Here is a 72,089-nt window from a genome sequence, read left to right on the forward strand (position 1 = left end):
GCATGCACACTACATGTGTTGTGAGCGATAATTTAAGATGCACAATAATGTCCAAGACTTACCAGTGACCACTGTGATATAAAAAGACCCAGACGTCCATGCATATCTTTTGGTCAATAGCTTATTGTGAAAGATGGATGTGGCTTACACTGACCGAAAATGAGCGATCAACAGACGCAGCCCTCCACAGAGGACAGGCAGAGGCAATGCAAACTAAAACGGCATGCAGAGGAATTAGAAATTCTAATGGAGGATGTTGTTTTAAATTATAATACTTTGTTTGGTCTAGTGTTTTATTTAACCACTCTATTATTTGTACCAATGTAATGAATTATAAAATTAAAATAAAATAAAAAAAAACATAACATTCATTTGCATTTATTCACGCTTAATATAATCTGTTATTTACAGGTGACTTTCACTACTCTATATGAAAAATTTAATGAAAGTAATGCTTCCATGATGCCAGATAGATTTCAGCCCAGAAATAAAAGTAGGTTAAAATTTTTAAAGCCTAGTTTCCAAAAAATGAAATTATTGCTCATTTTAAGGTGCACGATACGATTAGCACCCTTTAATATATACAGTGTGAATAAAGCCCATCTCATTATTCAGAGTGGGGTGCTTCATTTAAATACATTATCATGCATTACCATACAAATCACATATTCATTCAGAAAAAAATGTAGTGTGAAGCACGACATTTAGTGTGCACCATAATATGTCAGTTATCACATGTGATAATGAATGAAAATTTAATAGTAAATACAGCAATCATGAACGTGTACACTAATGTCAATTATTGCGCACCATAAAGTTTAACACCCTTTAATAAATGAGGCCCATTCTATACAGATAAACAGTACATTAAAAAAAAAAAAAACATATGATGCATCTCATCTTTTCCAGAAGTGTTATTGTTAGTTGATACAGCCCTATTATATTACGGTCATAAATTGTCCAGCTCAAAACAAGGTCGTTATACCAACTTTGGCACTGGAAAACATTTGAGTAAGTGTACTCTTATGCCACTTCATTCCACCTTGTCTGATTCAAAATCAATACTGGCCAATTTGCTAACTACCCCCCTTTTCAAAGGTCATTTTGTGAACAAATGAAAGCCACAAAGAAATAGCGAATAGTGGTAATTAGGTGCCTCAGGAGCTCTGTACTTTCCATTGAGTATTCATGTCAGGATCTAAATTTACCAGCACAATTCCAGTGCAGACTTATAGGCTGTGTTCCTTGCTCAAGCGAAGTTGCACTACAGCAATAAGTTTTATTTTATTGGTTCCCTAACACTGCTTCATGAGTTTAAATGTTTTTTTTTTTATTATTATTCATAGCACTAAGAGGCATTTAAGGTTTTCAGTGCAGGTTTACCATATATTTGAATCATTAAAACACAAGTCACAAAAACCATTTGGGCCATTGGGGATGAAAAAAAAAAGAGTCAGAAGAAGAATCCAGAATAATTTTAGTCTAATTAAAAAAATCTAAAGTTAGAGCACCTCAAAACAGACCTTTAAAAACGAAGAGCAGCTGCAGTTTTCTTCACAACTAACAATGCAATTTCTATCAGGCTCTGCAGCTGTCAGCCAGAAGGATTTATTTTTTGATAGATGATATATGATATATGGAATATTTACATATCCTATGGTTTAAATACATTTGTACTATTTCACATGCAAATTCGAGCAACGCAAAATGAATTCATACAGAAAAGCCACACCTGCATAATAATGTGTTTTGGGATTAAGTCTAAATTCTTTGTTGTAAATTAAAGGACAACAAAATATGATCAACATCTGAACTTTGACTCACTTAAGTATCATTCCTATAGTCTTGTTGCCTCAGAAATGCAAGATGCTTTTCATCAGATAAAGTAATATACAATACATCTGATTGCACTCCCACTCATAAGGTAGTTATTTGCTTCATTAAATGTCACAGTGTTCCAGTGCTACCATGAAAAAGAGATATAGGTGATTTTTCATTCTCATACTGTTTGTGACAGTTCCTTTGACTTAGCTTTGCTCTGGACTCAGGTGTTTTGTGGATACATGAAATGAAGGCAAAGCACAATCTTTGTAACAAGCTATTTCAGCTTTTGTTAAAAGTCACTATTGGGTTAGTCCAAAGTTTCTCTTATAAAGACTAGATCATAGATTGTTACATATCAGATGTTCCCTTGTTATAGTATATTACCTTTCTTTTATATATTGTATGTAACCTTAAAAAATGTACAAAGAAAACCCATACGGTACAATACATTTTATACAGCTTTTGATGTTAACTAAATTAGACTTCAGAAAATGATGGGTATGGATATATCTTTATGTGTGTGTATAATGTTGATTGTCCATCCTGTCGATAGCCAGATGACTTAGTTTTTAATGAAGTAAAGCTTCAGGGGAGACAGATGCACAGATTTCTGAGCTTTGTTTGCCTATCACTATCATTACTGTTCCACATGTTAAAATAATTGGGTCAACATTATAAACCACAACCAGGTAGCACATTAAAGAACTAATGTACAACAAATCACTTTATTTATAAGGCTGCATATATATATATATATATATATATATATATATATATATATATATATATATATATATATATACACACATACACACAAATGCTAATTTATTGTATGCACAGCAAGTTAACCAAATTTCACATCTGTTATATACCTAGAAAATTATTTTAATAAAATAGGAGCATTTTATTATAAATTCTGGCACCCTTACTACACATGGCAATCTCCAATATAGCAGGCTTTGCTTATTTGTGTGATATTAAATGTTTTTCTTGACTATATACTATGCTATTGTAATGAAACCCCATTCACTTCATGCACAGCAGAGAGGGATCCAGAACAACAGCAGGCACTAATGCAGCAGCCTTCCTTCTTTACTTTGGCATGCACTCTCTTCAATTTTTCTTCATTCCTCGCTTAGTAAGACTGATTGCAAAAACAACTAATCTACTGAAATATTCCTACCAAGGATGTTATTCATTTTATACACATGTAAGCGTTGTTTTTACTGCTCTCCAAGTGTTTTTTGCAGCAATGCAATTACACGGAACACGCAATGCTCTGTGTGTGTTTGAAACATAGACTAACTTTTGCTTATTTATTTTAGATACAGTTTTTATTTTAGGCTGTTTCAATAAAAAAATAAAAAAGGAGAAAAGAACATTTTGGGATTGTACAAAATAAGTACATGTGCAGTATCAGCTTTCACTGCAGTTTGAAAAGTAAAGTAACTCCCTCAGTTTGTATGAGTGAATGAAAGTCTTTATTTCAGTGTTCTATGAGCTGGGCTCACTGTGGTCTGGAATTCAATGATTTATAAACTGTAGGTTACAATCTTCATAGCTTGCATGACAGAATGTAAAAAAAATAAAACAGCCTGGGTTACAACTGACTTTAACTTCACAAAGGTTTTTTTTTTTGTATTTGTATTTACAGTAATCTATATCCTTCCACTGTAAAGCTATGTTTAAAATGATTCAGATACTATATATATACTGCAGATTCTGCTTTGTACTCATCAACACTCCTGAATGGTTTGAAATGTTGCATTCCTGTTTGCATACAGCTGATAAAATAAAGTTCACACACTGATAATACTTACTGGGAGTAAAAGCCTTTAAGGACCAAATTAGCTATGGGGGGGTCTTCCACTTGACGTGTGTGTATTAACACAATACCATCCCCTTACAAATTGCAACCTTGCAGAACCAACTCAAAACTCTTGAGGAGACACATTCTTTTTATTTTCAATACACTACCAAAGCATTGTGTACCGCAGTAGTTTCATAATAACAACAATGCTTTAATCACATTGTATGTACTTTTCAATTGATGTGTATGGATATGCAGTATATCCATGCATTCCATTGAATCTGGGCCTGGATAGAGTGAATTTTCCAATGCAACAGATGGGGAGCGTCCTCTCTATTCCCTACTGGGGCAGCACTGCCTTTACACCTTTATTAAAATGTGTTACATTCCCTAAAGCTTTCGATTTATCACAGCATTTGGTTGTCAGGTACTGGTATATCATTTATATGTGTGGTTTTACTCGAAGCTAAGGTGAAATCAATATGTATATATGTTAAAGTATGTTAAGCTTTTTCAACATTATTTGAATATTTGGGTAATTTTAATAAATGAAAGAATAAATGACCTACTAAAAAATAATGGCTTCAATCATACAGTTCATATTTTTTTTCTATTGGCAATTCAAGTAGAAGGAAATGCTTATGACATAATCCACAGAGAAAAAGTCAGAGAGACCTGACAAGTGTTTTTGCATTACATAATCAAAGTTACAGGATGGAGACTGAACATGAAGAAGCTTAATTCTGCTTTACTAGCACTGTCAAAAATGAATACTGTCTAACAATCATATTACACCATGAGGACCTTTGCTAATTAAACACTTATCTTTTGCTCAATGGGAACTGATTTTTCAGTTCATAACTTTGAATTGGTGGCATGAAAGGTTTAAGCGCCAGGAAAATGTGCCAGCAATTAATTTATTTCATTCTTTTATGCATTGTTTCCAAGTAAGTATTTCCCCCTTTCCCTTGTTCCAGCACATTCATTTCCAAAGTGATAAGTAGAAATTTGATAATTCTTTGTTGGTAAACTGGTTAACAGCCCTGACCTAAAACTAAGGCCTGTTGCAACCTTCTGATCCTACTGTTAGAATTCTGCTTTTATAAGAAATACATTTTATAATAAAACATAAGAATGTGTAAGTAAAATGTTATATTATTTGAAAGGATTTTAGGGATCTGGTGAACTGGTTGCATTTGTGCTTTTAGAACTAATAGGAGGTTTTCAAACTGTTTGATTAATTCATAACAAATCTCACACTGTGGACAAAGGAACTCTCTACTGTGACAATAACAAAGACATTGCATTGTAATTTGTAAGGCACTGCGCGGTCATTGTGATGTTATGTCTACAAATGGCACACAATGGTACTTTCCATGTGACTAGTTCTCAATAGTTGGAAACAGCCACACAAAGATTGAATGTCAGGCTTATGAGGGAATTATTTCTGATTATTGATTTCTTTAAGACATTTTACATTCCTTGAACTTTATCTGTGCAAATTCTACTATGAAAGAAATAGCCTAGATCGTAATTTATAAATATGTTAACATACATGAAAATAAATAGGTCTAAATTCAACATATCGTTCATGTGTTTGTGTGTGTGTGTGTGTCTGTGTGTGTGTTTTGTGGAACATCTAAAAGTTGAATTTCATTAACACAATACATGTGGTTATTTTGAATAAAACCTGCAATGTTCTATTTTTTATACACGCCTGTTATTATCTCTACTGGACCTAGCAGCCATCAATTCCTCCGTTTTATACAAGAAATGCACTGGGGAAAATATAAATGGGAGAGATTTCACCTTGAAGCTAGCCACATGTTTAATTGTTCATGTAAATATGACGTTTCAGCTGTGCAGATGTTTGATATGATGTAAATGAATAAAACTTGTGGGTTGTATCCGATAGTTTGTCTTTCATTTTAATATTGATGATATTTAAAATGTACAGTGATATTGACTGCCATCAGTGGTTGTAGGTATGAGTATAACTGGGGCGGTTCTAGTGTTATAAATGTACATTGTGTGTGTGTGTGTGTGTGTGTGTGTGTGTGTGTGTGTGTGTGTGTGTGTGTGTGTGTGTGTGTGGAGTCAATTTTCATGTGCATGTAAACACAATGTGTCGGTCTAAAATAAAACTATTTTGTATTTGCCTACTATCCACCATTAATTAACTGGATCATGCTACATTTTATTGCTGTCAATAAGCTGTTATGTTTTTAAGTGTGCACTGATGAGAGGTATGTTTCTATCTGATTAAACACTTCTTTCATTCTGTAAGAAGAAAAGTTGCAGATACTGCTAACTGTTTATTTTGAAGTGCTGTGCTATACAAAGATAAATAGGCCAAGAGTTTAAAAAAAATATGGATGAGGAACGAGGGTTACTGTAGGCAATTTTAATGTACCAGCCAGTAATGTTTATTTCAGCTTCAGCTTTTAGTTTCAAGATCTAAGTATAAATAAATACAAATAAAGCAAGTCCAAAGGCTAAGGGAAAAGATACATCACCTACAAGATCTTTTTATCCCTACATTGTATTGCAGTGGATTATTAGTATTGAAGAGAAATGATTACATTAATGAAAATAATTTAAATATCAAAGGCTGCCATTGGCACATCCTACAGCTCCTTTTGTGTAAGACTAGATAAGGTAGACCTTTGAAGAGACCAACAAACAACTTAAAACTGATGTCTCTATGTCTCTATGCCATATCAAGTTAATTTCATGAAAAAAAAACAGCTCTTAGAAAATGGTTTTTAATGTGTATTTTCTATCTGGATGTGGATTCTGCTCATGTTTAATATAATTCAATTGCTCATATAGCTTGATTATTATTGCAAAACAATTAACCCTAGAACTGTCAGCCAATTGAAAATACTATAATACGGCAAGGCTTGAGTTTGTAATTTCCTAATGAGATTAATATAAATGTAAAGTATACATAAATGACATAGCTGTCATGCTACTGTAATTTATAGACATATATATATATATTCCTTTGACTAATGCTCTGGCTTTAGGAACAGGAACACAATGAATTGCTGATAAATATTTGTTATTTAATATCTGATTTAAAAATATTTAAAAAAATAACTTAACTAAAGTATCTTAAACTCATCATAAGAAGCCAGCAACCAGTGTACTATCGTTATGTATGTTTGTCTATATCAATACAAGCTAGGATTGCATAAACCCCACAGTTCTCCAATTCTAAGTGATAGAAGGTATGTCTTAAAAGACTGCAGTGCCTGAGGATGAAGGTTCATTGCTTTCTGTCTCAAATCAATATCTGCTATGTTGGAAACAGTGTCAGAACAGAAAACAGCAACAAGTCCTTTCAGTGGCCTGTGTTTCATCTTGTCTTGCAAAAATACCTGCTGGCTACAACTCTTTCAACAAATAAACACAGCATGTCTCATCTCTTCTTTCTTTGTACTGAGGTAACACAATATAATACAGCGCTAATGGATAGAACAAATTAACATAATACTGATAACTAAAGTGCATGAAGAAGTGATGTGTGGTTTAGATACTGCAGATTGTATGTACAGTTCATTACAAGGCATTCAATTTGGTGCACGGTTGGCAACAGGTTAATTTAAATACAGGACATCTGCCAAATTCAAATTCAATGCAATTCAAATTCTGCCAAGTTCAAATTCAGTGGTTCAGATGCAGTGAAAGAGATGTTTGTATTTAAAGCACTGCATAAATGCATGAAGCTTTAACAGTGGTATTTCTCTAAGTTACAATGTTTTTCAATAAACAGTTTGATCATCCAGCAAATATATGACTTATATATAAAGTCATCTCCTTTCACTTTTTCCTTCTACTAGTCAGCTATTGTCTCCCAATTTATTCTTCCCAAGTTATCCAGTTAGTTCATTTTAAAGTTGCCTTTCAGATCATAAAACTACTGGCAAATGTTTAATGAACTTGATTATCACACCCTACAAAGGCCCCTGACATTTTTTAGATACTTCTGAGCATTTGCTTTCACAACATTTGCTATCATTTTTTTAATATGCTGCAGAATGACTGCTTTGATCCTATAGCCAACAATACTATCTGTACACTGTGATCCTAAGAAAAGAAACACAGTCCCAGCAGTAAAGCCTCCTCCTCAACCAGAATATGTTGTAGTTAAGGAGCTGAAGATCTATTTCCTCTCCAAGAAGAAGAGCATTTTTTTGTGTTTGTTTTTATTTGCTGTCCTTTCACAGCTTACATGCTCCAACAGAGATGCATTTGTGGAAGAACAAACTGGAACAAGATCAGATCTGGAACATTCTTCTACATTTAGCAAGGGCACAAAGAAAATGCTTGTGTCAAAATGAAAAGTATGCCTACCCTTGTACTTATCAAAACCTTCCTGACTCTAAACTCAGTCCACTAATATTGAAAAGCTAATTTCCAATGCTGCTATGCATTAGATAATCTAAACAAGCATTGTGTTTCAATTAAGTATATTATTTATTTATTGTTGCATTGTTTTTTTTTCTGCAAAATATGCCAGACACAACTTGGCAGAGCACCTCCAGCTGTCACTGTTTTCCATTTTAAAGAGTAAGCCCTGACCCTTCTAAGATATTAGATACCTTCTGTACATTGAATCCAGAAGGAGACATGGCTTCACTGTATTCAGGGTCAATGCATAAGTGTTGTCAGTTACAGGCTGAAATTCTGCTTGATAAATTCCATTGCAGATAAGCTTTGACATATTTGGGCCTTCAGTTGATATATTTTAAGAAATTCAAACTATTTAAATTCCATGTCTCTTACATAAACAGAACTCTCCTGTCATAGCAATACAAGTTGTAATTTATTTTCAGTATCTCAACTGAAGACGTATTGTTTTATGCTGTTTATATAAGAAGTCCAAAATGTAACCATTCTGATTAGAAGGTTAAAATGCCTTAAGCAATATGACTAGTACTACTGGCCAGAAAAGCTTAATCTACAGAACACTGAAGCATTTAAACAATTGTATCTAATAAAGAATGGAACAATCACTTATTGTTCTAGATGTTTTTAAAATAATGAAAGTACCCATTGTTTTTAACGGAGGTTCACACACACAGCAGTTTCTTTTTAGTAATACTTGAAGTACAAAAACAAATGTATGAAATAGGAACATTGTTATCATGTGCTGTTTTACTTGGCAAAATAATATCTGCCTTTTGTGCCAAGAAGAGAGGAGAATTTAAATTTTAACATACTACAGTATAATGACTGAATGAAATATTATTGAATATAGACTTGTTAACATCCAGAACTAATGTTACCATTATGGATCTTCTAAGATATGGTAAACTAGCATAATTGGATTGAAAGTCTAAAATCTAAAGCTGTAAAATATTTCATGATTTGTCCAATTTGCACAAACAGGAAATAGGTACTCAAACTAGGAGGTGACTGAAAGGACAAGGTCACAGCAAAACAGCAGAAAAAGCTTTTCAATGAATGGAACATTTTAGGAAGCCTTTTAAAATATTGGACGCTCCTGTGCGTCCTATCCTGAATCTAGCCAGGATAAATCTTAAGTGCAGTACTGAACCAAGAGATTGTTCTACATTATCCAAAAAACTAAATACAATTTTAAATGTAGTGGTTTCAGATTGAAATGTTGTCCAACAGCCATCTGGCTAAGAGCATAAAAACAATCATGCCAATCAGCAATGGGTTCCTACATTATGTCCTTTGTGCTTTAGATCAGGGGTCACCAACCTTTTTGTGCAAGAGAGCCAAGCTGAATAGAAATTTAGAGCAAGTAGCTTGCAAAGAGCCAATCATTACAACAAATCAACCCCCTTACAAAGCAGACTCCAGAAACACCAATCAGATCAGAGGGTAGGTGGATATAAAAGAACAATGAGGTAGTAGGTGATGACTAGTCGAGCAGCATGTCTCAGGAGCCGTAAGTTGGCAACTCCTATTTTAGATGCATGTGCCATTGTGATCAAAGAACCTCACTGTGTAAGGGGCCTATATTGTAACATTAATAAATAGCTTTATAAAGAGTCACGAGAAAGCCTTCAACACTAGACAAAATACATATTTTCCATTGGAACCATGCACTAGAATCTACTTATTGTGAGTGTAGTTCAGGGTCAATTTTGAAATATCTCAAATGTTGAGGCTTCAGTTTGAAAAAATCAGTTACAGACACAAAATAAATACATTCATACAAACACACTCTTTCACCTCATTATTCCCCCTCTCTTCCTCTATGTCTATCCCTACTCAAACATAGATCAGCAACTAAAGTTAGTCACTCTGCTTGGAGTTATTCCTCCTGCCAGTATAACATTTTGATAATAAAGAACAGCTTCCCATTCTATTTACTGTAAATGCTGCTTCGACATATTAACCCTCATGAGCAGTTTCACTTTTCCAGATTATGCTCCAGCTGTTCTCCATTCACATTTGACCTATTGCAAATAGTTGTTCACTGAGCAATTTGCTTCCTCACAAGCTCATTTTACCTGCGCTATCCCCCTTAAAGGCAAAATGCAAACTGTTGCAAACAAGTAAGCAAAGCTTCAAAAGGGAACCTGTCATGCTTTTTAGCACTTAAATTTGAACCCCTTAACCAACCTGAAATGGAGGTCCCTAAGCTTTTAAAGGTAAGCTTAAGTAACAGAGCAGAAAATCGTACCGTAGATATACAGTACATATTGTAAATAGCATATCCACTAAGTTAACAGAGGAGGCTTTTCGGGTGGTTGTGATACTACTATAAAAGCATGTGTCAAATTACACTCCATTGTACCGCATATCAGTTTATAAAGAAACAAAAGAAACAATGTCATTACACCCTTTTACAAAGACAATATGTGGCATCTTAATAGTGCTGGGTCTGTAAATATTTAAGTGAACCACATAGCTATCATATAACTGTCTCTGTTCCCACTAGGCAGAACTGATAAGTAGAACCTTAAAATCATTATATATATCTTATATATATATATATATATTATATATATATAATATATATATATATATATATATATATTGTAAACAACTCCAGTGCGGACATTGTGTTTTTACATTATGTTATAGATAACTTTTACACCATAGGACTTTTACTTCAAGCTGTCTAAATTTTTACCGACACCGTGTTTCGTTCAGGACTGGTTGTGATTTGGATTGTCCCCCACCACCATACCCTTTTTTCGATATTTTCATTGAACCTAACACATAAAAATTGTTTGGGAGCGAATACGTTCCACATTAAGACTTGAAGATAAATGTGTTACAAATAGCAGCTGTTCAGTGTGTTCTATAAGCAGGGCGGACAGAGAAACCATCTTTGTGCCAAAACAAACAACTTTATTTTTAGAACCTAAAAAAACTGTTAGGACGACTATGTTCTACTAAGACTATTACTAAAATTACTAGTAGAACTACTATGACAACTACGCCCATAATAGTAGTAATGATTATGATTATAATAATAGAGATGTGCCTTGGCACCATTGAACATCTATAAGTAAACCATGTTATTTGTAATACATGTTTAAATTTTCCATTGCTAGTCAGACTAACAGCATCTCTTGCTACTAAACCATTAAGTGCACTGGTTGTAATCTCTTTTGGTGTTGGTTTAAAATGATGTCATCATATTCAAATAAAGGTCATACCAAATGAATATAAAGTGCCATTGAAAATAGCAGTTGATTAATCTTGGAAAGTTTATTATGCTACTTAAAAAGCCAGTATCACTTCTATGTAAGTTATAATAACAATACCTGTAAGATGTATTGAAAGTTTCTTTGCTGTTTCCTAACTCACTGGATCTTCTGAAATAGCTTTCAATACTTTTTTTTTTTTTTCCAGAATGAGGAACTGCTTCATTGAACTTCGATCTGTCACAAAGCTTGATTGAATTCTGTACATCCTTGGTTGAAGCCCCCGAATCAGCGTCTTTGTTGTTTCTGGTTGGGTAGTGTCACAGTGCACCCTGATAAAAGAGTTCCCCAGAGCTAAGTTTTACAGTTAGCCTGGTGTTACATGGATGTGTTTCCCAATCACACCAATTGCAATACAAACTCTTGCTGGCAATAGGTGTAATCTGGGATGCAACCGATGAATGAACTTGGTTTTAGACATATTTTGTTTTTGTATATTTAGACAATGTAATTTTTACATTTTTGTAAAATGACTATTGTAATAGAAATTAATCAAATCAAATAAAAAGACCAGAAGTGTATTTTCAAGAACATGCCTTGGCTGTCAACTTGAGTCAGTCTTTGTTAGACACCTCGTGTCCTGTTCCTAACCACAAGCCTGGTAATTCCGAACTGTACTGGCATTGTGGGGAAATTGTCAACTTCCATATAGGCTATTCATTCATTCATTCATTCATTCATTCATTCATCCATTCATCCATTCATTCTTTAAGTTATGGTAACATTACTATAATAACAGAAAACAAAAATAATTTTGAACACACATTTAAATTATTAAAATATCAACCAACTCTGAAAAACACCTCTTTCTATTTATTGTGGCAGAAAGAAATAAAATAGAACAAGATTTCACTTTTCTTTGTGTAGCAATAATATATACCAACCATAACTCATACATTTTTGGTTACTCACCATACCACAGTAAACCCTAAATCTGAATAAATAAATAAACTAAATATGATATACAGAATACTGTGCACCTTGTATAAAATGCACAACCTGTATATTGTATCAAGTAATTTTTTTTCAGCAATTGCTGTATGTGTGAAATGTGTAAACAATGTTAATATTATATGCTATATATTAATTGTATTATATTTTAATCTGCAGTTTTTATTCTGTCTCTATTGCCTCTAATGTAATTAAATGTATTTGCAGCCTGTGTCCTAGGTGTATCTATTTTCTACTTATCACCATAACTACCCACTGCTTATATTCCAAATCCAGTTAAGTGCCATCTCTGTTAAAAAATAAGCTCGGACTTATCGCTTACAAAAAAGCTTCAACATTAGGAGCATGTAAATGAGAGGTGACATAATCCATTGAAACTACTTTAAGACTGTTCTATGTATTGCAGTTGCTAGTCTGGGTCAGATAAATTTTCTATCTGAAAAATCACTTGCGATTTTAATTGCATAGAAGGCCATTCAGAAATAAACAATAGGTCTCAGAACTTAGATTCCTTGGGATTTTAATAAATTCACTGACCTGACTCATCTGCTAGGAGAGGTACAGTCACATCTAATTAATGACTCAGTTGGCAGGGCATTTGTCTCTGGGCAAAATACTGCTTAGATTAAATCAGTGTAATATATTATCTATTCTTTCATCAATACCAAACATATTATTATTAACAGATATTACAAATCCACCCCAAAATTGATTGACTGTTTTTAAACTCCCCAATATGATATCAAACTTTGGAAAAGAGCATGCTTTCTAAAAAGATAGAACTGAACTATGAAGACAGTAATGTTCTGCAACACCCTCCTCATGGGACCACTAAACATTCATTTCAAAGCATGTATGATGTCTTAAAAACTGCTTTAAAAGGCTTTGTATTCAAATACTTACTTTGACATGTAAACTTATGTTAAGCCTATTTGTTAAACATGGTATTTCCATAGAGCAATAGAGCATCTAATTGTCCTGTAAAGCATGTTTACCAGACCTCGTATCAGCATTTTATTTTCACCATGCCCCTGTAAATTTGCATATGTTGCAGCTATCTTCATGGGAGCTTTCTAACTCCATATACTACAGTATGTGCTGATCTTTCCCTGGCATTCTCCTCTTTGTTCTGCAATCCTTCTGAACATGCACCACCTGTGAGCTCATCGTCAAAAGACTAGCTGACAAATCTGCAGGCTAGCTGAGTGCAAAGTGTTAAATTACGCTGCGAGCATGAGGAAACAGAGAGGTGTCGATCTCACTGAGTAGGCGTCTTCAGATACTGAGCAGCTCAAGCAGAGTACTGCTCAGCTGAGTGAGTCCTAGTTTCTGTAAAAAGTTTTTTTTCTTTTTTTCAGAGCAGACCTGGCTTATCCCAAAGAATGTATGAGTGGGGGACTGGCTTACTAATCTCATTCGTACCAACGGGCTCATCAAGGTAAGTGCCTTTTTGTAATTAGTAGGATAACGAAATGTTATAACAAAGCAAGGAAAGTGTAGAATGATTTGGCCCCCCAAAATGTGTAGACACTCTCTGTAGATTGCAAGGTGAATTGTTTAGATTAATTTGTCTGAAACCAAAAGGTGTGAATGTATTTCCTTCAACAAAACATACTGGAACCCTGGGGAAAGAACATGCTACAGGATATATATATATATATATATATATATATATATATATATATATATATATATATATATAATATATATATGTATGATACTATGACTTAGAAGTCAATAATTTGTTTCATTTAAATTACAATGTTTATATCATATACAGTAAATGTGATCTACACTAGAAAATGTTGTACATATATATTATACTGTCGAAACTATTAATTAATATGCTACTGATGAATAATCTCCAAATATACTCTATTTAAGCTTGCTTAAAATTGTGTTATATCATCATTCATAAAGCATGAGCTTTAATCATACAATCTTACTGTGTTCCTTTGAGTTCACAGTGTTCCTTTGAGTACTGAGTGCAGTTAAAGTACAACTCTGTGCTCTTTTAGTAGTAAACAGGCAGAAACCTATAGGGTTTTTTTTTTCTTCTTGGTAATAGTACTGTATTTCAAAATTCCTGAACTTGGAAAAATAATGTAGTTCTAATGAAAGTCAAGACATTGGAATCTGAAGTATACCAGTCAATCATCAACACAGGTGCAGCACCAACAGGTTTCAGGTTTCTTTTGACAGCTCAAAAACTTGAACAACAGTGTTTTTCTGTCAGGGACATTTTCTTGAGTTAGAGAGTAATACTATGCCTATAAATTCTAAGTCCACCTTTCAGCCAATGCTGCTGATTATATCAATTTTGTGATTGTAGATTGTAACTAACTCTGTTAAACAGGATTTACTATAAGTGCACAGACAGAAAGTCATATTACCAAACAAAGATAGATTAAGAACACTACCACTACAATAGATCATTGTATTTTATTTTCTTAAAACAGGGAAGCAGTCATCACAGCAATTCCTTAAAAGTGAATACCCACCTTGCATGTGTCAGTAAATAGGGATGAAAATAAACAAAAGTTATTTATGAAGTCTCTATCAGCCTGTAATTGTTACATAGAGTTGCCAAAGACTGTCAACTGTCACTATAGCACTTTATATTTGCATTCCTCTTAAAATTCAAATGTAGAATTTTATATTCATTGGACAAATCAATAAAAAAAAAAAAAAAAAATCTGCAATGTCAGGTTTTTAAACATACTGTTTAATTAAAAACAGTTTATTGAGTTGCTCTTGAAAATAAAACAACTGTGCTTCCTCCATACGTTGTGCAGACATTAGATACAAATGTGTACTGTTTTATACATTTAATACATGCACAGATTAGAATATTTTATTCATACAATTAATGTACATGGTCATAACATAAGCAGGACAGTATGTATACTTTTGGTTATATATATATATATTAATTTTCTATATATATATATATATATAATAGTTATTTATAAAATCAAACCTTGTTTTACTTGAATTAAACCCAGTGGGCAGGATTTTCAAAAGTTCGTAAATGATAACTCCATTTACATTATATCTTAAGGAGCAGTGCTTCTTGCGACAATTTCTTTTGTTTGTGTGGGAATTTAAAATGAAAACTGTGTTAATTGTCCTAATTTATCAGGAGTTAATTTGCACTTGGAAAAGGGGGGGTTTAATTAACGAAAGAGTATATAACTCACTTTGAAACTGAAATTTAACAGACTGTGGCTGTGATGCCGACTATACAGAAAGAGAGTGTACAGGACCAGGGTTAATTTCCTACAGACTACCTAGATAAATCAATATTTGTAATTATAAAAATATTTTAGCCTTTTCTATACTTGTGGTTATGAATGAGATTTATTCACTTGTTTTAACCATTTGTAACCTTATGGGATGTTTATTGTATGCTAAATGGATATAATGTTATTTGCTACCAAGAAATTATGAATGCAACTCCGGATACGTACATTATGGCAGCTGACCTCTCTCTACTACACATTGAATTTAATTATACAGAAAAAGCCTAAGAGTAAATAGTGAAATCTTGGTATAGAGAACGGCATATTAAATATTACAATAAAGATTCCTTAGGTGATTCCGTATTTGAATTGCACCCTTGGCTTTTAACACCTGTGTCTAATCCACAATTACTTCCATTCATTTTTGTTTGAGCTCATTAATATGCATTTTGATCAACAAGTTCCCCTTACCTAGTCGTTGAAACAGGAAGTGATGTAAGTGACCCGCAACATTTAAACTTCTGAACAAGAAATGCGTTCATTAACTACCTCATCGACTCAAAGCATTAATGGATTGATTTTATTAACAAATTCAGTTTAAAAATAATTTGCTACTAAAGCTGCCATTACTATACCACAAGTTCAATACAATAATACTGTTTTTTAACCCCCCCCCCCCCCCCCCCCCCCCCAGTATGTAGTCATTTGTTTTTTCCATAGAAGTAGAAAAAACTGTTTTAGTCTTGAAAAAAAAATGTTTTAGTCTTGAAACAAGCTGCCAGGTGCCAAGTGGCAAAAATAATACAGCCTTCCATCTGAATAGTTGCCCTTTTGCCAAATGTATAAATGTATCTATATTACTTGTTATTTTCACGTAATGTATTTGTCCTACAGCTTAGTTATGGTAGGATGTAGTTTGCACACTTATTTTTTGATAGAACAGCATTATGCAAACAGAAGAAATGTGAGTGGCTTCATAACAGTGGATATAGATTTCACAGTTTATCAGTCAAAACTGAAGTGATATTTCAGACATTTATCCCCTCCTTCTGAGGCACAAACTATTATAGATCTTTCAGAACAAAGCATTTATTTAATCTTAAGCAATAGGAAGGTATGCTACTCCTCACGATAAAGAAGTCAAACGGTTTGCCATTGATATTTTTTTTTAAACTGATAACAAGGTTATAAAACTTTATAGGTCATAGATTTTTTTTATGTATTGGATTTTCTTCAGAAAAATATTCAGGGAGTAAATCAAGATGGTAAACATTTTCCATTATAGAAGATTGTGGTGTGTTTTTTATTTATTTTTCTGGCAGAGCAGATACATTAACATGAATTTTACTGACTTCTTAACTTGTTATCTTAAGAAAAAAGAAAAAACTCATCTGCCTCTGCAATTTACATATATCAAAGTACCCAATCATCATTCTGCACAGTGGGTGTGGGTTAACAATACCATGCATTTCAATTAATCAACTAATTAATCCGAATTCAACTTCAGATATAATTTACAATTTGCAAAACAATACAATTTGCAAAACAATTTATGCATCTTATACTCTTAGGTAAAAAACATAAATTAAATATGTTATATGTTTATTTAAAATGTTGCTTTAAATCAGTGACATTTTAAAACCTGTTTTTTATATACATTCCATCTGTTACAATATTTCAATCAGGAAAATAAATGAATGTACATTCATAATTAGGCCAGGACATAATCCAAGCCAAAGGAGATGTGTTTTTCCTATTGCATCTAGTAATAAATATAATTAGCATTATGTGAATTATAAACCCAAAGGTTTTTTTTTTTTTTTTTAAGAATAACAGTTTTTTAAAATAGAATAATTCTCATCTTACAAACAACAACTCCTCCTATCTCACCCATTTAATCACTAAAGCATAATTTTGTTGACAGAGTGTAACATCTCTCCAGTATAATAACTCTCAGTGTGAGTAAGGCTTCTAAAGCATTGATGTTTTGTCTGCTGTCTTGTTTATCCATCTGTTCTCCAGACCCCACAAATCCCAACAATACCATTAATTACCTAGTTATCGCTCGATTAACGTGCTTTTACTTTGTAGCTCTTTTTTAAGACTGGTTAAGGTATGTGCTTTTCCTTGACTCTGTGGTACTCAACTGCTGTTATAGAGGTATATTAAAACAAATTGACTCCCAATGGTTTCGCCTTGCCTTTCTGTTTCAGATTCACAAAGTAGGCACCCAGGTAAGCAAAACACATTTCATTTTGTAATGTTGTTCTTAAACGATTATATTTCCCTGCAGTAATGAATTTTTAATGAATTTTTAATGACATTGCTTAGACATATTTTATTTCTTCAAAGCCATTCAGACAGTCATTCAAACAGTTTATATATATATATATATATATATATATATATATATATATATATATATATATATATATATATATATATATATATATATATATATATATATATATATATAATAGTTTAATTATTGACAATATGGGTCTCATGACATCACAGCCTAGATTCGCTCCCAGTACCATCAGATATGTAACATTTGTTCAGCCAATGGAACAGTTGTAAGGCACAAGGAACGGAGTAACCGAGGGGTACCCTGCATCCTTTACAAGCAAGAGTTGAATTTCAGCTTATCAGCAGATCTCACAACAAGTGCTTCCTATTATAATTCATTATGGCAAATAGAAGGGTTCCAAAGCATGAGTCACTTTGTGCTGGCTGTCTGGCACACAGGTTCAGTTACAGTTACAGCTACATGCTTTTTTCATTCAAGGGGCAACTAAGCCATATCCATATCTTAAATTATATCTGCACTTATAACATTATTAAATAAAATTATTTCTGTCTGTCAGCAAAATTATTATAATCATGGGGTTACTTTAATACCCAGGAAACTTGTGTTGGTATACATTGAACCAATAGAGAAGTGTCCAAACCTATTAGACCCTTATGCATTTCCATGGCTGGTCTGTTTACATGTATATGGTATTAATAAAACATTTAGAAAGGCTATAATAGATTCTCTCTCATGTTTCTATCTGGGCTGGTATTTAGGGTTGTACTTAAAGGAGCACTTAAAATGATATCAAAGAGTCTACAGTGTTGCTATCATATTTTATTGTAAACAGAAAGTTGTTAAGAACATTCTGCAGGTCTTTATCAGTATCATGAATATTTTCATATTGAATGTAGTTTGTGTTGGCGTTTTAGTGATATCGGGATTGTTACAGTAACAATTGGGCAGACTGTGTACTAAACCCGCAAAACCATTCAAAGAAAAGTCTTGGTTATTTAATTTGTATTTTTTATTTGGTTTTTATCCAATTTACTTGTCTTTGTTAATGTTATTTTTATTTAGAATCATATTAACAAAGCTTTTACCAGCGTGTTTAGCTTCAAAAAAAAAAAAAAAAAAAAAAGTTCTTCTAAAAACAAAACAAAAGCAGCTTAAAATTCCTCACATAATAGTAAGTTCCTACATGGACTTTAATTGTTTTTTTTTTTTTTTGCTTTTTTTTGTTGCTAGTACTGTAACATCAGCAGATTTGTATTTCATTTGCAAAAATTATGCAAACTTGTCTATGACAGGACAGATGTATTTGTCTAAAGTTTCAGTATTTATGTTACCGTCAGGTCCTAAAATGTATTAACAAAATAAATAAAATAAAAGGTTTTAATAATTAAAAATATCTAGTTGTTTAAGTGTTAATAATGTCATGCTGTTTGCTCAGTACCTTGTGCAAAGTGTGTGTTAATAACGTTTCTTCAAAGCCTCCTTACTGGCTTTGTAAGAGTTATTGTGATATGCTGAAATAAAGCTGCTGGAAATAATCAGGCTGTATCCAGTTATTTGACTTCTTCCACTCGTCATTCAAGCTGGAGACTAATTGTTATTGTGGTTGCTGGTTTGCCGCTGACAGCAAACACTATTCTTGATTTCAATTATTATAATTTTTTTATTTTATTTGCTGTACTAAATTTAAATAGATAGATGGGACAGCAAGGAAGCAGAATTAGTCTACCTTGACAGATAACATTCAGATGGCATGTACAAGAACAGAGATTTTTCTTTCATTAAGCATTAAAAGGGTAAAATTACAACCCTCGTATTGACCAATCAGGTTCAAGAAAATCCCAGATTATCTGTTACAAATTTGTGTCAAGAAAGGTCTGGCTTTTAAATGCCTGTAGACCAAGACACTGCAATGCACCAGGAAGTTGAGAATTAGTGCCTTTGTATCTTAAAGGCAAGTGCTCCTGTTAATAACATTTATTTAAGTAATGCACCCTTTCCTCTTGATGGAGTGGACAAGCCGCAGTCACTGTGACATAATATATAGTAATTTATTTAAGCCATGCACTTTTAGGGAAAGGGCCCATTAGAGTGGCTGTACGTTTTAGCAGTGAATTATGACACTGGGGTTATATACTTTCAATTGATATACAGGTAATGCACACTCACAGAAATGAAGGCTTGAGTGCAGCTCTCACAACTTATACAGTAATATTGTAGAACAAAAAAAATGTCCGGTACCTTATAATTGAGGCTTCAGGTCACAGCAGGTATGATGTAATATGGAGTAATTACAGAACTGTCCTAGGAACTGGGTGGCATTGGCATGCAATCTTAATAATCCTCTACAGTCATACAAGGTGGTCTATGTAGATAAAGAAAATAAACAGTAGAATGGAAATGTCTGGCCTCCAATACCTGCAGTGCCTGTCTTGTGGTCAAGCCTTTGCTTTTCTCCACCGAATGAGTCATGATTTGATGCATTACCAATTCATGCTGTGGATTTATTAATTCACACAGTATAAAGCTGATTTCCCAATAGTCCAGCCATATATATATATATATATATAGTACATTATGCTGGGCTTTCTGAAGGGGATTAGAAGCAAATCATGTAATATATGTAAACTTTGCCAAGCCTAGTTGTCTGTATGTTTGAATACACAGAAAGGCCAGAAGTCAACACTGGTGACCTGCTCCTCTATTTCAAATGTCCACTTTCTATTAATGACTATAGAATATTTGATAAATGATAATAAATCATATTTGCTGCATAGCCTTCTGTAAAAGTGCATACTACATGTAAGCCATTATGTTGGTGATTTTTTTAGCTTGTATTACTACAGGAATGTAATAAACTCACTATTCAAACGATTATGAGTAACTTTTCTTTGTATTTACAATATATTGTGTATAGTATCAGTTTACACTGCCATTTTAAATTACAAGTCCATATTGTGTAAACTATGTTTGAATTTGTTTGTTAAGATATTTTTCCTTAAGGTGATCAAAGGCTTGTGAGCACAAAAATCATGTCAAATCCTGTTCCCATTATTTTAGGTAAGGAGCAAAAAGGAGAAGGTTGTTCTGCTGAATTTGTAACATGAGGCCCACAAACAAATTCTACAATGCAGAGTCTCCATTATAATGAATAGAATGAAGCAGAATTGCTCGTCCCTGGAAGTCTGCTGCTTCCAGATGAGGATGTGGTGTTGTAGCAGTCTTTGGCATGAAGCCTTAAACTCCTTGGAAGCACATCATAATTTAACTTATTAGGAATTCTAGATTTCACTATTTTCTCTGCTCTGTGAGCGCCCAGATAATCTGGCTTTTATTTAAATGGTGTTATGGTTATGATCCCCTTTTTGCAAAAGCAGTTTTTACAGATGTTTTGTCATGATTATGTTTTGAGTTTAGGTTAAGTGTTTTTTTTTTTTTTTTTTTTTTTGGGGGGGGGGGGGGGGGGGGGGGTGTGTGTAACGTTATGGGGGGGGGTACTGTGGGGGGGGGGTTGAATATTTGCCTATTGTGCCAAACATTTTTGGACTGCTCACGGTTTTTGGCTCATGATTGCTATTTTTTAAACTGAACGTCACAGCACGTTCAATTTATTTCCTTTAAGGAATTGTATATCGGAAGACTTGCTTGTTAGGCAACACTGAAAACCTTGAACTTTAATAAATGTTACAACAGCCCAAACCGCAGCTTTAAAATCCATGAATATTTCTGTTTTCACTAGTTTCTCTTCCCACAGAAGCCTCTAAACAACAATGCCTTATACACTACAGATTCTACGTGTTATGTGGTTGCAGCTTCTTAACTCAATCACAAGATCGATAATGCAGAAATATAATAAGCCCACACACAGAATTTAAACATCTGTTCATCTATAAATACACCATTATCCAAAAGCTTTCTTTGTGACAATATCTTTACAGTAAGATTGACAAAGTGTCTTGTGTATTTCTTCATGCAAACTTTGCATTGATCTCTAAATATTAATAATAATAATAATAATAATAATAATAATAATAATAATAATAATAATAATAATAATAATAATAATAATAACTTGGAATGACAAACCTGTTTTAAAGCACAATTTGTGGAAAATTAGCCAACAATATGATTAGCTGGCCACATTGAGTCAAGGATGCAAATTTCCTAATATGAATTTTAAAATATTTAGCAGTTTTGTAACGTTCACTCTTAATGTATCTTACCCTTAGTCACAAGCTCTGTTACCTGAACTAAAATAACACCTCCTTGCATACAGTTATCTCAGTTCTTGTCTGTAGAAACATTTGTAATGAATACAAATAAGTGTGAAATACTTTTTCTTTTTAAGTGTCATGTGCCATCTGGAGTGTCACCACACACTGAACATATGCTTTGCATATCACTTACAAATGTAACCAAAGAATGCATCACTATCAATTATCTCCACCCTTGTGTTATATTATTAGAAAAATAGGCTGTGTTACTTTCTTTTAAGTACACAATAAAGGTCAAAATATTTTTGACTGCCATCAGATGTAAACTTTACACACAAAAGGAGTCAAATACATTAAATCCCCAACTCACTAGAATTGCAAGATTTGCATGCTGATAGTACATAATTTGCATGTATGCAATAGAGCATGCATACTTCAATTAACATTTATTTTCCATGAAGTGGACAGAACTCATGGGTCTGGCACATTTGCAGATAATTACATTGTGGTACAACGGACAACTCACCCAACCAAAATAATCATTCAACCAATGGACAGCAAGGCCTTGAGAAAATATGCTGTTATTTTGTTGAAATACAGGTTTGCTTTCTAGAAACCAATGTCATGATCAGTGAGGCCATTCATATTAATGGCTGAATACTGAAGCGGGTACTGTATGACCTGTGAGCAAATCAAAAAAGCAACAGAAATACCAAACAATATGGTATAACTGAAGTTAGACAATAGGTATGTATTAATGAACTTACTGTACTGAAATATGCAACATGCAATGTATAGTTTGTTTCAAGTTATTCCAAAAGAAAAAGCACAATTTAAAATTATTTCTTTCACAGTGCTTTATTCAAGTTCTCTAAACCTACTGTTTTCAGCCTTTTCATGAGAGTAATACTTCAAATGCCATTTTATTTATTTTTTCCCTACTGTAAGCACTTTTCATATGCAAGTTAGTCTGAGTTCTGTGACACCAATATTGAATTTGAACCACTTTCTTTTCTGTATCAGAATGCACCTGGCATGATTTGATTCTTTAGACTCCTAGTTGCGTTCCTTTTCAGCAATTCCATATTGTAAAGTTATCACATGGTGCAGCTCTGTTGGCCCCATTTGAAGCTAATGACCCTTTAAATTACAGACTGAATTAAATACAAACATTCATTCCATAAATGTATTACAATAGGTGTTTTCCTGAACATAATTAAGACAGAATTAACCCCATCCCTGCCAACCTTACATTCTCCACACGCTATTCAAACAAGCAGGGCATTGCCTTGCCACAGTAATGTACTGCTAAATTAAAAAATGAAGCCTGAACTTTGTTTGTTTGTTTGTTTTAGGAAACATGCTACATTAGACATTAAAGAAATAAAGTGATGATAATAAGATATGACTAGTTTAAGATCATTTTTTACCTTAAACCTGCTATATCCAAATATTGGCACACTTACTGGAATCGTATTCACTCAGTAGAAGCTATAGATAATTACAGTTGGGAATTGGATTCTTTGACTTCATGTGTATATTGATGGTAAAGAATTTTAAAAACATGAAACAGTAACCCTTACAATCTAAAGAGTGTTGATTGTGTTCCTGGCAATGGTTATTGTGCTTTGACACTATTTGAGAAATCCAACTCTAAATTAAAAAAGGAGTTAAATAGAATAGAATAAATACAATTTCAGAAGTTCCAGGAGATCTTTAATTAAATGGTGTCATTCTTTTCTTCAAGAACATTTTCAGTTTTGAAGCCACATTCTCTAGACCTAACTTTCTGTGAGGATGAATAATGGGCGCTGTAGCTTGATTTTTTTGTCTCAATGTATCACTAAGACAGAGTGTGCCAACCATTGTTCTGCCAAACCATAATGATTAATCTTGAAAGTCTGGTCTTGAACTATTACTGGAGTTAAAACAAAATCATATGTATTCTGCAACATTTAAAAGCTAATTTATATTGTTTATGACGAATAATAGTCCCTGAATTTTGACCTTGGTTGTTTCTTTGAAACATAGAAGGAAAAATGTAAAAGAAAAATGACATAAAGTAGGCCCTGAAAAAGGTAATTTTGTCTTTCAGAGTGAAGTTAAACAGAAGGATATTAGCCATATGTGATTCATTTGCAGCGGTATGCTTCAATTAATCTGCTCAGGGTGGCAGACGCTGGTATTCGGCCCAGTGCCACGTGCAGAAGAATGATCTTTCTGGGTATGACCCACTGCTAAATAATTAGAGCGGAAAGAGATTGTTAATATATTTTACATGACAATACTTCATTAGCTTAATGAAACTGTCTCTGACATAACTAAAGAGTCTTTTAAGTAATCTTGTTTCAGTATACAAACCAGTTTTGATTTTTTTTTTTCCGAAGGAAAACATATGACAACTTCTCCTAAATAGGAGTGATTACAAGGTATCCTTTGAAACTAACAATGGACCATTTGGGGCCAGCTGTTTTAACATCCGAAGAGGTCAATGCATTGAATGCTCACTAAAATGACCAGATGGGACTGCAGATTCCCACTGTAAGCAGTTTAATAGTACATGCCATATGCAAGGCATGAAAACCAACTGGTTTATTTAGGAAGTATCCATTTTGTTATTGCCCATTTTTGTTCGGTTTGGGGATCATTGTGGTTCCTATCATGGGTTTAAATTGTTTTCATTTGAGTTTGTAGTTGAAACTAATGCAGTTCAATGCTTAAATCTAATACACTGTCACTGGTTCTGGAAGGAAGATGTTCTACAACTGCATCTGATTGAAGGCATTTTATGCCATCAAAGAAGTCATCTTGGGTTACCAAAGTCTTGTGGCTTAAGTACAAGGCATAGAACTGATGTTTCATTGCATCAAACTCCACTGAGCAGTATCAGGGTACTTAATCAGAGAAAATACCTGTTTAATCTTCTACTGTTCAATCACTGCAGCCGATCAAACTTCAAACATGCTTTTCTTGGTTAAAATGTTGCTCATGAAGTGCTGTTCTGATGACTTAAATTATATTTCACTTGGTTGATTTCACAGACCAGAATGAGCACTAATCTTGGACTACAAAGGAAGCCAGGCGGTCTTCTCCTACAGGTGGTAACACAGGTTTCACCTCTATTACTTCCAATAATTATAATGTTACATGACACTACATAGTGAATAATGATGATTTAATCCTACATTAGTAAATTGTATAACTATTTATACTAATTCCTGTTCCGAAGTAATTACTGAGCCACAGTTATGTGATGCTGTTGATTATTTTGTGTACACAAGGCTTTGGCTATTAGAATATTTGTATATTGATTTCTTCTATCTGTGCAGTTTTAGAAAGCAGCTCAAGCTGAAGGAGACAGCACCACTACGGCTATGGAACAGAGATGCACTGTGGTTGTACTGAGCATTGCTTAGAAATTGCGTCTAATTCAATGCTAATGCCAGTGACTACAGTAGAACTGCATGGCTTGTATTATATGTTTAACAGTATAATTGCATGGTCGAGGATATATTTACATAGTTTAAGCTGGATTTGAGCTGTTGCTACATACTAAATAAATGGATATATGTGCTAATGTAGATAATCTCAAGGAAATGGTTGCTACTTTCTCACCTACTTTTTTTTCAAATAATATTACAAACTTGTGTTTCTAAAAAGGAATGATGGTCCTCTGCTGTAGAATCCAGCAGTGCTCTAAAAAAATAGATTACTTGTGATTTTCCCTGGCACAATTATGCAGTGGCATTTACACAGCTGGATGGAGGTTATGAGAAGAACATATTTGGTTGCTGAACTTTCCAACTAAAAATCAATTAAAAACCTTTAGTATCTCCTTATTGAAACCATGTGTAGTTCTGCTGTGCAATTTATATACAATATTAAGCAAGCTGTCTCCAATGCAGTAAATGTATTTAACAATGTTAGATAGAATGCTCCATAGAAATAATAACTACACATGATTTTGAAGCTGGACAGGTGCAATGAGTATGAAAGCCTTGTCTCCTGTGAGTACATGAAGCACTTATGCAGGTACTAAAACAGCTTTAGCATAAACATGAGTTTACATTAAAATAAGATTTTCAGGAACAAAATTATCTAAGCTGTTTTTACCTTTTTGCATATGCCATATGGCCATTAGTTTGTTCCTCTACTTGTATCACAAGGGTATTTGAAAGCTGTAAGATTTTCCGTAAACAGTCTTGGGAGAGGTATTTACTTTTATGCAAATTGTGAATGGAGTGAGAAAGATTTTTAGATGGTAAAGCTGAAAGAAAAGAAAACATGCATTATTGATGATCATCATTCATGTTACTACTATAAATGCTGATGTTTTTTTGGTTTTTAACCTCACCATCTTTTCATAACTCGTGCATGTATCGATGTCTATTACAATTTGTTTTTAATCATTCCATAGCCTACATGTAGAATTAATTTGCCGGCATATCATTGTAAATCAGCAGTTCTGCCCCTTAACACATCTGGCCTGCATTCAAACAGATACCCTGCTCGTATAATGGATATGAAAGACTGTAAATAAAATGTTACAAAGTCTCTGCTGACCTCAAGGGTTTTTTAGCCAAGTAATCTGAATGATGGGTTTAGCCCTATGTGTTTTTGATTTTCCTTTTATTTTATGTGATTGTTTTCTATTGCACACCTGGATAAGAATTTAGAAGAAGAAAAAAAACAAAACAAAGAAAACTTGCATACCAAAACTGAAAAATGCTACATATCAGTGCTGCCATCCAAACGGTTTTAAATTCTCAACATTGTCTGTAACAAATCCTAAGAACATGTCAAATTGATGTAACAAATTATGGAGGCTTTAACTCGGAAATGGCAAAGAGGAACTTCAAATCCAGTTTAGTCTACAAATATTTCCCAAGAGCTACTTAAAGGATCAATATCCTTAGAATAATTTGTTCTTCTTTACTTTACTACTTGACTGTAATAATGATCCTGATACTATACTGACACAGTAAGCATAAGCTTGGATACTACACTGTTTAACATTAGATTACTTTTCCAAGCACCATACTGTATCAACTTCCCCCAAAACAGGAAATAGCACTGAAATGGGGAGATTCCTAAGAATTACAAGTCTAGACAAAATCATTTTCCACCTTCTAAAGACATATTTATGGTTTTGGTTACTGGTCTTTGTATCCAAGTATCATACTAATTATATTATTATCTTTTATATTTATAATACATGTTTAATTATACATTTGACAACACTGTATTATTAAACCCTACAACAGAAATTGTGATTATCTGCAAAGTACATTTTACACATGTTGTTATAAAGTTGATGATTGATTTATTTGAATCCAAATTTGAAGTAAGTCTTGTTAGCGCAAATGTGATGATCTGGTAATAGTGGTTTTTGTTATGTTTTTTCATCACAGAGTAATTTAACCTCAAACAGTTTGTGCCTATTACATCTGCAACCAGAGTAATTTAACCTCAAACAGTTTGTGCCTGTTACATCTGCAAAAAATATCCTCTTCGGGGTCAAACAAAGGAAGTCACAGCCAGAGAAGCCCCAGCGGCTATGCATTTGGGTGATGTTCTTACATTTAATCTTACATATATCGTGAGTATTGGCCAGAGCTTGGAATCCAGTTTGGAATGGAGGGAAAAAAAAAAAGATTATCAATTGAAATTACTGTTCATGGCATCATCTTGGTTTAAACTAAAATAGGAGACCCTGCAATTACTGTCACTGGAAAATAAACATCATGGTATCAAATGTGAACCCTATGTTAAACAAAATGGAGCTTCTGTTGCAGTTAGGAAGTTCTAGACAAACAGAGCTCAATACTGATCTGAGCAATTTCTGTTGAAGTTAAATAAAATGATGCAATGTTTTTACATTCCACATGCACTGGTACCCTTATTATATTAGCAATTAATTTTTCTGCCAAAACGTTCATCATCACTTGTGTCTCTTCAACTGTTCACCGCAGTATTAGTTTGTACCACCTGTTGTGATGAATGTCCCCATGTCTGGGTCAGCATATGAAGCTCTCAGCCAAGCATCAGAGAGCGGTATGCATACTTAGACCCATTCAGAGAGGGTCCAATCCAATCAGCTGTCACTTCCTGGGCCACCAGGGTTTAGTAGCAAACGCGCTACCTCTGATCCGTGGTCGTACATGCCTTTATACCACGTGACCAGGCAGTGAACACTGTACATACCCCAGCTATCATCACACACTATTTTTCACGTGCACCGTAAACACTTTCTGTAATTCTACACATGCTTCTGCATGTTATTTACGGTTTGATTTCTGAAGTTCAGTTGTTGTGTTTTGTTAATATGATACAACTTTTACCAACAGTAACTGTCGGCGTGCAACTGACTTTGAAAGTTTTCTGTTAGCAGACTTGATAACAAAAGAAATGTACATTGCCGTGTTTGCTTTGACCATTTAGAGCTAAAAGCAGTACATTATAAAATATTGAAAATAGTAGTAATAATAATAATAATAATAATAATAATAATAATAATAATAATAATAATAATAATAATAATCACATCTAGTTTCAGAGACTTGGGGTTGATTAGATAACACCATACTTTATTCAGACATAGATAACTTAACATCAGTTGTCATTTGGTTAAGAAATACTTAAATAACCCATTGGATTAAATACCTTGTATGAAAAGGTTGGAACACATCTCAAAACACATCATCTTTAAAACTAAGATATTGAGATAATTCTTTGAGAACATGTGTAGAAGAAAAACAATTACCAATTGTCAGTGCCTTGATACCTACAGGGTATTATCCTTTTGATTGTTTGTTTGTTTATATCCATTATTATTTGTAATAACTACTATTGGTACAGTGCAAGGAAGCAAAATACTGGCATTGACATTTTTTTTCCCTCCATTCCAAACTGGATTCCAAGCTCTGGCCAATACTCACGATATATGTAAGATTAAATGTAAGAACATCACCCAAATGCATAGCCGCTGGGGCTTCTCTGGCTGTGACTTCCTTTGTTTGACCCCGAAGAGGATATTTTTTGCAGATGTAACTTCAGAAACCATCCCATTCTTTAAACAACTCCTCACTCCCTGACCTTTTCCTGCATATCTGGGTGTGCTTGCTGGCTAACAGGGCTGGTTTTGTTGCTGTTCAGTGTTGTTACAGCTTGCTGCATGTAATGGGGATACATCCATCTGGATCAACCCAGCAGCACATTTCTTTATAATAATAATTCACTGCTTACTGGAAGGACTGCTGATTAAATAAAGTGTGGAATGATTGAATATTGCTCCCGTTTTACTTTCTGGACTCAACAAACAGTGAACAACAACAAAAAAAAAGAAAAAAAAATATATGGTTGGGTTAAGGAATTTATTTTTGCTGTTCACCAAATTGTATTTTTCACAAATGACAACACTAGTGCTAAAAGGACCTAGGTGTGAGCGTGCTGACAACGTGGCTGAAGAAATTAGACCAATGTACATATCACATTCGAGTTCCACTAGACGTTTAAAACCCTGTCCCTTACTGAAGGAAATGTGTCAGTTTCAATATTGTATTATTTTAACCAATCATGTGATCAAAGCAACTCTTTATTGTATTTAATTTACAGAGCTAAGTGGTTCTTTTCCACTATTGTAATGAGTGTCTCACTGTATATTTCTCAATGTTTATTAAATTAAATAATTAAGCAATCCCGCTTTGGAAAGAAAATAGCAAGACATTGATGTACAATCGTTCAATAATGGTGCAAAGCTGTGTTTGCTGACCTAAATATAAAATGTCATACTTTTAAATAAAACATATTGTGTTACAACTCTTGATATTTTATATAGCCTACTGTATTATTAAAGAAAAATAGATAGTATCTCTAAACATTACATAATATAATTTAAATTGATAAAGTTAGCTGTGATTTACAATGGATTCCATTAGACACAGTCCAGTGTAATGAGAAGCAGCTTGTGATGTAATCCTGTACACTACTGCCACCTGGGTCTAGTCTAGTGGATTTGCAGGATACCAGCTATGCACTCTCTTACAATACCAAAATCAGAATAGTGACTGTTGAATTGATTAGAACACTGAAGTGTTGTATATATTATGTTTACTAGACCTTGGAGGTGGTATTTGAGACATTAATGGGATGACATGAAGTGCCACCAAGGTTTTTTATGCACACTGTCTGAAAGTGATATGAATAATAAACATAATAAAGATATGTGCACATACCCTACTATTTAATTATGCTGATCTGTTAAACGATTCAAACAGATTTAATTTCATCTGCACGGAAATAGCAGACTGCAGTTTGATCATATGCCCCATGATTTTATTAATATGATACCAGACAGATTTTGATCAAATTTTAATTATGACAATTTAGAATAAAGCCAGATGTGACAGGTCTGTGCTAGTTTAGCAGGCACATACAGTATAACTAAACACTGCAAAGAGATTTGAAGAATTGGGTAATGTAAAAGTTGTATGAAACTGAACCCTCAACTTCAATAAGATTACAAAAAAATATATATATATATATATATATATATATATATATATATATATATATATATATATATATTATTTTAAAACATATCTAATTTATTTTCATAATGACATTGAGACTCTTAAGTGCATAGAACATGCATCATCATCAGCTAAGAGTCTGGCATTCCCTCTTGTCATCTGTGACTAATGATCACAAATTGATAAGATCGATCAATCATGCGTGACATAATCAGCATATCGCATTTTAATCACAGGCCATCTATTAAGTCATCCTTTTGCCACTAATTTGATGTCACTTAGATATCCATACAGCTAGGACAGACCGAACAGTAATTAAACAGCCATAGCCAATATTAAGCAGATTCCATGCAGTACTTATTGTATATGCTAATCACTCTGAATGACAGGATCAAGGTCGGGTAAAAATAGCAGAATGCTGCCATTCCTGATTGATAGAATAAAACATAAGTGGCCTACTGTGGCCAGTTTAATAGGCTGTCCTTCACTGTGTCAAAAGGCCAGAGTCAACCACCCACACAGATATTAAATTGAACACCTTCCACTGCTTTTCTCCTTATGAAAGGGTAGTCTTCTCTAAATCTTTAATGTGACATCTGACGGCTGTGAAATGCTGAAAACTGTAGCCCTTTAGCCACCAAATAAACTTCCCAACACCCCTGTACTGTAAGGAGTTTCTAACGCAAGAAAGATTAGATTGAAAGTAACAAGGTCTAAGCAAGCATTTGATCTCAGCAAGATTTATAGAGCAACGCCAAACCTGCTTCCACAGATACATAGGTAATCTTGGTATTGAGACGTTAAAGTTTTTGCATCTATTTATATGTTTTAATCTGTACGATTATATATAAGCAATATATTTAATGTCACATGCTGTATTGTGTCATTTTAACAGGAGACAAAATTGTGTTTAGTCACAGCAAGCATTACTTTGTATATACTGTATAATATCAGGGTGGAGGTGGGTTTTTTTTTGTTTGTTTTTTTTGTTTCAAGAAGCTCTTGATCAATTACAATTAAGATAATTTAAGTAAAGTGTTTTTTTTTTTTTTTTAAAGCAAAGACAAAAAACAAAAACAAAACAAAAATTACATAGAGGATATGGAAGTGCTATTTTTGAACGATGAAACGTGATTAGATATACAGCTAAGTGGTCCTGATTTGTGATTGACAGTATACCACACGTTTGGTGGCTGTCAGATTTTGAACCAACATAATTAAACTGCAGAGCTTCGTCCTTCTACCTATAGCTTGTTGAATTTAAATCATTTCAGAATATTAGTTTTCATAAAGTGATTTATCTATAAAACTGAGATAAAACTTATAAGAAACTAAGTTGACACACTGAAGTAAAATAAATAAATAAATAAATAAAAATTCTGTGGAATTTAGCCACTGCGTAATGCTTCTCTTTGCAAGCAGTCTTTATACTTAGACGTGGGAGAGAGAGAGAGAGAGAGAGAGAGAGAGAGAGAGAGAGAGAGAGAGAGAGAGAGAGAGAGAGAGAGAGAGAGAGAGAGAGAGATCGCTATCAACTGAATTCATCACTGTAAACATGTCCCAGGGGTTTAAAGGGGAAAAGGCAAGTCTTACATTTGGTATAAACAATCAGATCTGAGACATTATTACTGGAGTATCAGGCAGCAATCACTGGAAACACACGTATAATGTTTGGGACACATACGGGGAGTGGGAGCAATACGTCTCCATAGTTTTTTCCTAATGTAATCCTAATCTCCATAAGGAACACGCAGCAGAGGAAAAGGATTGAGAGAGTGATTCCTGTGTTGAAAGCCGCAGACGCAGGACTGGAACGCGGCAGTGTGAGGTTTGCAGGACCGTCCCCTGGACTGAGCAAGAATGCTGTTTATGAACCGCGGAGCTGGTCTGCAGCACAGAGCAAGCTCGTCGCTGCCAAGTAGAATACTGCTGAAACAGTGGGATGTTTTACGCCTCCTGAACGCATAAATTGTTTACTTGAAAGCAAGAAGAAGATTTAATATAAAGTTTCCAAGGATGCAATATGCAGAGGATTAAAACCCAATTTAAGGTAATGTTTTGTTTTTCTCTATTCTATATCACTTTTGTTTGCTTGTTTCAAAATGTATAATAATAATAATAATAAAATAATAATAATAATAATAATAATAATAATAATAATAATAATAATAATAATAATAATGTATGGTATGCTTTACAACAGTCACAGGGTAAATTCATTATACAGCTTTAGATTAAAACTAAGTACAATAGTGTTTGATTAGAGGTCTGTTTTTTGGTTTAATTGCCGGTATGGAATCTGTAAATAATAGTGTACTGCAGATCCATCGACTCATCAATATACTGTAGAATAGATGATCTCTTCATCTGTATAGAAACTTCCAAAATACTAAAAAAAAAAAAAAAAAAAACTATTTAATCAAACTATATTGTATATTATCACACTGATGGAACCTCTCGTCTTTGCCTGTTAACACAAATGTATGCATTATACTGCTGTAACTGTAAACTATACATGAAAGGGCTTAAGTGTGCCCCTTATATTGCTTATTACGTGGTCTTTATTTTTAGTATAGACGGAATATACTTATATGTACCATTTAATTGGATTTCTAAAGGTTTAATTTGTTTATAAATGATTTATTGATACTATCCCAGCGGCTGATTTATCAGCGGTACTTATAGGTCAAACAGGTGTAATAAAAATCGAAAAGGTCGCTAATTTAGACAGTCAGCTAAAAGTAATAACCCATCAATACTGAGGACCCCTTAACTGAAAACAGTATCTCACAGCTTTATACAGAGCACAAGGATATATGTGGATTTCAAGGAATATGTTTTATTTTGGCACTGTCTAACACAAAATAAAAGAACACGTATATATACTAAATTGATTAGGTTTGGGTTTGTGTACGCGTAGCAAAGACAAGTTAACTCATTCAGATGGTTTTGCAAACCTAGTCTTCCATAATTTACCTACAATACAATTAGGTAGTGCAAGATCGGCGTTAATCCGTGAAACAAGACATTTAATCCGTGAAACAAGACATTTAATCTGTGCAACAAGACATTTAAATTACACTTACAGATGTTCTGACCAGCCAGAAGTACACACTTGTCAATATTTGACACTGCATTTTTCTTTGTTAGCTATACCTTTTCCCTGTTAGCAATACCCTATCTGCATTTCTCTGTGTATGAAGCTTGTTCCATTTTATAACATTTACTGATATTCATCTTCATCTGTAGGTTATTAGGATAGTCACATTTCTTTACTTTAGAGTCACATCTAGTATTATAATTAAAATATTTACCAAAAGTATGTGACTCATCTTCTGTTTTGTTTTTCTTTATAGTTTGGTAGCTGATCAAATCAAAGTCGTTTTGCACTACTTTGTTTTCAGTTCTGTGTTTGGAGTTACAGTATGTGATCAATTTCATAGATTGTAGACATGTTGTTTTTACATCTTTTGAAGAGACTGAATCAGTGTATATTTCTATGTGCATGTTGCAGGTTAATTGCAAAGCTTTCCAATCTTCTTTCTGTTGACTGATTCTAGTTGTCATGTCAAGGTTTCCAAATAAGTGAATTTCAGAGCCCTTTGTGACCTTATTCTGTTTCAAATTCAATGGAAGGAGATCTCATTGTCATCAATGACTGGCCTGATGCTTGTTGTACAGTGAAATGCCAATGATTTGGGAATGTGACAGATTAAATTATGCAGTGCCTTCTGTTAGAGAGTAACAGTAAAATGAAACATGAAATATCAACGGTAAATTCCTTGTAGTTTGGGTAATGGAATTAATCTTGTCTTCTAAATCTTTTTTTTTTTTTTTTTTTTAATCATTCTGTGTCATGTGTCATCAATTAGATTTTGAATTTGGGAAGACCTGAGTACTAAATCTTCTAGGCATTATTTGCTGTTAGAAACAAATACCTCAAGCAGCCTCAGAAAATGAAAGACAACTGGTTTAAACCCATAGATCTGGTAGAACAGGCAGGCATAAAAAGAAAGTATATAAACTCAACTGAAATTTGATTGATTGATTTATTTTTTGAAATATTCAGCAGATGCTGGCTTTTTTGTTTTAGGGCTTATTCTACTATAACTTAATGTACCGTCTGTAACTAATATGTGTACAGTTGGATTTTACTTTCCAAATGAACATATCATGTTTTCATTTGAAAATAGAGTTACTCCTTTCCTACTGCAGTTCTGTTTGCGATGTAGTTCATGTTGTGATATGAATGAGGTTTTATATCCAAATATAAAAACATGAGCAAACAACTAATCATTGGAATGATTCACAGATCCTCTGAATAAATAACTAGTTTAGCCAATTTAAATATAGGCTATTTTTACAAAATTTGCCAAATAATAATCAACGCTACTTAATTTACTGCTGCTGTTATCCAATAGAATATTTTTTTTTGTATAAAGCCTAAAAATTACAGAATCTATTAATCTCCAATTTATTTTATTGAAATAGGTCTTTGGATCCAAATGTCAAGTCCAAAGGAGGCAACTTCTGTCAGGGATCAGCAGTGTGTGACGAGGGAACGAGTGAAAGAGAAGGAGTCCTGCATGATAAACCTGCTGAGTATTTCTGATGTGTCTCTGTGCTGCTTGATTTTAAATTGGCCCTTGCCTGGCTGAAAGCAAAATGTGATGAGCTGTGCTATCATCTGATATCCAAGCATGGATGGAGGCATCCAGAAGAGCACCGCAAGTTAATGAGACCATTGCTCTTGTATTGGGAGCTTAGGACAAGCAATTATAGAAGGATTACCCAGACATCTTCTATAAAGCAAACCTGCCAGAGAACTAAGCATCAACGAGAACTGTTAAAGACATTCTTTTAGTGGATTTCTTTGTTTTTTATTCTTTTAACTTTTTTTTTGTATTTTCAAAAATAAAATAAAAAAAAAATCCCTCCATCGTAAAGAGATGGAGTTACAGAATCGACTATGGAATAAAGACTGGGCAGCATTTTTTAAATCCTGGATAACCATATTACTGGGCCTCCATGTACAGTTTTATAGGGCTGCTTCTTGTCCGGAGCAATGCCGCTGCGATAAAGGTTTCATTTACTGCAACGAGCGGAGCCTGACATCAGTGCCTCACGGAATACAGGAGGGTTACAAGACTCTCTACCTCCACAACAACCAAATCAACAATGCTGGATTCCCGGTTGAGCTGCACAATATTGTTTCTGTGGAAACAGTATTCCTATATGGTAACCAGTTGGATGAGTTTCCTTTAAACCTTCCCAAAAATGTGCGCGTGCTCCACCTACAGGAGAATAATATTCAAACTGTCTCCCGGGCAGCTCTAGCTCAGCTGTCTAAACTACAAGAGTTGCACTTGGATGATAACTCCATCTCTACTGTTGGAGTTGAGGAGGCTGCCTTCAGGGAAGCCATTAGCCTTAAACTCTTATTTTTGACAAAAAACCACTTAAGCAGTGTGCCAATTGGGCTACCACTGGACCTCAAAGAGCTCCGGCTTGATGAAAACCGAATTGCTACCATTGCTAAGGAAGCATTCATGAATGTCACACAACTTGAACGCTTAATTCTAGATGGGAATCTTCTGACTAATGAGGGGATTGCAAACGGGACCTTTCAGCATTTGGTAAAGCTGACAGAGCTCTCCATGTCTCGTAACTCACTAACCAGTCCTCCATCTGACTTCCCTGGAGACTTTTTAGTCAAACTCAGCTTGCAGGATAATCAAATGAGTGAGATACCTGTGGCAGCCTTTTCCAATCTGCGCCACCTACAGAAACTGGATATTTCAAACAACCAGCTGCAGTTGCTGACAAAGGGGGTCTTTGATGGACTTACAAGCTTGAAACAACTCACCGTTCGAAACAACTTGTGGGTCTGTGACTGCAACATTAAATGGGTGATTGAGTGGTTAAAATCTTTGCCGGCGTCTATAAATGTACGTGGGTTTATGTGTCAAAAGCCTGAAAGAGTACGAGGCATGGTAATCAGAGAGCTTAACCTGAATCTCATCACTTGCTCCAGCTCTACAACCTCGTCTCCACCAGTTACTCATCCACTCACAGAGCCTTTGTCTTCAACTTTTGCTAACAACCCTCCATCTGCATCTACTATTATGACTCCAGGCACTTTAGATAGAACCCCAACTTCACCTTCATCTACATTGTCCCCTCTGCCTGAAGGAGACAATAAAGAGAGGACTAACCCTCCTCCACGGGATCCAATCCAAATCATTATTAATTTTGTAAATGACACGTGCATTAAAGTTAGCTGGATGTCCATCTTTTCAGTCACAGCATACAAGGTCACTTGGGTTAAAATGGGTCAAAGCTTGACAGGAGATATTGTGCAGGAGAATGTGGTCAGTGGGAAAGGGAAGAGGCTAAACCTTGTAAACTTGAAGCCAAAATCCACTTATCGCATTTGCATAATCCCTCTAGACGCTTCTAACAACTACCTTCCTGGAGATGATACAGTATGCTCTGAGGCTACCACTATGCCTGCTACTTTTAACTCTAACAATAAGGCCACTGACCCTGAGCATGCCACGCAGCAGGACCCAAGCTCTCCTTTTCTCCTAGCAGGATTGATAGGGGGAGCTGTGATTGTTGTCCTTGTTTTCTTGCTGAGCATATTTTGCTGGCATATGCATAAAAAAGGACGATCTGATTCTTCCAAGTGGAAATACAACAGAGGACGAAGAAAAGATGACTACTGCGAAGCAGGTACTAAAAAGGATAATTCTATCCTTGAAATGACTGAAACAAGCTTTCAGATAGTCTCTTTAAATAACGAACAGCTCCTTAAAGGAGATTTCAGAATACAGCCCATATATACCCCAAATGGGAGCATTGGCTTCAGAGACTGCCACATAGCAAATAGTATCACATATTCCAAGGGCAATGTTCCAGATGAGGAATGCTGCCACACATGACAGATTTTGGGAAGAATATTTGTAATAATAATACTTTGATATACATATATTCCCAAGCCTGTCTACTGTGTAATGTATACTGTTGGCTATGACATGGAAAACTATTTTTTCTATTCCTTAGTAAAATGCAAATTGTTTTATAATTTGTTGGTTGAGTTGTATTAATTAAGTACTGTACAGTTGTATTTGTACAATCAAACCTTCCTAGCTCTGTGTAATACTAGGTGATCAGTTTCAGCTTCCAGTAAGTTTAAAATATATGTTGCTTTGTTAGCCACAGAAGCCCTGTATGCCTTTAACCAGACAGAACAGAACTATTACAAAAAGCAAACATGCAACAATACAACATTTTCTGTATAGTCTATGTTAGTCGCAATCTTTCTTTTCTGTCAGTCTATATAAAACCTAGCTACAGCCTTTACTTGAATTAAGTAAAGCCACTGTGTTCCACAGTCATATTCACGTTACAAAATAATGTCATGGTTTCTTTTTACTGGTCATTCAGGAAGGGTATTTGCTTACACTATCCAACAGTATATTTATACAGTACTGTTCAAAAGTTTTAGGCAGGTGTGAAAAAATGCTGTAAGAATGCTTTCAGAAATAGACATGTTAATAGATTATATTTATCAATTAACTAAATGCAAAGTGAGTGAACAGATGAAAAATGTAAATCAAATCCATATTTGGTGTGACCAGTCTTTACCTTCAAAACAGCATCAATTCTTCTAGGTACACTAGCACAAAGTCAGGGATTTTGTAGGCATATAGTCAGGTGTGTGATTAAACAAGTCATACACCATGGCAAGACTGAGCACAGCAACAAGACACAAGGTAGTTATATTGCATCAGCAAGGTCCCTCTCTTTTGAAGAAGCACAAAGAAACGGGCAACATTGAGGACCGTAGACGCAGTGGTCGGCCAAGGAAACTTACTGCAGCAGATGAAAGACACATCATGCTTACTTCCCTTCACAATCGGAAGATGTCCAGCAATGCCATCAGCTCAGAATTGGCAGAAAACAGTGGGACCCTGATACACCCATCTACTGTCTGGAGAAGTCTGGTCAGAAGTAGCCTTCATGGAAGACTTGCGGCCAAAAAGCCATACCTCTGACGTGGAAACAAGGCCAAGCGACTCAACTATGCATGAAAACACAGGAACTGGGGTGCAGAAAAATGGCAGCAGGTGCTCTGGAGTGATGAGTCAAAATTTGAAATATTTGGCTGTAGCAGAAGGCAGTTTGTTCACCAAAGGGCTGGAGAACGGTACATGAATGAGTGTCTGCAGGCAACAGTGAAGCATGGTGGAGGTTCCTTGCAAGTTTGGGGCTGCATTTCTGCAAATGGAGTTGTGGATTTGGTCAGAATTAATGGTCTCCTCAATGCTGAGAAGTACAGGCAGATCCATCATGCAATACCATCAGGGAGGCATGTGATTGGCCCCAAATTTTTTTCTGCAGCATGACAATGACCCCAAACATACAGCGAAAGTCATTAAGAACTATCTTCAGCGTAAAGAAGAAAAAGGAGTCCTGGAAGTGATGGTATGGCTCCCACAGAGCCCTGATCTCAACATCATCGAGTCTGTCTGGGATTACATGAAGAGCGAAAAGCAACTGAGGCTGCCTAAATCCACAGAAGAACTGTGGTTAGTTCTCAAAGATGTTTGGGCCAACCTACCTGCCGAGTTCCTTCAAAAACTGTGTGCAAGTGTACCTAGAAGAATTGATGCTGTTTTGAAGGCAAAGGGTGGTCACACCAGATATTGATTTGATGTAGATTTTTCTTCTGTTAACTTACTTTGCATTTTGTTAATTGATAAATATAAACTATTAACATGTCTATTTTTGAAAGCATTCTTACTTTACAGCATTTTTTCACACCTGCCTAAAACTTCTGCACAGTACTGTGTATGTATATATATATATTTTTTTTTTATATAGAGGTACATGTTTCTTACCACATGTTCTAAATGAGTGAACATACTAGATGACACTTTCAAAATACACTATGTTATAGTTTTAAAAAAAATTAAAAAGAATAAATAAATTCAAAATGCTGAAACACTTACCAGTTGTAATTTAACATGGATTTATAAGATTTAAAAAATCATATAAACCATTATGATGACTGAAAATGCGGCTATTAGGAATACATACTGGACAGTACCCCGTACATGGTTAAATATTTTTCATACCTACAGTATATACCTATAATTCAAATAATATTGATTATATGTGATCATAAGGCACTGAAACAAGCACAGCCACCGTAGTTGTGTACCTGCTAGAATAGGAATATGATAAAAATATACTCCTCCTATGGCAATGACGTCTTCGTATTTTATATTGCCTTTTGTTGCATGTACCACAACTCGATAATGTAATAAAAGGGTATTTCTTCAACACCTGTAAGATGTTAGGAGAAAACTATGAAGACTTATACATGGCAACCAGTTCTTCTGTGGTAATCAAAGGTTTAAAAATGTTCCAATCAGTTGTTAAAGACCTTCAGATATCAAAAAGCTGATTAACAATCTCTCTGACTGGCTCATCAAAGCTTTCAGAGGACAAACCAGGAATTGCAACTGCCTTCATTTTGAATATGTTCCTTTGATTTTACAATGAGAATTATAAAGACACATGTCAATGGAGGTCAGGGCACATGCATTGTGTTTATATACAGAATGTGAAAACAAAAAAGTATTCCAAATGTTTTAAGAATGTATCTGATGTTAATTTTGTCTCCATGTCTGTATGGTTTAGTGTTACTTTTTAAGATAAAAATAGTGCAGTAATAGTAATTTATTGTACTTGTTAAAACCATGTATTGAGGCTTCTGATTAAGATCAGTAACACCAAACACAATTTAAATTCAACACAGATATGGGGAGCTTAAAATCTGTAGTCCAAACATCACTAACCATAAGCACAAAGTCTACAATAATACATTTAAATTACAAATACTTTGAAAATTACAATAAACAATACACTATATGATTAGGAAGAATGAAAGTGACCCGGCTATGGCTTACTGTAGGTATATGCTGGTTATGACTTGTATTATGTTATGGACCTCTACTAAATGCCTATACTCTTCTGTGAGTCTATTAAACTGCCACCACACAGTTAATACAAATTAAAACCAAACCATTTTAATAGAAATTGGATACCCCAATCAAAGTACACTCAGAAAATGTTTGAACTGGTCACCAAATTTAGGATGTTCTATCTGTCAGTAAATATCACGTTCTATGGATCTGGTTCATAAGAAAATTAAATTCAGGAACCAAAGTTTTGTTTGCCTATAAAACCATTGTTGGTGTATTATGTATGTGCCTTGAACTGAACTCACAGTGTTACGTCTTTGAAACCTTGAAATGTTTTTGCACAAAATGTATTTAGAAGTGAAGCATTTTTTTAAAATAATAAAGAGCCATTGAATTTGAGTGGATGAATGGACTAATAAAGACATTATTAGGCATCATAACCTGACAGATCTGAAGTTTAACATGAACCTCTACTGGTATCTTGTACATTGGAATTTAAAATGTACTATCAGTTCTCTTACGAGTCACAAGATATGGTACTGACTGCACAAGATCACCTGTGAATAAAAAGAGTGAATTCTCCCACTGACACATTGCTCTATTTTCAATGCCCTTGACAAGGAATCTCATCATTTTACTATCTCTTCTATACCCCTTTCACACACAAATGTCACTACTGAGCCCTCTCAGAGCCATTTCAATCTTTTTTAAACTACCCATTCACAAAGCCAATATTGCACAATCTATGCCGGTATAATACTGTCATAACCGTTTCACACAGCCAAAGAGATCATATGAGTACAACTTTCAAACCGGTCAGTCACCAAACAAAATCACAAAACAAAATGGCACCATCAAGTTAATTTCCGGTTCTATTATACAATGTAACAACCAGTTAAATGTCAAATTGTAGGAGCTTCAGGCCCAATTTAGGTTGCATATTCAGGCAAAGAGGCTTGTGTGAAAGCTCAACAATGAAACCCAAGCATTGTGATGTATTTTGAAGCCAAACGCTTCCTAGAGAAACATTTCAGTACCTGGCTGATCAAATGCGTCTGGAATACAGTCACGTGGGATGCTAATTTTCAATCCATGCCCTCTACAGTGCTCCAGTACTGGCATAGTGCCGTCTGAACCAGCTCGCAAAGTGGTTCAGAGACAGCATCAAATATGACAGCTTTTTCACACAGACCAGAATTCTGCATCAGTGTCATAGCTAAGCCGTCATAACTCATCTGTGTGAAAGGGGTACTAATGTGCCAAAGACAAGAGGTCTCATCAGATGTTTTTAAACATGTCACAGTGTGCAACATATAGGAAACACGTCTCTATCTGGCAACAGAGGGTCCATTTTGAAGATGAAATCTTGTGAGATGGGTGGGTTTAAAATACAATTTCAGAGAGTCACTGCAATGGCTTAACTGACTTTTTTTTTTTTTTACAGCTATCTATTTAATAAAGTAAGTACAACACTTACACATGTTTAAAACACATTTAAGTAATCTGATTTCCCACATATTTACTGACCTTGAAATCAAATTATGCACAACTAATATTGCGATGCCTTCTAATAATATTTTTTAAATAAATACTGGTTTGTATAATATCAGCCCCTCTGCATGAATTAGGTTTTCAAATGGTTTTCAATATATTTTGTTGAATAAAACGGAGTAGTCCATCTTTTAAAAATACTGAAAGATTGTTTCAGACTTGTGATGCAGCTTTTTGCTTCATTAATGATCTTTACCAGCGAGATACAGGTAATGCTGGATCTTGATTGGCTGAAAAGTGTCAAACATTTCATTAGGTTTCAGAGAGTTCAGTATTCAATCGTCTGCTTTACATCTTTTATGCACAGATGGCTGCACATTATTAATTGTATAATGTTGACTTTGAATGTCTTTATTGCATTGCTCTCTCCTTCACCTGCCATATAAAAAGATCATATTGCTTGTAACGATTATATACAGTCAACACATATTGATGCCAGCTTTTGAACAAGGCAGCATAAACATTTCTCAGCTCTCATTTAAAACAACAGTTTATTTTAAATAATATGTTTTACATTTTCTATCACAAAGTGACTAACATACCACCAAGATCCCACTGACTATAAACTGTGCAAGATTGGATCATGGTTTTGTGAATCTCAGAATTGCAATTGCAAAATATATATATATATATATTATATATATATATATAATATATTATATATATATATATATATATATCTATGATATAATATATATATATATATATATATATATATAGTGGGTATATTTTTAAGAGCTTTAGTAACAAGTGATTTTCAAACACATCTGTTAATGCTTTGAAATTGAGTCAATGAGCTCATTAATGAACGCATTTCTTGGTAAAAAGCTGAATTGTCGCAGGTCACGTGCATCCCTTCCTGTCTCAATGACTAAATAAGGGGAAGTTGTTAATCAAAATGCACATTAACAAGATCAAGAAGAATGAATGGAAGCATAATTCGCTGTTATGGAAACTACTAGCGTACAGCGAGATGGCTCTCTCACGTGCGAGCAGCAGTCAAATGAAAATGAAATAAAAAATAATGGGAATATTTTATGAACTTCATTTAAAATTGTGCATTTGTCATGCAGAATGTACATTTATTTAGATAACTTCACATATACAATGGTGAGTTACGATTATCTGGCCTGTGGATGAAAATCAGATAGCGCAGATTAAAAACGAAACTTTTTAAATATATTTTTTGGATGGGGTGGATGGTAAGCCAGTGATCTATATTGGTTGGAATTTATTTTCTTATGTTGGCATCTGCTTTTGTATGTATTTTAGTATGTACGATTGTAGGCTATAAATAAATATGTTTGAAGTGTCATTTGTGTTTGTAGTTTGTAATGAACAACCCCTGATGGCCGGATACAAATCCATTAGTAGTTATTCCCCTTTAACGAAACTGTAGCGTGTCTGCCTTTACTGCCGAAGATCGACGATTTAAATCCAGACCGCCAACAAAATAATAAATAAAAGGCAATATAAATGATTTCTTTATTATAAATAGCGTTATAATTAAACTATACCAAATCACGTTTTTATTTACAATGCAGGGAGAACATGTTTTTGCCGACTTTAAAAGCATTTGGGTGACACAGTATAGGTTAACTTCATTGTATATAAAAAAAGTGAATTGGTATAATTTAATGGTAACGCTATTAATAATAAATGAATCACGATTATAGTTGCAGTTTTTAAGTATTCTGTAAATATGTAATCTAATATTAAAAAGTACAATGTGGGGCTGTCAGGTCTTGTTTTCAAAAAACAAACCAATGGATTACCGTATGTGTTTGTGTGTGTGTTTAATAGAGAGAGAGAGAGAATACATGCATGTCTCCAGTCATATGTGGTTTTCACAATCACATAGCTGTAAGTTCTAGCCAAAATTGTAGACATTTATTATTGCCATAGCCTTATCTATTCAACTATTGATTCGGCCCATTGCCACTGCGCTTTACGCATCGATGCATTCTTTCCTGCGATGTCATCTGGCAGTGTGTTTCGGTCTTGAGGTTACAAATTGTTAAATCAAGTGAACAAATCTCATTCATAACCACAAGTATATAAAAGTCTAAAATATTTCCATAACTATAAATATTGAATTATCTAGGTAGTCTCTGTATTGTCGGTGTCACAGCCTGTTAAATTTATGTTTCAAGGTGAGTTATAGTCTTTCATTAATTAAAACCCTCCTTTTCCAACTGCAAACTCCTGATAAATTATGATAATTAACACGGATTTGCTTTTAAATTCCCATGCAAACCAAAAAAAAAAAAAAAAAAAAAAAAAAAAAACAAGAAGTACTGCTCGTTAAGATATTAGCATTATTTCATATATAAAAATAATCAGAAATCACGTTAGCATGATTATAACAATGAGATAGGCATAATGACCTCTTGGAAATGCCTAAATCAGTGCTACATACCAATTTGTTAATTAACACTGGAGTTTTCATTTACGAACCTTTGAAAATCCTGCCCCATAGTTTTAATATTATATTATTTTGGATCAGACACAAAAAAACAACCTAATAAAATAAATCCAATGAGGACATCAACTTGATATACATATATCCATTCTAATTAGACTGTGAAAGTAAAGGCCCCCTAAATTAACAAAGCACAGTGCAGCTGATAAAAGTACATTATGCTGTAGGTTACCTAGCAACATCCACCCACTTCAATTCTGATTATGAAGAAGAAAATTGTAAAAAAAAAAAAAAAAAAAACAGTGATACTCTGCAGACCACTGGTGGAGGTCAAGTCCAAAAGTTGTCCGCTAGCATTCATTTTCACTTTGAAATTAAGGTTTGTTAGATGAATATTTGTTTATATGTTTTCTTACAGTTTTCTGCTCAATTGCTTATTTACATTTTGTTTTCTCATTTAATACAACATCTTTCGTTTTTTCATTTTTTTTGGGGGGGGGGGGGGGGGTTGGCTTAATTAACATAGTGGAAATGTTAACTTTTTTGGCATAGGAAAGAATGTATTATGAAAGTAAGAAAACTGGTTAAGAGATGTAACTACTTAATTTATTAAGATACCTGCCTGAAGCCACATGCTACATGTTAATTATTTATAAGACTCTCACTTCATGCAAATTAATATTTTAAAAAGAGATGGGCAATCTGCTGTTACAAACCCCATAGGCACAAAATAAATATGTTTGTTATCACACACTGTACAGTATGTGCATGTGTTCTTATATTTTTTGGTACAGAGATTACATAGGGCAAATATGGCATTGACAGAACAATAAAAGCACAAAGCCTGAATACAGTGATGCTATTATTATCAACATAATTATGTTGTTATCCCAATATTGTTAAAATAAGTATTTTTCTTTCATTCTGTCTTCTTAATCATGTCATCTTCCCTGTATTATTTAGCAAAAACATATATAAAACTCACAAAGTTGACAATGTAGTTTAAAAATCTGTCCCAAACATTTGTGCTGATGTTGCCTTGCTTGCAACACCCCTCTGGCACTATGATTATTAAGCATTCGTGTGAGGTGTCTTGACAAAGACCCATAGGCTTCATTGGTCACTTGTAATATATAGAAGGTTACTAAATTATTGTCTCTTTTCTCAAGGCTGTGGATTAATTATTGAGTAAACACTGCACTGTATTGATTTTGGGATGATTGCTTCATATTATGAAAAATGAGTCCACTCTATTTCTTAAGACCTAACTGGATCTGTGTAACTGTACAAGTCTGTATTAATGGAGAGGATGTCTTCAGCTTAGTGAGCTGGGCACTAGTGTTATTGCAATAATTATTTTAAAAAAAGAATAAGAGTCTGATCGTGAGAAATTGATTGAAATGAACAATATCATCATTCATCACCGTTTCCCCTGTCCCTGTGCACGCTGTAGGTTGATTGATGATGACAAGGTACAATGTTACAGCCTGTTCACTTGATGGTTTAATGTTGAGGTACCATATGCACAGATTTGATCTGAACCATGCATATACACATACGGTTGTTCAATGGCAGAAAGGACAGAAGAAGCAAAGAGAAACGCAATTAATTGATTAAACTATAAAATCGTAGATACATTGATACAAATGAAGAACTGTGGCAAAGTGGTTTGCAGTGTGTAGGTGTGGAGGTGATATGATTACGAAACAAGATAGACAACAAAGTTCACAATCCAAACAGAAAAGTTTATTTATAATCCCGCAAAGAATACTCCCTGGCAGTACACAGCGATGTGTATTGCACAGTTCCAAAACAACAGGTTACAGTCACGAAAAAATAAATACAGTTTGAAAAAATAAATACAGTAGAACACACACACAAGTCCAGAGTCAGTGCTAATGTGCTCGTGCTGAAATGCAATGTATTCCTTCACAGTTGTGAAGTGTTGTTCGGGTTTGGCGCTGGCCTTTAGCGACAGCTCTGTATCAAGTAAACAAGTAGACACGACAAATAAACAAAACACTCACGGTTGTTTTACAGTTCTCCTTTCCCGGTTTGACATTAACTATGGCAAAAGGAACAGATTGCCTAGCCAAGTCCCCTTGGTTAGCGAATGCAATCGTTTCTCCTCCGTTCCGCGGTTGCCACATCTCTTCCCTTCTGGGACGATGACTTGGTGTACCGTAGCTCCGCCCCCTTTCCAGGTGGCCGACTTCCACCTTTCCCTTGGAATGTCAGACCAGCCAGTTCGAAGCACTCTGTTCCCTTTACACAGCAACCTCAGGTCGGGAGGGAGATTTATAACCAAGATTCATTCTTTCTCTGTCACAAGAACCAATAGCATCTCAATATGATTTTTTTTTTTTTTTTTTTTTTTAACAAAAAGCGTTATTGCAAGTGAATGCATTCACTTTAAAATGTAAATTTGCCCTAATTGTGTTTCAATACTCTTTGCAGATTTGATTTAATAAGATTCAATGGCAAAGGGAACAACTTATACCATAGGGCATGTTTAATTTCAGAATTGTTTGTTTCATTTCATTATTTTTAGTTAAATGTACATTGTATTTGTGCGTCTATAATTGTACATCTTGGACTATCACATAACAATAAAAAAAAAGAAATGGAACACAGTACATATGTTTTTTTTTTTTATTATAAATATTCCTTTAGTTTCTTTGTAAATGATTAGAAAAGCAAAATAAATATTCATTAGTAAACTTCAAACCACTTAATTAATTCAGTTTGGCACTTTGAAATAGGCTTACTGATGCAAACTCAGAGACGTCTTTGAATTAGTTCAGAGCACATGCTTAATTAAATCCTTTGTAAATGGAAACTAACTGTAGAAATGTGGAGATTACTGTTATAAAGGCCTTTATAGACTGTTGCTGATTTTCTGTAAAAAAAAAAAAAAAAAAAAAGGTTTGTCACCTATAACCCATATTAATATTTTCTTTTGCATATAATTTTAATACTCACATATATGGTATGCTATTGAGGATAGTCTGAATAAAGTTCTATAAATATTTGTACAGGAAAAATCTCTATTCTCTTTACATTGGTAGAGTTTGGCTGGTTTTATTGGTCTATAATTATTTGTTTATGGGTTTTTTTTCACCTACTCCTGGATTACTGGAATGTTTTTCCATAGTTTTACCTGTTTGCTTTTCTTAGAACATTAATAATTGTAATCTTTGGTGGAAATGACAAAATCCATTGTTTTTGTCACCACCAAATCTGTGGAAGATAAAGAAAAAAGTGATGATCAAGCTCTTCAGCACCAAGGTACCAAAGAGTGAGTAAACAAGTCGAAACCGTGACAGCCAAGCGTCTACCCAGAGTTCGTTTATTATTGAACAGAGAAGATTAGTTCAGAGAGTGTAAATCCCACCAACGTTTCTACACACTGTGTTGTATGGGCTTCATGCTCAACCATTGCTGGAAGTGTCACGTGAGCTGTTCAATGTGTTGATATGGAAATAAATCCTGCTCGCTTGCGGGGCGTCTCAACTTCAACCTCCATCTCAATCTCCTGCCTGACACTCAGCAGTGAATGCATGCAGCCATGCGGCAGATGGGTACCCTGTCACAAGCATTAATACCCTGTATCTTTCTAAACAAATTAATTTATCCAAATTCTTATCCACCCTTACTCTGGTCCCGTCGCCGTTGGTTACGCGACAGACTACTGTATAGCACAGGGGTGGCCAACTGATGTCTCCCAAGCCGCATGCCGCTCTTTTGTGGTCAAAATGCGGCGCTTCAAAACTTCCCATATATTTCATTACACAATTATTTATTTATTATTTATTCTTTTTTTTTTTTTATTTGTATTATTTTTACAATAAGTTGTTATTTTAAATTTTTTTTTTTTTTTCATCACAAGCCGATCCATTTCTGACCTTAGCCAATCAGCAGCATGGCAGCAATACTTTTTTGTTACATAGCAACTAACTGGCAAATTATATTTACCCTTACTTTACTGTGCATTCGGGACTCGAGTTACAGAAGCTTGGAAACCGTTAACTTTACTTTGAACAGGACCGGCTTCTCTTTTGTTCATAATGGCAGAAAAAAATAACAAAAAAGAAAATCTGAAGATGAATAGGGGAAAACACTTAAGTATGCATTGGCTATTTAAGATTTCAACCAATAGGAGAGTAGCTTACTGTACTCAGTAAATCAGGGGTCTCAAACTCGTGGCCTGCAATAAAATAAAGGTGCTTGGAACAGTAATTGTCTCTGAAGAGTCCTTTATCAAAATGCTAAAAGCCCCACATATTTTCTAAAGAGCAACTTTGAAGGGTTACACTTACAACAACCATCCAAAGCATTCCAAAATGTTCAGGCCTTAATATCTAAAATATAGATTTTCCGGGGGTATGAACTATATATATACTGTTTTATTTATTAAATGTATTTTGTAATATCAATTTGTATTTTCCAAATAGAATTGTATTTCATATTTAAAATACAGTGATTCCAAAGTAATTTGTATTTTGTATTTTGATTGTTTTCTGAGTATTTTGTAAAATACATTTCCTGACTATTTTGCGCAACCCGGCTTATTGCTTAACCAATATCGAAATATCAAGTGATGCTGAACTAACAGCAAAAATGGAAAAAAAAACTAAATAAAACATTGAATTCCATGACTATCCAAGCAAGTTGTCTTAAGGCAGTGACATTTGAGCAGTAATGCCCATCACCAGTGATGAGCCTGATGCTTGTTTCATGTTTTTTTTAATGGCTGAGAGCGGGAGACTGAGACCTCCCTTTCATATACCTTACATTTAACTGATGTAAACACACGTTTAGTTGGATCTTTTCTTATAATGTCATTTCTATTGGGCTCCAGGGTTAAACTGAATTGTGTGTTTTTATGATGTTTTAAAATAATAATAATAATAATAATAATAATAATAATAATAATAATAATAATAATAATAATAAAGTAATAATAATAAAGTCTTTTTAAATGACGTAACCTCAAGTTAGCTGAAAAGTTAAGTACATTATTTGGCTGTCCTGTGGGCATTATGGAATGACTATAAGTTTTACTTACAGTAAATATAGCAGAACAGATGAGATTTTAGCGGTCTTATTTGATTTTCATAATACTCAGACTGTTGTAATAAGATGTGCTGCAGTTCTATTTTTCTTCTTGAATCGTGCCTAGGGGAAAGCATTATGAAACTACTTGGTCATAGCAGAGTATGGGGTATATGGAGGATTGCAATTGATTCTAAGGTAGAGAGCATTCCCCCTCATAGGCCACTAGCCTGGAGGCTGAAATTTCTTCAGAAATATTAGGCTGTTTTTTCTCAATTCCAGTTCAGGATCTGATCAAGCTAAACACCGTATTTAACCTTCCAAATGTTGCAATGCCATTTCTAACCAAGGTCTGTCATTGCTATAAATATTTTAAATGGTAAGAAGTGAAGGGCAGTAAAAGTCCATTGTGTAGTGACCTTCTAAATCCAAAAAGAGATGTAAACAATATCATCCATTGAATGTTATCAATAACCTGGTCAACCATGCCTGAGCACTGTTTGTTTTTTTAATTAAAGGATTGCACACCAATGTAAGTACAGAACACATTTTAATGATCTGTCCCCAAGTAATCCATGAGGTACAATATTTCTACTTTATGGAGGACTATGAAAATATGTCACATGTGACCTTTCAGCCATGAAAGACACAATGCCAAAGGGTTTTAAGGTCAATTGGGAAATAATAATTGTCCAGACCAAAGCTTGATTGACTTCAAAACATTACATTTGTCCTATTCCTTAACTGTAATTTTAAAATGGGAAATGTGACTATATTGAATCTTGAATCATCAGTGTTTGAAAAGCAACAGACTACAATTGTAATTTTAGTTTTGTAAGCCATTCCATGGTCTCCAGAGTAGCTGTGTGGAGTTCCCTTGTTCCGTCAGAATACATGTGTTTTGGGCAATCTTCAGTGATTTGCCTGATGGTTTGCACCTCACCGAATTTGCAGCTTTGTGAGTCCTTGATCTTCCATTTATGGGAGAAATATCCACACCTCCTATGTGTTGTTCGGTTGAGAGCGGTCGTCGGGACAAGGAGCCAAGCTGTTCATTTGTACGATCTTCGATAAGGTCCTTGTTTGGGACAATACTGTTTTCCCACATCTCAAGCCATTGGTTAGGGGGGGGGGGGTCCTTTCCGACCGTCCGAAGAGTCAAGTCATGTGTCCAGAATGGCCGTCACAACTTCAGATGGGAGGGTGGCAGGGATTTGACAATGCCTCCAGGGAGCTATGTGAAATGTTAAAAATATTTTTCTTTTCATTATTTTTTTATATTACAAATCAATCCAAACCATAAAAATAATTATAACATTGTTTAGTAAGAATTTGAAATCTCATCTCATATTACTGCAGTTATACTGTAGTTGAATGACTGTCCATGATGTATTGCAATACCATTAATTTACTACCTGCCTTGAAAACTATAACATATCTCTTATGGCACAATACTATGGGATGTTCTTGAAGTCAAGAGGAATAAAATAAATTTGTTTGTATTGAACCAGTTCCCAGTCACATTAGTAGGACCTGTCTATCCAATTGTATTTGGCATTGCTCTGATTAAAAGTGAGCAAACCGGGGCCCAGCTGCTATTGGGTACAGCAGAGTATGTTATATCATGAAAAGTCCAATTGGAAATCTACAACACCACACTACTGGTCATAAAATCCAAACATTATTAAAATCGCCGTGGTCAGTCATATTTGAATACATAAAAAGGAACATTCTGGAATGCAAACCTTTTAAAAATTATAAGAAAAAAGTAATCTACTTTTAAAGATTCCAGCTTGAAGGGAGCAATATAATGAATCCCAATTCACCTGCATTGTCCAATATAAGTGAAAGGTTCTAGCCATGTTTCTTTAGGACTTGATCCATTTGTCCTTGTGTTTTCTTCAAACTAAACAAATACAAATAATCAGCATATCAGCCTCAATTACTTGACTTACAAATCACTACCAGGACTAGGAATATGACTGCATTCTAATTAGAAGTCAAAAAAATAAATCTTGAATCTTCCAATGGTAGTTACAGAAGGGAACTTAAAAAATTAGATTCAATTAAATTTTGATTTTTCTAGTTCAAGGCTATTTATTTAATAGTGCTCTGTTAGACCTGTGTTTGCTATAAATTAAAATTGTTTCTGCATGACTCATGGAAACATGTTATTTGTCCATTATAAAAAACCTATGCATAATTTATTTAACTGTTGTATCAATATATGTCAATATCTCCTGTTCAGCAAAATTGGTTGTCATGTCGTACAGCTATATAAGTAGTAGTTTTAATATATATATATATATATATAGTATCGTTAAATTAACTAGCTTGCATTCTGGCAACCAGTAGCAGCAGGAATAAATATTTAACCAGAAGTTGAATAAAATCTAAGAACAAGAATCCAAAGATAACAAACAATGTTATGACTTACACTGCAAACAACTTTGCAAATGCAGGTAGGTTTGGTAAAAGTCAGTTAAAAATGTTTGTCCTTCATCCACCTTAGATTTGTATAAATGGCTGTAGAGGTCTTGTAATAGCTGAGAACGAGAGATTAAATTGAAAGCTTATTTTAAATTGTTTAAGAACATGCCGTACATGTCTATCGGTAGCTGACATGTGCACAGTTCAAAAGAAGAGACTTGAAGCAAATGTGGGAGTTTAATAGTTGCCTTAAATCCATCAAAACCTACAACTATACTGAGTTAAAAAAGCCAGGGATTAATTTAAATGATGGGTATTGATTGAAGCAATGGACCTTCAAACTGTCTGGGAAGAATTAATCTGAGTGGAAATGTGACTAAAATGCCAACCACCCAGTGTTGCTTGATCAACAGCAGCGGATCATCAGTGCTAATGATTAGATACACAGTGCCACACTAAAGCAATTGCCAGGCATTTATACACTGTAAGCAAAACAAGCGCCTCAGAGGGGAAACAATGCCAATAGCAGATGATTTTCTTATAAAATTGTATAATCTATCAAAAGTTAAAACAAAAGTTAAACACAGACATATTCTAGTTTTGAGAAATGACACAGTATACTGCAGGTGAAACCTTACAGACAAAAAATACATTTAAAAAAAAAGCAAAATGATGGAACTGGCAAGTAAAAGATACGCTCATACAAGGATTTAATCAATCAAGAAACACAAAGTATCTCAAATTCACTTTTTATTGTCTATTGGAATTTCAATCACAACAAACTCAATACTACTATATCTTTTCACCCCACCAGGGGCTTGCTCAGTCACTCTCTATGGTTTTGATAACTTGAGGGAGGAAAGAGAGACTTCTCACTTGCAGCGGAAATCACTGAACTAAACCCACCTACAGTTGCTTACATTTTAATGGCTACGCTTCAATAAATAACTCCAGCTGACCAAACATTAGCACTGCAGTATTTCCATTTAATCAGGAAAAAATCTATTTCCCCACAAAAGCTATACTGTGCTGTACAGTTATTATTTATTTTTAAGCACTTTGTCCAAGATAGAGATACCTCAAGCAGACATTGTATATTGCCAGTGTTGCCTCAAGTGAACTAAGATTTGCATTTTACCTCATTGACAGTAGTTGATTCCAGATTTAATACATTTTACTGAAATAATAATAATAATAATAATTTTTAAAAATCTAATATTAGAACTACATCTATATCTAAGCAGTATCAAAACTACACATGTGAACCACATCAGCTATAAATGCATGTCATGTGTCCAATTCGATTTCTGGTGGAAACTACAATTTTAGTTTTTCATGAGCATCCAAAGCAGTATTGCCGGTGGCTCTTCCAGTATGTTTACATGGCATTAGAGTGATCTTAGATACTCTGCATTGTAAACTGACATTGCTCAAATGAGCTGGAAGGTTCTGCATTGTCAGATTGTAGGTGTACCCTTTTTGATGTATTTCAGTGCAGTAGCTGTTCATGGTTTAGCTGCTGTGTGTCCCACAGGGAAAAAAGAGAAAGTATTGGGTATGCTCTGTTGAATCAGATTAAGATTTACCTGCTTGCTGTCCGTGGCTAAGTGAATGAATTAATATTGCTGCGCAAGCAGATGAATGGACAAGCATTGACATAGTCTAATATCTGGTAGTGATGCCCACTTTAAATTCAGCCCTCACTGTTTCAATGTCTCTTCAACAGAATGGGCATGAGAAAGCTTTTCTTTGCAAGAAACCATGGCTGTAGAAAAGCCTGTGACCAAATCTGTGGTAAAGAACATTTTGAGATTAATTTTCTCATATTTAGGAATGCCATTTATATTAACAGTATATACTTTAAATTGCATTACTATATTTGTCATTGTTTAAATGAAGTACAGTACACTATATTAAATTAAACCTTAGGAACATAATTCTATCTTCATATTGATTGTCCTTACACTGGTACATTTTCTGTTTTGTGGCTTTGGTGTTCTTACACTGAAGTAGGTATCATTATGGAAAGGTAACCCAATGCACAGGACAAACCTGGTACCATTGCACAGTGGTATAAAAAAAAGGTTGCTTTGGAAGCATGTGGTCACCTGGACTAAAACTTTATCTTGGACCCATTTCAAAGTTAGAACACCTAAGACTCTTGAATTAAAACATTTGCCTGCTAGAGGTTCATATGACAGCCTCATCTCGGTCACTATGTTGAAAAGCAGTGGGACTCTTTTGTTCAGTACTGTGTATAATGGATGTATAGCAAAAGAAGATGTTAGTTAGTTTACAAATAATGGTTAAATTAATGTTGTTACCTTGGCCCACCTAAGGGAAGATGAAATACCGTAGAAGAATGGCCAAATGTTGGTGTGACAGGCTGGCATGTGAATAGAGGCCCAGAGACAGGCTGCAGTTCAAAAAAAATAATACTTTTATTATAAACACAAAATAAAAGGGTACAAGGGCCAAAACAAAGGTATTTAAGTACAAATAGAAAGACACAGAACAAGACTTACAAAAATAAAGGTTTCCAGGCTGGGCAATGCCTTCAATGGAACAGAAAATACAAAAAAAATCCCCCAACAAAACACCAGCTTGCTTCCTCAGCTCCCTCCTCTCCCTAATGGGCAGCTGAGGCCTCCTTTTATGTCAGGTGGCTGGGTGCTGATTGATCGTTAATTACTCTAATCAACCCCAGTCACCTGAACACAATAAACCCAGGCAGGTAAGGGAATTTAACCCCATCCCTGCCAATTTATAGAGGGCAGAGATCTGCTCTGCCACAGCTGGTAATTGCTATTTTATGCCTACCAGTGGTTCAACTTGGCAAATCTGAGGTAATTTGTTTGCTTCTCACAACAAAGAAATATAGCCTATTTATTTTTCATCATGTGTGTTTTGCAAGTTTACAGTGGTGAATTGGCTTGGACACCAATAAATCATTAGGTCTCAGTGCTTGCTTTTAACATACTGTTTTTATAACATTTGTGGGTCACCACAGAATGAACAAATGCATGCTTTTTTGGTTTTTTAAATCTAAAACTGGAAGTGTATCTCTGCTTTTTCCATCCAGCTGAAGAAGTACTCATAGCCCGAAACATAATAACGTAATTAATTTAAATACATATGTATTCACATTTTTGTGTGCCTACGTTATCTTTTTCTTTTTGATTTTTCTTCTTTTGGTACACATTTTTTTATATAACAGTGATCATGCTATATACTGTATTTATTCAGCCCTAAATCTGTTTCAGATAAAAAGAATATCATATACTTTACATATTGATCTCAAAATAAATTCTGAAAAAAAATTGGAAGTACCTAGAAACATGTTCTGTATCTATGATGATCTATGACTTTTCAGATTTTCAGATGAAACGCTAAATAAATTAAACCTGCACGTTTACTGAACTCAGTAATAGAGAATGAGAATGGCTCAAACATGCTGGAGACTAAAGTGTTTCTAAGGAACATACTTTTGCACAACAATCCATCTGTTCAGGTGAATTTAATTATTTACTGTTTACAATACTACGGTATTGATTTTACATTTATATGTAAGATTATGCTAAATTCATAAACCAAGCCTCAGCAGGCAAGGAAACAAATAGAACACACATTACTAACTGGTGTATCTTGAATAGTGCACATTGGCGAATATATAAAAGGTTAAAATATATATTTCATTAACTCTATTGGAAAGAGTCACAAAACAGAATATATTCCAGGGCTAGGCTCATTAAATTAGACTGACCTATATCAAGGCAAACATATGTATCCTATCACTTGGGTTCAGTTTGCACAGCTAATTTAAATAATGCAATAACAAAGGTAGGCATTGCAGATTTAAGTACACATAAATACAAATTGATTTTTCCTAGGAACCATGATCCGAAAACAGATGAGATATTGATATAAGCAAGAACATCATCATCTTTAGTCTTGATGATTCAATTAAATTTAAATTATATCATACATAATGGCAACATTGGCAGGCTCAAGTATGCAAAAGTATAAATGGCATTCTTGTAGAAGCTATTATTGAGACTTTAAAAGACACGGGCACATAAAACACATAGCCTTGGAAGCACTTTTCATGTGTGTGAAGCCATAAACAAGGTAAGCAATTAAATGTGTATTGTACTTGTGGAAAAGAATGGAACAGATACCAAGGAAACTACAGTACTTATTCAATATTGTAACAAAGTAACATTTCATTTATAATTAAATATGTTTTAAAAACAATTATGGATCTATAATAGAAAAACAAAGTGATGTTGGTGACATGTAAGCATAAGAGCTTTTTAATAATGCTGAACAGCTTTTCTAGAAATGCTAAAAAAAAAAAAAAAAAAATTGCAAATTGAGGGAGTCAGGAAACATAAAACAAAGAAAAACGAAGGTAACCATAAATAGAGTTAGATAAGAGCCTTTCTGGAATAATGAATAGAAATGGTTTGAAGCCTGGTACTGCATCAGTCATTTGAGGAAGAAATCACAGTGTGTGGTTATTTAATCATGTTGAACAAAAGAAGGTGAAGTACTGTATTTTATCCATTTTTGACAAGTGGTAAAGTTTGACTGAACAGTGCATCTATTTTCAAGCTATGGGGTTTTTTATCAAACTTTTCAAATGTGTTCTGACTGTTTTTGTCTATGCTAGTTTGTTACCATGGATACGTCATCTTCAAAGCAGCAGCATGTCAGAGCCGAGAAACAACATTTAAGCCTCAGAACCTGCCACAGCTTACACCATGTATTATCACCTGCTGGGATAAAACCCCTATGAAAGGCATATGGTGGGGGTGGTTGTATATTTGTACATTTCTACATTTGGGAATCAGGTAAAGTAAAAGGTATTGTTAGGTGAAATGTACAGAAATAAACATGTCTGTAGTTAAAATCTATGTAAGGGATTTAAAGTTTGATTATTATTATTATTTGTTTATTTAGCAGATGCCTTTATCCAAGGCGACTTGCATAGACTAGGGTGTGTGAATTCCCAATCCGGGGGTACTGTAGAGAAGTCAAATAATTTCAACAAGGGGAGGAGCCGCTGCCTCCAGAACCGTGACAAGGCTTAATTTAAATTAGGCAAATTAGCTCAAACAGATTATTTTATGTATGTACTGTATATATATATATATATATATATATATATATATATATATATATATATATATATATATATATATACACACACACAGTACTGTGCAAAAGTTTTAGGCAGGTGTGAAAAAATGCTGTAACGTAAGAATTCTTTCAAAAATAGACATGTTAATAGATTATATTTATCAATTAACTAAATGCAAAGTGAATGAACAGAAGAAAAATCTAAATCAAATCCATATTTGGTGTGATCACCCTTTGCCTTCAAAACAGCATAAATTCTTCTAGGTACACTAGCACAAAGCCAGGGCTTTTGTAGGCATATAGTCAGGTGTATGATTAAACAATTATACCAAACAGGTGCTAATGACCATCAATTCAATATGTAGGTTGAAACACAATCATTAACTGAAACAGAAACAGCTGTGTAGGAGGAATAAAACTGGATGAGGAACAGCCAAACTCAGCTAACAAGGTGGGGTTGCTGAAGGCAGTTTACTGTCAAAAGTCATACACCAAATCTTGTCATCTCACTTACAGGTGGATCTGTCTAAAATTAGGTTTGCAGTGGATTAAGCTGGTCTACCATGTTTATATAATGCAGTTATTTTCAGATAAAGCTCTTCCTTGTGTCAACCTCCATTAATGCTAAACTGTCAGTCTTCTTGCTGGCTGTGTTGTTCCTCTGACATTCAAAGGGTGGGAGGTTAGGTGTTTATCTCCAGGGTTTTGAGACTTTTGAGCCTTGATCATCCGAAAAACTAATATTGCAACATAATTGTCTCCTGATCCAGTTAAAAGGGAATAATCCATATAGCATAGCTGCAGATTCCTGTTTGTGTTCAAATGTTTATCTAATTTGACCGTTAATAATGAAAATAATAAATCTAATTCCGGCATAGTAAATCTATTACCGGTATATTAATAAAAATCCTCTTATGATAAATATAAAAGATCAACACAAATAATAGGATTATTTATTAGAAGACTACAAAGTGAATAATAGAGGTAGGATATTAGCTTGTTGGCCAATAAGCATCTCAAAAACTGGGCTTATAAATTCAAATTTACCATTACTAGTGCAATTGCTAGGGACTAGAAATTGTTTCACAGATGATAAGCAACTTCTTGTGGGGATTATAAACAGTTTGATATTTTGCTTATTTTAAGGGATAATATTACTGGTACAATAGAGACATGTTAATATCCCAGAAACCAAGGTCAGAAACACTATAGTATGGTATAGGGTATTGTTATTACAAAATTATCAAACTGCATCAGAAATTATTAGTTTGAAACTATTTTACTGCAAATTGCATAACTAGGTTAATAGTGCCAACGGTTTAGCGAAACCACAGATAGGTCACATGTAGGTTAAATTGAATAGACCATACCTCCCCTAGGATGTGAATTTATTTGCACAAATTACATATCTGGGAGGTCAGACCCTTCAAAGGGCTTAATACATCAGTCTGAACAAAATAGGTTTTCTGACTGATGAGATCCCTAGGATGATGAGCAAGAAAGCATAATGTACAGAACAGTTTTACTTTTCTCATTTGCCAAACCGATTCCACCTGACCGCTTTAGTGACATGTTCAGTGCTTACTTTGTGTCAGGGCTAGCCAGGGCTCAGCTCCGCCACCTCTGAACAGCAGTTCATAGCCCCGACACGTCTTGGCTCGCCACAACCTAGTTATTAAAGTAAATCTCTCAATTTGTTTTGTTTTGTTTGTTTTTTTCTTAAAATTCTCAACACAGTATCCATTCTGAAAGTTCTTTCGTGCAGGAGAGATGCAAGTTCTGATAGTTCTGAATGTTTTTTCTATGCTGTTGAAGAAAGAAATCATCTGGGAACAAATTAAGAGGGACGTATAAAGCAGTTTACACTAAAAATTGTTACCGGTATCTTTCTATTTACCATATCTATCTCAGACACCTGTATATACTGTGTACGGCAGCCTGAGTTAGTATAAAAGTCTCTGTGAAGTATTACAATTGCCATATTCAGTAAAAAAAAAAAAAAAAAGAGAGAAAGAAAATCCACCAGCTAGGCCTACCTCTTTGTATATGATATAGAATATATTAGAACGTGATTGTAAACACTAGTCGTAGTACTTAGACTGTGTATAAAGACATTAATACGATGCACGTTCAAAGTCATAAGTTTCAAAATTAAAACTAAATCTTTGCTTGAGCCCCGGCACCTCTTTCTTTACAAATAAAGGACTGGGCATGTAACTACTAGATTTAAATAGTCCACCAAGACAAGTGATTGAAGTGATGGGCAGTGGTGTTAATGCGACTGCTTCTAAGTGTTCTACAAACCGGTCTGATAAATGCCTTTTAGTTTCGCCAATATACAATTTGTTGCATTTCTTGCAGATCATGCAGTAGACTATTCCTTTAGATGTACATGTAAAATGTTCATGAATGTTGAATGAAGATTTAATGCCTCTATCTCTGATTCAGAATGAATGTATTTACAGGTATAACATGGATATGTACCTTTCAAACTTGGTTCCCCAGAAGGACAAATAGCACTGTGTACCGCGTTGGCACGAAACGTCCTGAAAATAAGATTTTTTAATCTTTTAAACTTTTTGTGTACAATTTTGGAGTGGTTGTCGAGGTGTTATCAGAAGCCTATTAGTCACAGGCATCATCAAAAGACTGCTTTTAAACATTAATCTAACTGTTGCCACACTTTTATTATATTATGGCTGGTGATTGGCTAGATTATGCATTACCAACATGAATTGTTGCATTACCAGCAATGTAATTACTTTGTTCTATAAATAGGAATACCATGGCCTGCTACCTGCTTAATCGTATTTGGTGTTGTCTACTCTGTCATTCCAGCAAGATAAAGATTAAAAGGCTGGTCAGTGATAGTGCCAGAGAGCTGAGACAGATGTGATGTAAAAGTCAAGGAGAGTTAAGACAGTCCTGCAACCACTAACCAACAGTTTACATAAGGTACAACTTACCATATTCAAAAATACATGGAAAACCCCTTTTTAATTTCTCTGTACAGGTTACGTGCTGTAAGGTGTACAGCAAAACCCTGTTATAGTATTCAATATAGTGTGCCATGGTGTTTTTTTAATATGAAAGGACTGCATGTTATACAAAATGGGTGAACATTTACAAGAGGTGTGTGTTATACCTGGAGTGTAATCCAAGACAGCTCAATTGCACATGTTATACACAACATTATTTAATCAGGTTTTTTTTTTCCATTTTAATTGTTTAGCAAAATATGTGTATGCTATTGAAACTGATATATGATTAAAACTACTGGTATGGTATGAACTAAGAATGGATTTTGAATTCTGGTTGTAGAGGTTAATAGATCATTAACTGGCTGAGCAGAAACAAAGTGACCCTGCTTCATTGACTTTATACCACTATATACCAACGATATGATGTCAAATGTAATAACCAGTGCATTTTATGTCATTTGCTCTGTAATACCACAAATGATGCCCCCCTCACAGGACTCGTAAAATTAGCAATAGTATTGCATGCCAAGATGCTTAAATGCACAGATTTGCATGACAGTCTTTAACCCTTTAAATAACAAAAGGTTAAGAAATTATTTAGTAAATTTTCCATTGAATGCTGTGCTATTGTCTCAAATGTCTGGTTATGCAACGTTGTATTGTAACCGTTATTCTTTTAAAAATACTTTGTTTGGATTATATATATATAGTGAACAGGCAGCAGGATAATGGATTAGGTAGATATGGTGGATCAACGTTTTAACTTCTTACAACAAAATCAGTAAACTGCATCCTGCAGTATGTATTGATTGTATTCAACTTGGAATGGGTGATATTTAGATATACTTGCTTAGATTAGTGGTTATTTACAGAAGACCATAGTTTAAAGATCCTCTTCACCTAGATTTAATTGGTTTCCTGTAGAACACGATTGATTAGCCAACGGGCAGACAAAGTCTTTCAATTTTAATGAAATGAATAACGACGCAAGTAAACACTAAAATTATACTTCTCCTTCTAACCCTCGGACAAAATTCGGTCTAAAAAACATGTGCATTTATTGTCAGAGTTTCTATACAAATATCTATCCAACAAAGGGAATATGATTTAAAGAGACAACATCACAGTTTTTATTATGAACAATTTTACCTTAGCTGAGTGTTTTGGCTTTTTTTTTTTTTCTATCAGACTCACCACCTGCAAGTTATTTATATATTTATAAAAGTACTAGGATGTAGTACATCTGGGAAATAGGACCTGTTTAGCTCAAAAATAGTTAACCTCTAGGTAATCATATAGTCAAGATGCAGATCCAAAACAAACAGTACAGCTGAAAGTAGCCACTGTGGTTTTATATGGTTTTGCCACTCCAGTGAGGATTAATTGGTGTACCTTCTTCTACCTGAGCAGAAATTAATGATGCAACTATGTCGTGATGCAAGCTTTGGTGACCTTGGTTATATCGTTTTGAAACAGTAGTGAAACAGAACATATTAAATTTGCAGAAAGGTCTTGTACAGCACACAGGTACGTTATTATCTAACATGATTCTGACTCTTTAAAGGTGAGATCTGACATTATAGTCCTGCCTGCACAGTAAACCTGCAAAAACAAATGCATGGCATAAATGGAATCCAGAGCAATAATACCATAAATAACATATTAAAATGTCACATACTTATTTAAAAAGTCTATTATTATTATTTATTTATTTATTTATTTATTTAAATAAAAGCACACACAACATAGTTTTATCTCTTACATTAAGTGAAATGCACTGGAAACATTTATCAAAGTAAGTTGAATCTGGCTAGATGTCAGATGTTGGAACAGATACAACCATGTTTAAATCAAAGCATAAATTGCAACCTGTTACAGTTACATGAACCGTATTTTATGACCTTGGTTTATCAGTTTTACAAAGATACATACTCATGCATGTTCCAGCAATGTTTCAAGTACCTTCATTTTAAAAATACTGTCGGTATTGAGCAAAACACTTCTGTAAGGCAAGTTTTAGATAATGTAATGCCTGATTTAAACATGTGACACCGCAAGTTCATTTTTGGGAAAGATGCAGTTGAGAAGAAAGCCTACCCCAAGGCAGAATATAGGCCTATATACAAATTACTAGCACATTTTTTTTACCAGAATAATTAACATAATGATACTTACAGTGGTTGTGCTTGTCCCTGGGACTAATTCTCCAACTTGGCTGGAGTAAGCAAAATAGGACACACACACATTGCTTTGGGCTAGGTCACTAGGGAACATGTATTGAAGGGTCAGAGAGCAGGATGTTATGGAAGATAAATATAGTACTAAGTCACTGTTAGGGATATGAAACCTACCTATACTAATCTATATAGATAAACTATTCCTTTCTACTGTTACCTAATCACACTCTGCTGTAGGGCACATGCTCGAGCTGCTACTGTAACATTGCTGTAATGCAGCACAGGAAATGATTGATTACTGTACAGGAAATGTTTATGTGACATTTAAGAGAATATGCAATAAATTAAAGGCTATAAACATATTCAGCAAAAGTAAAGATGTTACTGATGCAGATACAGTCCCTTTAAAGATACTTTCTTTGGCCGTGTCCTTACTTGGTTACATGACTGGCAGATATTGGAACAAAATAAATTAGTCCATAAGGAATACAAAATAAAAAACCTTACAGATTCCAAGAAAAGAAACAGCAGATGGGGTGAAATAATTTAGTATGTTCCAATAAATTGTACACAGCAAGATTCCAACAGTTGTTGGCTATTGTCATTGGTTAATATATGTAGGCACGGTTTCTAGTTTTCCTTCTTTCACATCATCTGTGGGGCTTTCGCCATTATTTACAGCCACAAAATCCCACAAAAATATTCCCAAGAATGCAATGATTTATTCTGTGTACCGGTACTAACATTTATTTTTTTTATGGCTACTGTTTAGCAATTATTACTTCTGCATAAGAAGTAAGCCAACTTAAAAAATAATATATTTCATGAAATGTCATATTACTGGTCTTTTGTTCAATATTTATAAAACCATTTAATATCAGGACCTGGTCCGAGGGATGAAAACTACAATACAATTCTCTGTGATGATACTACATACATGAGTGAATTCCTGTGTCTGCGTGCACATCCACACATTTAATTTCACTCTTGGGGCATCAGCAGGTTCACAAGCTGACAAAATGACAGGACACCAGACATGTTCTCTTGTGATCAAATAGGGAAACATGATATAGAATAGCACAATCCATTTACTTTCATTATCCTTATGACTTGTGAGATTACACCTTGTGTCAGGGGAGGACCACTCATAAGTTTCAACCCTATTGCAAGTATCCAGGACATGCTTTATTAATAGAAAGCGGAACAGCAGGGCTTGGGCCCCAAACAGCAATTATTCGCTGTCCATAAGGAAGTGGTGCCACAATCTGGCACCGTTAAGAACCACACAAAATATGAACATCTTTATCTTGCTATAGGCTTAAGTTAATTAACTCATGTCCTTTTGGGGTTAATTAGTCCAATTCATTATACACCCTGCCAGAGATGGTTGATACTGTAAGGTAAAACGAAGAACTGTATTTTGAATAAAAACATGTGGTGTAATTACTATAACTGATAGCCACCAGAAGATGTTTGCTTTAAGTATGCTTTTGACTGATCAGAAGGTTGAAAACTCACATCCCATCTCAATCATATTTTTAAACTGGCCTACTGTGCCATGCATGTCCTCAGTAAGATGCTGTTTTAATTAATTACAGCAAATTGTTGCAGTTTTATTGAGTTGCATCCAAATACCAGTAACACACTTTGATGCCACTTGGTTTTATTTGAATTTCAGTTGTCAGCAGCAAAACCTACTTACCATATTTTAATAGCCTTTGCTGAGCTTCTGCCTCTGACTTTTATAATAGAGCTCATTCTGTTGAAATTAAAAATAAAGAAATCCAGACATGTTCAATGCACATTACAGAAACATTTGTATAGCTCTGAATAATGCATAAATTGCAACACATTAGCACGTGGAAAGCAATTACTTTGCTTTGTAGAAAGGTGTAAGCACATAGTATATTTCCTAGACAGAACACACATGCACAATGTCTGCATTTTCTAAATAGAAGATTTTTAAATATTAAAATTAAAGATGTTATGCTAGACTTTGAGCTGTGGTATTGTATTTTGACCTGTTGACTTTTGCTTCTTAATTGAACAGTGTGCAGGTACATTTTGAAGCAATGTCAAACATAATGATCCTATTTATGTATGACGGACTAAAACACATAACTATCATGGGGTTTCCATGCAATTTTTTTTTTTTTAAACCGAGACACTTACACAAGAAAAATGTCTCGTGTAAAATGCTTTTTTAGGTTTCCGTTCTCTTTATTTTACTCGAGTAAACCAGGCTTTTCACCAGACTTCATGAAAATGAATGAGAAAGGTGGGGGTTGATATGTAAATTTTAGCTATGCGTAAAGTACTCATGCTGTTTTTGAAGATTACTAGTGACATTTTGTGAAAATGTAGTTTCCATGTGCAGAGAACTGAGTGAATCTAAGCTGGAAAATGTGCTTGCGTATCACCATTTCACATGTAAATTGACCCGGATGGAAACCCCAGGATTGTCACATATGTACTGTGCTATATGCAGTGTTGGGCATGTCGTTTAAAATAGGTTTGTTATTAAATGGCTTGTGATTTTAAAAATCTAACATCCAAAGCAGATACAGCCCTTGTACAAAAATGTAGATAAAAACAGTGTAAAAGGATCGATGTGCCACAATTCCAACTCGGATGGTAGTTCATGCCCCTTAATTATATAATCTAGGAGCTCCCGAAAGCAAAGATTGCCAATTTTTTCCAATCTGTGCTTGTATTGTTGGTCTTGCGAGTTGTCACCTCTAAGTTAATTTCCCTTGTGACCAAAGTAAAAATGGTACACTTGGTTTCAAGATGAAATCAATGGTATTAGATAACTGAGCCACCCAGTTCACACCATAGGCTTAAAAAAGTAAACCATCATACACTTGTACTATAAAGAAAAAAATAAATGGAAGCTTTGTGGGGCATGTGCTTACATGATCCAAGGTGATATGTATGTTAAATGAAAAATTAAAAACATTACATTTGGTTTCTAAAAACTTAATTTCCAATGACATAAAAACAATATACAAACAATACTTTTCTGTGCTGTAGCTAAGGATTTTTGCTAATTAAAGGGTACATCAGCGCTACATGAAAGATAAAACATAAAATACCCGCCTTGCTGTTCCGAATGTATTTGGTCATTGTATAATAATTTGTATGCACCCAAACATCTGCATAATGCCACACTGCTATGTCAAACATCACTGTTCTCAAGCATCTTTTCTGAGCCAAATAACAGAATGCCTCAATATCCAAAAAAACAAATGCTTTATCATTACATTTTTTAATTTTTTTTTTATTTAATGCATACACACGCTTGTGGAAAATAGTGCCTTTGTCTTATTCTCTTTCCAGGATGTCCAATATTAGACATCCTTTATAGTCAATTTAAAATGTATTATTGATTGGGTATAACAGATCCTTAAATTAAAGCCTTACCCTAAACCTGTGGAAGGATGTCCTTAAAGTCTGTTGTTGTGGTTCAGCATATATAGATCTAGGAAAGATCTGTGTCATCACCACTCTGGCATATATTTTAAAAGCTTGGGAAAACGTGTTTAGACAACGTGATTTAAAAAAAAAAAAAAAAAAAGCGTTATTCTTTATGTGATGCAGGAAGAGGCAGGACAATTGAGGCAAAGAAAATCTAGGATTAAAGCACATGTGCCAGGAGCACAGCATCCATGAGAAGGATAAAAGTCCACAATACTTGTTGCTGTATTCTAGTAAATGCATTTTGGGTTACAAACTGCAAGAGAGCTTTTTGGCTTTTGATGAAGCTGACATTTGCATTTGTTCTTGGGAAGGTGGTTATTAAAAATACCCTTTTCGTAGAACTAGTCATATAATGCCTACGAGATTTCTGTTATAGTGGAAGCATAATTGGAATCCAAGCCACTGGGAAAGAACTATAGTGCCAAGAGAGGTAATGAAGCTATGAAACCAGCAGGGTAAGATCAGATAGATCAATGGAGTCTTGCATTCTATGAACTAAGGAGTACAGGGACAGCAGCTGCAGTGGTTGTTATTCCTGGCTGCATATTTGTGGTTGTCTGTGTGTTTTATTTTTTTTTAAAGTCAGATCCTGATTGAATGTATTGTTCCTAGATTGTGCAATTAGGAACACATGTCTTATGTGACAATTTATGTTACAGGTATGTGATATACAAATGTGAGACTTATCTTGGAAACCAAGCATACTTGAGGGAATTTGGAACCTAATGTCTATCAGTTCTATTATGTGAGGAGCAATCATTTTTCACTATAGGCTGAACAGTCAATATCTATTTTATTAAAGAATAAAGAAGAGTGTCAGCTTGTGCCCCATTTCTATTCTGCTGTTTCTGTAATGACTGTAGAAATGTTAGTACTATACATACTCACATTTTAATATTAATTGTTTTTTTAAACATCAATCTTTTCACCTCATAAAACGTTGCTACTTAAAAAATCTGGTGTTGAACAAACATCCATTAACTGTGACATGGAAGATAGGGACAGCATGCTGTCTTCTGTAGAAATGCACTGGCATTGTTAAATAAAAGGTATTAGGGACTTTTTAACAATCTGGGCTTGACTTCAGACATTTGGGTTTCATTAGGCTATAAACGTTGATGGATTTGGTTGTAAAGTTTCAATAAAAAGCTTCAACTGTTATTGACTTGTTAAATCCAGAGTCAAATGACCTACAAGACCAGAGCTGTAAATTTAACAGAATAGCATTAAAACTCACACTCAGGTATATCTCAGTGTCAGTCAATATTATATCATTATATATTATTATTCGATATTATTATAATATATTATTATATTATTTATTATTATTATTATTATTATTAATATTTGATAGGTACTGATTTGAATAGATATTTTACATATAAAGGAAAATAAATAATTGGAATTCCTTAAAGCATATATGTTGGTTATCATTGCATTTTGAAAGTGTGTTTGTTGTGCTTGGTGATGTCAGAGAGTTTATGTTGTATCTTACTGCCAAGCCCCTGTCTGTAGATTTAAACAAGACAGCCAAAAGTGAACAAAGAATAAGTACAAATTGACACTAAGAATGGCATCTGTTTCCAAAAAAAAAAAGCAGCAGGCCAACTGGAAATGCAATTTTAGTTCAACATGAATTTTTGTTCTGTATTTCTGAAATATTTTAATGACACTTGTGTATGTATGTGTGTGTATATATAAACAAGATCTAGACACACAAGACCTAGGACACGTCATCAACATCAAAGATGAAAATGGGCAGATGCTGCAGAAGCCAAAAGACGTCCTCCAGCGCTGGAAGGACTACTTCGAGAAAATATGCAACGAGGAATTTCCGCATCCTCCACTATCAGCAGCCGATACCATCTCCGGCCCAGTACCCACCATCACAATCGCAGAAGTAACCACCGCCATCAACAAGATGAAAAGTTCACCACAAAAGGCACCACGAGAAGAGGAAAACGATCCACATGCATTTCTCGACCTGGAAAAGGCATTCGACAGGGTACCATACAATCTCAACTGGCTGGTGCTGCGACAGCACCACGCCCCCGAAGCCTATGTCAGCTGGACAAAGCTCCTGTACCAAAAGGCTACTAGCTCAGTACGTTGCGCAGCTGGAACCTCAGACACCTTCCCAATCAATGTTGGCGTCCACCAAGGCTCAGCCTTGTATCCTCTGCTCTTTATACTTTGCATGGATATGGTGACCAAAGATATCCAAACGAGACATCCATGGACGCTATTGTATGCCGACGATGTTATGATAGCAAGTGAAACGCGACACGGCCTCGAACAGCAAGTACAGGAGTGGAAGATGCGCCTTGAACGATTCGGGATGAAACTGAACATCAAGAAGACTGGCTACCTGGAATGTGGTGATCAAACCAATGGAACAATCGCAGCTGGTGGGGTCCAACTGAACAACGTAACCCAGTTCAAGTACCTAGGCTGATGTGTCAACTCCGACTGCACTACCGTCCAAGACGCCAAGACACAAGTCAGCGCCGCTTGGATGAAATGGCGGCAGGTCACTGGAGTACTGTGCGACAACAAGATCCTTTTGCACCTAAAATCCAAAGCCTACCACTCAGTGGTCAGACCAGTGGCCCTATACGGAACTGAATGCTGACCAAGACAAAGAAACATGAACAGGCACTCCATACGATGGAAATGAAGATGCTGCGATGGACCCTCGGCTTGACAAGACTAGACCATGTCATGAATGAAGAGGTGCGAAAAACACTGTCGCCCCAATCACTGAGAAAATGAGGGAATCACACCTGCGACGGTATGGACAAGTGCTCCGCAGCAATGACACATCAATGGCAAAGACCGCCCTCGAATTGAATGTGGAAGGCGCCTCGCAAAAGTCACCCACCAAGACGCCGCAGACCATACGAAGTAGAGAAATCTGTGCAAACAAGCAGACCCCACATAAGTGGGAAAATGCGAAGAAGAAGATATATAATAATAATAATAACAACTCTGTCTGAACTATCAGTTTGCAGTTTAGCAGTGTCTTAAATTAAACTTCAAACATCCACTGTCTTTACTGTACATCCTTGCCAGGGCTGCTGCAGTGGTTCATCATCAGCCTTTTCACTTGTTATTTAAATCCTTATTGGTGTTGCCAATTCTTTACCCTGATGAGGATTTGTATTTTCAGTCTCATTATTATAGTTAGACAGAAAATAACCTTCTCTTAAGTGGGAATTAATTCAATTGAGAGGGTCAACACATGTTTAATATGAAGCAGCTATGGTGTGGGAGGGAGATTTGCAACATGGTTTTAGATCAGATCTCATAGGAACAATCTATCCACTGCATGTGGTGCTCGTCAGCTTCACAGCCTGAAATACACAACCCGATTTGCGATCAGTGCACAGCTCAGGGTGACAATGCATCAGCAGGTTTAAAAAAAAACAAAAAAAAAACAGAAGTGCTAGCAGCCCACTAAGAAACCCCCTTTTGGCTCAACAATCATAAAGTGACGTTGGCAGACTATTCCAAGGGACTTCATGCAGTCATTCCAGTTGGATTAATACATAAGCCCAAGAGACTGTGGATTACAACAAGTAGTGTACATGTCTCCATGTACATTTTATTTAAAGATACAGTAAAGTAACCCTAAACAAAGCTGTCTTGTTTGATGAGGAGAGGCGTGGGTTCCAAGACTGTGTGCACAGCATCCCTCGAGGATGGAACAGGTAGCAAATGCAAACCTGAACCCTCGAGGATGGAGGATGGAACAGCTAGCAGATGCAAACCTGAATCCCTTGAGGATGTAATAGGTAGCGGATGCAAACCTGAAAATGAAAGGGCAGAAGAGTAGAAAGGTTAGTTAGTACATTGAGTGCTAAGCACATAGCAGGCTAAGTCCCGCGCGAACAATAGGAAGAAAAGGACTGAGCCTATGTCTTGAGGTAAGAAATAGCGCATGACCTGCGAAAGGATAGGTGTGGCCGGGGGTCCCCACTGACTGAGGTCGGGGTAGTGAGATCACTGTGGGGACTGACGACGGAGACACATGATACAAAAGGGGTAGGAGGAAAAAGCAAAACACTGGACAAGGGAGATATGCGTAACTAAGCTTTAAATAGGAGGTAGATGATAACTGACAGCAGGTGAAAATTAGAAGCTCCTGCCTTACATTTTCATTTGAATGAGTTTTTATTTTTATTGTAGTACTGCATGTCATACCACAGTAGAAGTGTAATGAGGTGAAGCTAAACATAATACAATAATAGTGATAACACTCTCAAAGGCTCACGGTAAAGCACAGAAAAGCATGGCACATATTGTAAGTATGGTAAAGTGTAAAAACCATGGCAAACTACATATGATGGTTAAATCATAGCAAACTTCAATATGGTAAAATTAGAAAAGTCTATACCTGTGATTATATCATGAAGCACATCGGCATGAATATATTTGTAAATGACTGTCCTTAGTCTTTTTAAGGTCATCTTTTGAATCTGAAGACCATAATGCGCTTTTGTTTGGGCCAAGAATGACACCTCCCAGCTGGAAAGAACTGTAGTACCCTCAAACACTAACATTATTGCTTTATTCATATTTATCTCATTAGTCACTTTGATTAATATCCAGAAAATATCTATTGTATGGACTTATCACTAATTGCATTTGTGAGGACTCTTTGGACTCTATTTTATTCTGCTCTTGTTAATGGCACTAATGTAGGCTATAGACATTTTGAAGCAGCACTTTTGTTATTAAATACAGTATGTCTCTCTTGTCTCATTTTAATGTAAGTGCCTTTTTTTTTTTTTAAATTGTGTATTCTTACACAGAATAGGTAGAGAGTAGCATGTGCAACGGCAATGAGAACTTTCCTACAGAGCCACATGGAATGGTGTTTTTGTTATGTTAATTTGTCCTGTTAATTGCATTTTGGTTTTGTAACAGCAGAAAATAGTTAGTATAGTGTTACTAAAAGTGCATCACTTGGAATGGTAGGATTGAGACAGTTAAAAAATTAAAAAACAAACAAACAAAAAAAAAAAAATTATGAACATAATGTAGTTTAATTTAACATCAAGCATACCGGAAACCATAAGAGTAGTTATAACAATATGTTATCCTAGATTTCAAAATGACTAATTTTTAAATTTTGGTCAGTTTTTCATTAAGTATATGGAAATATACAAAGCGATAGGTAATTCAGTATGTTAACGTAACATTATTCAGCAGGTTTCATTTGACTTTATGAAGCAGCATTGGTTAATTCTATAGGGTGATGCAATGCAATGTCCTGTATGTGCCACACCTTATATATTTTCTATTCTGCACATGGGTTTATCCGGATAAATCAAAAGTACATAAAGCAGATTGAAGTAAAATACAATATCACACTAAGTTTAATAAGTCATCTGTCAATTTTGACTTATCTTACAGTATAGTTTGACATCTTTGGTTTATTAAAAAAAAACAAAAAAAACATGTGACCTTCATCAGCTTCTGCAAAATTGTGTATTACTGCTACAAACTGAATACACTGAAGACATCAATGACCCTCCTCAAATTGAATACAGCACTATATCACCTTATGTGCCCACCATGTGACTGAGGTATTTTACCTGCTAGGGGTTCTATCAGTTTATCTCTCTGGTGTTAATAATTGATCAAACCTATAATGAGGTCACTAAGGAGGTATTTCTATAAGGAAAGGGAACTCTGTAGATGCTTTAAATTATATTAGAAGCTCTGCTGACATCCAAGCAAATGTAATTTAGTGAAAGAGAGGTGATTCAGGCAAGACTAGGTCAGATGTGAAATAGTACAAGAAACTTTGCACCCAAAGGCATTCAGACTTTGTAAATAAATAAATAAATAAATAAAAAATCTGGCCCCTCCTCTCAAAATATTTGTATTTTTCACTTTACAGAACTCTATGAAGGACCTCTGTAACCTTTACTCTCACATGATGGTCAGGCAGGTGAAAGAAGGTAGTCCAAGGCAAGAATCTGCAGCTGTAAGCGCTTTTGTATCACCTGCCAGCACAGCTTGCTGGCAGTCCTCTCTCTCTTTCAGGCTTTCTGTAGCTTCCCTTATTTCCACACGATGGATCGATTTAATCCATAAACACTTAAATACTTTGCCAATCAAGGCCACAGATTCCTCTGTTCTATAGCCAGGGATGTATTTCCATGCAGGAATAGATCATTGTGACCCATGTCCTAAAATACAATAACAATGTGAAAGAGGACACTCATGTGCAGGGTCTTCACTCTGTCACAGTCACAAACAAAATAA

The 72,089-nt window shown here is 34.7% G+C and overlaps 1 protein-coding gene across 4 annotated transcripts; it reads left to right on the forward strand.

The window, feature by feature from the left end:
* The first annotated feature begins 13,365 nt into the window (after positions 1-13,365).
* Positions 13,366-38,114, forward strand: LOC121324399 (leucine-rich repeat transmembrane protein FLRT2-like). 4 transcript variants are annotated; one of them, XM_041266228.1, is made up of 4 exons: positions 13,374-13,723; positions 17,741-17,761; positions 32,325-32,630; positions 35,072-38,114. In XM_041266228.1, the coding sequence occupies exon 4, from the start codon at positions 35,530-35,532 to the stop codon at positions 37,522-37,524; it is 1,995 nt and encodes a 664-aa protein (XP_041122162.1). In that variant the 5' UTR covers positions 13,374-13,723; positions 17,741-17,761; positions 32,325-32,630; positions 35,072-35,529; the 3' UTR covers positions 37,525-38,114. The 4 variants fall into 4 exon arrangements, 2 of the variants coding, with proteins under 2 accessions (XP_041122162.1, XP_041122163.1); XR_005951237.1 differs by lacking the exons at positions 32,325-32,630; positions 35,072-38,114 and adding exons at positions 25,091-25,147; positions 25,379-30,491 and having other exon boundaries at positions 13,385-13,723; XR_005951238.1 differs by lacking the exons at positions 32,325-32,630; positions 35,072-38,114 and adding an exon at positions 20,896-21,218 and having other exon boundaries at positions 13,366-13,723.
* Positions 38,115-72,089: the final 33,975 nt, after the last annotated feature.

Source organism: Polyodon spathula, chromosome 12 (genome assembly GCF_017654505.1).
Source record: "Polyodon spathula isolate WHYD16114869_AA chromosome 12, ASM1765450v1, whole genome shotgun sequence".
NCBI classification, from domain to species: Eukaryota; Metazoa; Chordata; class Actinopteri; order Acipenseriformes; family Polyodontidae; genus Polyodon; species Polyodon spathula.

Coding starts and splice junctions, on each gene's coding strand:
- LOC121324399 (XM_041266228.1), top strand. CDS start 35,530: ATGGAGTTACAGAATCGACTATGGAATAAAGACTGGGCAGCATTTTTT.